Here is a 59,479-nt window from a genome sequence, read left to right as displayed (position 1 = left end):
AAGCTAAAATTAACCGAATGACTTCTCCCGTGTGAGCAATGCTTAATGACATGAGAAGACCACAGAATAGAGAGGAAGAAAAGCTAAAGGACAAAAACAACACCATAACTGCCTGAAAAGCGTTGTTTGAACAGAGAGCTTGTGTTGACAGTACACATCTGTCCTGAGACATGGCAAAAAGATGCTGCAGCTCTGACATCACCTAATCACTCCTCATCCTGGCCTCAATTAGATCTGCATCTTAGACAACAACTATCAACGTCATCATGGAAAGTCATCACAAGGAAAATCTAAAAGGTCTGTATGAGGAAGTCAAGAGGAGAGCAGGAAGAGGGGACAACTAAGGGTCCTCAAATGAGCAAAGAAGGGTATTCATGAACAACTGATGAAATCAATGTATTGGCATGAAATGACTAAAGCAGAAATCTTTGGCACCACAGAAGGAAAGATGGAGCTGCGGATGCATCAAAGAATGAAATGCAGGAAAGGAAAAACTGTTACTGAGCTGTAGTAAGCAGATGGGAAGCCACAGTGACAGGAAACCTCACTTGTGTGTGAGACTCATACACGTCAATCTGGAGAAGGACTTTCATGTCCTCCTGACCCCAGACATGGAGCAGTCTCCGAGGAATCTCTAGCCCATCACCCTGAGTTCCTCCAACAAAGCCAGATCCTAAGAATGAAAGTGCTCCCTCTTGCCAGGTGGTCAGTCCACTGGGTGTCACTACACTATATAGAAAGCTCTAGATCATGTGGAGCTCACTTCCTGGACTTTTCCCTAAACCTACAAGGCCACTAAATTCATCATAGTTCAATAGGTGGGATGAAAAGATGATATTCACAAGAAATGCTTATTTGAACTAGATGAAAAACATCTTCAGAATGGTGTAACCTCTGCCCTAATACACTAGGACTTTCTGTGGATGATGCACAGAAGAAACAGATCTACCATCCACCTCTTTCTCACAGTAGACAGAAACTGAGCTAGGTGATAGCTCCCTCCTCTGTTCTCCCATCTTGCTCCACACAAATCTCTACTTACAAACAAGGATCCTACAAATGGGTAGCCAGATTTTAACAGGAGAGAATACACTGGGGTAAAGTGCGGGGTTTTTGGAGCAGATGCCAAAATGATGCCCAGACACAACACCATCCCACCACACATGATCTGGATCGCCTGTCAAAAGAAAAGAGATGGGAGATTAAAACCAGCACTGACAAGAGGAACCTCTCCCCTCCTCCGGTGGTACTTATGTATTGCCACCTTCTACAATGTCACTGTTAGCACACAGACACTGTAAAAGCTCTGGGGTGAGAGGAGGAAAGTTCATTCTGGAGGGGAGGTGGCTCTGCCACAGTCTCAGGCCACCTTCAGGTGTTTTTGTCCATGAACAAAACATGGCATGCTCAAGACCCTTCCTAGCATCTCCTGGCTGGGGCTGAGCTGTGAGTCCATGGTTAGCAAGTCTCCTGCTCCCTTTGGGAGAACAGGAAACATCTGAACCCCTCCCCTTTACTATTGTATCCATTCAACACAATACAGAGTTAGATGCTCTGTCCAGCTCCCCAGCCTCTTCAGTCTGGATTTCCATTCTCCCCCTTCGTCTTAGAGTCTCACCACTCTAATCACACTGAGCACCTTTTATCTGTCTGTCAGGTGACCCTCACAGGAACCCAAGTGACTGCTTGTTTGAGACAAGGCCCCAATTCCACCAAGTTCAGAAACTTGTTTGCATACAGGCCCTCCATGGATCATCTTAGTGCTGAAACAGTACTGAAAAACAACTCCACTTTTGCCTCAGTTTTAGGTGTGATCTTTCTCACTCCCTTGACCCAACAGAGGTGAGCACAGAGGCGCAAAGAAAATGTATCATCTCTGCATTTCAAAGGGAATGATCAAGGAGGAGAAGGGAGCTTCTTTTTTCCCTGACAGAGTGACAGCAAAGATTCCATTGAAAATCAGTATAGATTCCTGAGCAAACAATTGGTGAATATAGTGGATGTGTCTATTTCTATACATGTGTATTTGTAATATATGTATACACATATATATGTTTACACACATAGTAACTATTTACCAGTATTTTCATAAAGAAGATATTAGAAAGTACTCTGAAAAATGGAATACAAACTAGTAAATCAAGAACGTATCAATTCATAGTCAAAGTTAAAGGGAAAAAAATCCTCATTTTGTGGCAAGTCCTGGGGAAGACATAAACCGCTTTCCAAGGGGCTTCCACTTGTCTAAAGGCGCTCTGTAGCACTCATTGCAAACAATGGAACTAGCAATGGAACTCTGGTCTCAACATAGAGCATGTCATTTCCCTCTGCCCCCCACCACTCCAGAGCGCTCTGAATTGGATTTACCGCCATCACTTTGACCCCTGCTCTCAGATGTTTCTTCAGGCTGTCTTGCTTTTGGTGGCTAGGCTGGGGTTTGTCTGTTTGGGGAAAGTTTGTTCCATTTGTTGAAATCACTGTGACAGTCTCGTTTGTCACTAGTTGTGGGATCATGATGGAGCTTCCACGGCTGGAAAAGAAAATGGATTTGGCTCTTATAAAGAACTGTGAAGCCTGCTTCCCACTCTCAAATCTATAGGTGAGTATTTATACCTTACTGCTGTCTTGACTTGTTCTCCATGGGAAGAAACACAAACAATAGAGAAATGAAAAGCCCAAAACCTTGGATTCAGGAAGAATTTGTGTTTAACACAGCCTGTCAATAAACATATACATAAAGGTACAGCAACAACCCTCAGAGGTCCAAGTGTGCATAGACAAATATTTATACAAAACACATAGAATGAAGCTGTCAAAATGGCTCAGCATATAAGGCACTTGACTCCAAGCCTGAAACCTGAGTGTATCTCTGAGAGAGTCATTGCAAGCCTTGACACAGATGCATGTGAATGCATACACACATATACACGCAAGCAGCTGCAACAGAAAGACTTCCAAAACGTAGCATTCTTCATTTAGTTGCTGCTAGCACGTCCATGTGCACTGCCCCTTATTTTGCTGAGTTTTATCTTTAATATATTCTACCAGTCTTGAGATAAGATTTGATCTTTAGTTTTCTTCCACTTCATGTTACATACTACTCAAACTTCTGGAAGCTATTTGTTTCTTCTTTGTCTAATAGTAATATAGTTAGCATTCTCTCAATATATTTTATCCTATTTTGGAACCCTCTCAGTAATTCTCTTTGTTAATAAAGTCATATTCAGATTATGAATCTCGGAGGTAAAATTTTAATTTATGCAAGGAAATAACACATGGGTTGTATAAAGCATAGTGCATTTTATTTACTTGATGATTTTCATGCTCAAGTTACTCTGTTAGTCTTGAACTATTAAAATTCAACCTTCAGTGTTTTCCAACTCATGCTACATACCAAGGTACTTAACCCCTTTTGTCTATTTAGTGTGTCTACCAGGATCATTTTTAGAATTAACACTTCATGTTTTATCATATTTTAGTAGAAGTGATCTTGCAATGTTTTCAATCTGTGAAACAATCCTTTATGTTAATTAATAAAATCATAACCAGTAAGAAAATCCAGAGTCAAAAGTTTGATGTACATGTGGAAGTAATTCACACTTTGTTCAGGGACATAAAAATCAATGTTAGATAAATAGTTAGCATTCTTATTATATCATCTTAATTGTCTCTGATTCTGGTTTATCCCCCATTTCTGCTTTGCCAATGACAGCCTGTGTCTGAGTCTCTTCAGGGTGGAAAAGTAGCTGAATGCTCTAGTGTGAGAAGCCCCGGAGTCATAACCTGAGGTTCAAGGTTGGAACTGTCTCCTTGTTAGTTGGAAGAACCAAGTTGCCTGTGGCATCGGCTTCTGAGATCAACTTGACTCTCTTTCCTCTGTACCATTCTCAGCCCTTAGGCTGCCCAGTCAGTGAATGACCTGAGAACCTTTGCAGTACAAGAGTTCTGCTCCCATGGATCACATGGCCTTAGGCCAGTGACACCAAGATCATGCAGCTGGAGACAGCAGGGACAGAGGTAAACCAGATGCCTCTTCCCTTTCCCCCCTTAGTTCTGAAGTGCCCAGGGTCTCCACCGCTGTCACAAGTATCAGAAATTTCCCATAATGAAGTCCAGTATAGAGTGCTGCACAGGGGAGAGCCTCTTCAAGGATGCCTACCTTGCCTATGTGCCTCCCTGTCTCGCCAAGATGGGCTCCTGGGAATCCCAGGATCTTTTAATGTTTGGTTCTCTCAGTGTGATCCTTGGTTCCTACTTGTGAAGTTCTGACTGTCCCCAGCCCTGCTTCCCTTAGTGTTCACTGCTGCACAGGAAATGATGCGTGCAGACTGTGGACCTGTGGATGTGCCTGCACTTCCTTTTTCATAGACTTCCAGGAACTTCAGGAAAATCACTAAGAACCAGTGCTGGGAAAGAGTGAGGGTTCCTTTCTCTTTCCATAAAATATCACCATACCTTATATGTCATCCTAGAACCTTCATCCAGTAGCTGATGGAATCAGAAACACACATCCACAGTTAAACACCGAGCTGAACTCTGGAGTCCAGTTGCAGAGAAGGAGGAGTGATGAGCAAAGGGGTAAAGACCACACTGGGGAAACCCACAGAAACAGCAGACCTGAGCAAGTGGGAGCTCACAGACTCCAGACTAACAGCTGGGAAACCTGTATAAGACTGAACCAGGCCCCCTGAATGTGGGTGTCAGTTGGGGGCCTGGACAATCTATGGGGCGTCTGGCAGTGGAGCTAGTATTTATCCCTGGTGCAAGAATGGGCTTTGGGAGCCCATTCCCTATAGAGGGATACTCTCTCAGCCTAGATACATGGGGGAGGGCCTAGGTCCTGTCCCAAATGACGTGACAAACTTTGGTGATCCCCATGAGAGGCCTCATCCTCCCTGACTAGTAGATTGGGGGGGGGACGGGAATGGTGAAGAGAATGGAAGGACAGGAGGGAGAGGGAACTCGGATTGTTATGTAAAATAAGATTGTTTTTAATTTAAATAAAAATTAATTTTAAAAAAAGCTAAGCAAAAACTCTTCTTCCCAAACTCATGTGTTATGAAATGGGCTGTGGAAGAGATGGAACAAGGAAGATAAAGAGAGTTAGACATCACGTGCCTCAAGGCCACTGTTCTCGTGGAGTCAAACAGGCTTTCAGTAGGAACAGCGTTTCTCAGTTCTGTAACTACTCCAGAATAGAGGAATCGTGGCTTCAAATACTGAGATCTGCAGGTAAATAAGGAGTATGCTACACTTCCAATTACTTTGATCAATGAACTTATAAAATATTTAATGATTTCTGAGAAGCTTAAAAATCTAGGTCTCTATTAGAATATGATTGACTAATTCTTTCTTTGCTGGTTAGGGACTTGCTAGGAAACATCCCCAAAAGTCAAAAAGGAACAAAAGATAGACAAGAACCCCCAACAGTCTTATTATAGTGTTATTTTATTATTGGTTCTGAAGCAGGTCTGTCCCTGGATCTAGGGGTAATAAGGTTAGTGAGCAGCTGTGGCCTACTAGACACTTTGCTCAAGAGCCATCAAAGCATGCAATTGTGCAACTGGCATACTTTTTTCATGGTCTACTTCATCCCATTTACTACTTCCCTGTCTTTAGGTAATCTTCTTCTTACTTATCAGGCAGGAGGATATTCTTCGGGTCTCACAGAAAGACAATGGACAGCAGTTGGATTTCTGATGTTTCTTCAGCAGCCCAGAGAAATTTGTTGTAACATGATGTTGGAGTAAAACCTGGAAACCTCTGGGATTCTCAGCATCATGGAATGTTCTATGAGGTGATGTCTTTTGAAAAAGGAATCCTGGAAAAAGCAGCTTTTCTTTAGCCATCATGCCACCCTTGATGTCAAGATGGCACTCAAAAGGATCCACATAAATATTTTCTCTGCATTTGTGTGAGGCAGACCTGTATATAAAATGGGATAACACTTCTGTGAGATGGTCAGTGTCTCAGTCAGAATTCTCTAAAGGAACAGAACAGAGAGAAAGGATATGTATTACAAAGGGAATTTACTAGATTGATTTAAATGATATAGGGTAGGTAGTTGAACAGAGCTGGAGAGACTGTTCAGTACATGAAACTGGATATCTCCACAATCCCAAACAGGCACTAAGAGCTTGGAGGATTCCTGGAGACCTGCTCGTCTTTATGCTATGTTAGAAGGCTAAAGAATTTGGGTGCTGTTGGTAGCCAATAATAGGAGCAACCGCAACAATGACAGAACAGATGCACAAAAGCATCCAGCAGATAGCACGACCTCCTTCTTGGACCCCTTTATTTCTGGATTGCTGTAGAAAGAAAGGTATTACCTACCCACAATTAGGGAGGGTCTTCTGTCCTCAATTAACTCTCCTTTGACATTCCCTCAAAGTCTGCCCTCCAATGTCTCTCTTATTTGGTCCCAGATCCAATTAAATTGACAATTAAGATTGAGCATCACATTGATTGGTTGACTTTAATTCTATCATAAAGGATATTATTACACAAAATGCATAATTACACATAAACATAATATAAATTATATACATATACATAATACAAATTATACATAAACCTGGAATAATTACATGAGCCAATTCAAAAAGCCTCAAAGAATTTGACATCTTTTCCTCTCTATTTTCTCAAGGAAATACACGGTCATTCAGTTTAACAGGAAATGAATATGGCCATATGAACATGGAAGACGACCAGAATCTCCATAGGACACCACAATCCAGCCAACTATACAAGCACAGCCTAAGACTTACAAGACAGGACTCAGGCACACTGTCCCTATCTTAACACACAGAGACTGAGAAGATTATAAAGATGTGGGTGGGTTTTATTTTTAAGATCCTAGCTTTGTGTAGTTGATTACCATGCAATAGAAAAAATGCTCAAATCATCTTCCCAGGCCAATGCTAACCCTTCCAGGGTTCCCACAGGTCACTTTGCGTCCAAGGACAGAGAGGGACACAGGATTTCAGTGTACTTTAAAGGACCATAAAGCATCCCTACCCTAAAATAAATTTATACAAAGGAATATGAGAAATGGAGGTTCAGTTTCCAAACGTATCCTCCAGATCACTAGGGCCAAAGAGGAAAAGCCCTGACCAGGGTCTGGAAATGTGATTCTTGACATAGTCTAACCCCTGGACAATTTTGACCTCCTAAAGGTCACTTGTCCTTTCACTTTTTCACAGATTCTAACCCCCAAGCTCACTCTGCTCTCATACCAGCAGAGAAATTGATTGCGACGGTACTCTAAACTTGGTGATGGAGGAAAACTCTCTCCAAATGATTATCATCTTGATCCTATTGAGACCTGAAACTATGTGTAACTAAAATATGACCCCACCTTTGATTGACTGAAGAAAGACAACAGTCTCTCAAGTTGGCCTTCCAACCAAGCCCCAGAATACGAGCTATAGATGGTCCAGCTGCACAGCACAGGAGATTCTAGCTTTTGGACAGAATGATTTGGTTTTTTGTTTGTTTGCTTGGTTGGTTTTGATTTGGGTTTTTCATCAGCTGTTACAAGCAGATTACCTTGGTCTGCTCAGGGGTACAAGTAAGTACAGCATCCTCATAAGTAGAAGCAAGATGCTGGAGAGTCAAAGTCCAAAAGTCCTGTAGTGCTTAACTTGGAACTAGAGAACAGATTGATGACCAATTAGAGATGGTCCCTCTGTTGTGAACAAGCTAATAAATCAAGTCCTCAGCATATGAGAAATACAGACACGGAGCATCTTGAGAAAACTCTCACTCATTGTTTTGTTGTCTTTCTTCTTCCTTTCAATAGATTCAGTAGCTCAGGTGTTTCAGGCATGGTTTCAGGATCAGAACAGCAAGACGGCAGATAATTCCCTGACTCAGCAGCCTGTGATCTGAACAGATAGGTCAAGAGTTGGCAAAGTTTCTGTAAGGAGTAGATAGGTTACACATTAGGTCTGTAGCATCATTATTCCAATTGTAAATATTTGAATCTGTTGTTAAAAACTAAAACCAGTATGAAACATATAGTTTATTTTCAAAAGCAAGTGCAAACCAGGCATGGTGGCTCAGTCCTGTAATCCCAACACTCAGGAGGCTGTGGAAGAAGATTGTGTATTTTAAGCTTGTGGACTATAGAGATGGCTTAGTGAGTAAAGTGATTGCCATGTGCAGACCTGAGTTCAGATTCCCAGAAACCACATAGAGTCAGAAGGACACCAGTAATCCTAAAACAAGATTGCAAGAGGGGGCAAACAATAGACTTCCTGGAAGCTCATGAGTCAGGCATCTTATTAGACATAGTGACAAATAAGAGACCTGACCTCAAACAAGGTTCCCTGGAGCCATGTGACTTCTTCAGGGGACAAGGTGTGAGAATAGCACTAACAAATTCTCCTTGTAGAAAGGCACTGGAGAATCTGACCTATTTTGGCAAGGCCAATAGATAGTTTCCTGCATAATTCTGGTTATGACTCCAGGAGCATATTGCTACCTGCTCCCCCTTGCTTTCTTTATATAAATCATATTGCTGGCTGCCTCTAGTTTCACTTTTTTAGCTCTAAGGAATAAATGCATGGACCCCAGAGAATGGGAAGGGGCAGGAACTCCTGAGCTAATTGGGAGCATGAGGATAGGGGACAGGGAGCTGCCAGAATGAGAGGAGGAGAAGAGGAGGGGAGAGGAGGAAATGGAGGAGCAGAAATGTTGAGTTGGGGGAAAAATAGAGGAGAGCAGGATGAGAGATATCATATCAGAGGGAGCCATTGTAGGTCCAAAGAGAGATCTGGCACTAGGGAGATTTCCAGAGACTCACAAGGATGGCATGAACTTACAATCTAGGCAATGGTGGAGAAGATAACCTAAATGCCCTTCCCCTATGACGAGAATGATGACTACTTTTTGTGCCATCCTCGAGCCCTCATCCAGTGGCCAATGGAAGCAGAGGCAGACATCCACAGATATACACTTAACTGAACTCTGGAACCTAGTTGCAGAGAGGGAGGAATGAAGATAAAGGGGTCGGTACCAGGCTGGTGAAACCCACAGAAACAGCTGGCCTGAACAAGGGGGAGCACATGGACCCCAGACTGCTGTCTGGGAGGCCAGCACAGGACTGAATCAGACCTCTGAACATGGATTTCAATGAGGAGGCCTCCGAACTCTAGGGGGCCCCTGGTAGTAGATTAGTATTTTTTCCTGGTGTAAGAAGGGACTTGGAGATCCCATCCCATGTGAAGGGATGCACTCTTGTATTGGATGCGCATGTAGATCGGATAAACCTTGATCTAGACTGCATTCTGGCCAGCTGCCATCCTGGGTCATCCCCTCTCTTGACAAAAATTCCACTGTGATCCACAAGGCAGACAAATAACAGTGACACTCCATCCTCTCAGGAAATTCCAAGGATTTAACACCCCACACACATACCCCCCCAAACCAGGAACAAAGGCCAGCCAAACCCTCTAACAGCCAACAAAGTACACTTCCCCAGACACCTATTCCTCTGTAGAAAAGATCATGAACACACTCCATCTCTGGTCTGGGCCATTTTCCATTTCACTATTTAGCTTTTTGTAAGATTAATGTCTCTTTATTCAAGAAGACACCAAGGCAAAACACAGGCAAGAGCTAGGTTATAGAACCCAGCAAGCGCGGCCAGAACAAAAGGGGCCAAGGTCCCCACGTGCAGCTCCTTAAGAAGCTCCCTTACGTCACCCCGGCTTTCCTTCACCACGCCCTTATGGGCGAGTCCCGGGTCCACCTGGTACCTGTCCCAGGACTATTGGGCGGGGCTAGGGTGTCTCCCTACACTCTTGGCCTTGACACATGGGGGACCCATGATGATGTGGTGGACTTTGAGGAGCCCTGTTGAGGGCCCTACCCTGCCTGGGGAGTGGAGGGTGTATGGGGGAAGGTTGGGGAGAGGGGAGAGAGAAGGATTGACATGTGAAGCAAGCTTGTTCCTAATTTGAAATAAAAACTTAATTACAAAAAGAATAAAAAATATGTATACAATGGACCTGATTCAGCCCCAAAAGTCTTTGATGTTTCAGGTGTGACAATGAATTCAGGCATCTCAAGAACAGGATGTCGCCTTTCTAGCACACCTTGTGACTAGCCTGAAAGAGTCACAGAAGCTCATGAAAATATAACAAATTTGCATAGCCATTCTAGAGAGAATGATTTTAGTAACAAGAGTCTAGGAGAAATGTTAATAAATAGATCATCAACAGTTCATTCACAGAAGGAAATGAAGCAGAATCCTAGAAACGCACAGCACCCTCATTATTTTTTAATTAATTTTTATTTAAAGTGAAAGCAATTCTATTTTACATACCAACGCCAGTTCCCTCTCCCTCCTGTCCTCCTACTTCTCCCACCAATCCCCCATCCAATCTCCACCCATTCCTCAGGGAGTGTGAGGCCTCCCATGGGGATCATCAAAGTTTGCCTTCCCCCATGCATCTAGGCTGAGAGAGCATCCCTCTATAGTGAATGGGCTCCCAAAGCCCATTCGTGCACTAGGAATAAATACAAGTTCCACTGCTAGAGGCCCCATAGTTGGAGCTCCAGTGGTGCTATCGTTTAATGTGCAGTACTTATACAGCACCCTTATTATTAATAGCTGTGCTAATACTGTAGGAAGTTAAGGGGAAGGGGGCATGAGAACAAGGCACAAGCAGTACCAACTATTAAGAATAAGCTTTTAAGTTATGTTGCTTACAAGATGATAGGGGAAAAAACTGGTATATCCCAATAGGATATAGAGCAATACAGAATACGGGAAGCACTGATATAGCCTTGGCTGATGAGTTAATTGTGAGAGCTTAGATTTGATTAGAGGTAAACATTAACCACTATAGGCAAAATTCTTTCACTTTGCTTGACTCTGTAACCACAAGTGCTGCCAACAGGGCACACTATTCTACTTGTAGGTGTGCCTACTTAGAAACTTCTTTTGTTGCTTGCAACACTGCTTATGCTTCTAATATTAGAGCTATGTATCAAATAGGTAATGGGAAAGCAGGGGGACAGAAGGAAATAAGATAAAGGAATAAACTGGCAGTTATTGTAACTATTATTATATACATAAGGAAACAAATTTAATTGTAAAACTCTTCATGCAAACCATTGAAATTATGTAAGTTAAAACAGCCCAGGCTATCTGGGGCACTTTTTTTGAAACAGGTGATCATATTTTCTTCACTGCACTGACTTCACACATCTGTCCCAGGTCATTGGACCCATTTGGAATTAGAATTCTATCACAAAGTAGAAGGTAAAGACTGAGGTTGCCCTCTGACCTCTTGACACATGCTATAGCATCTGTGCACATGTGTGTATACTTGTGTGTGCACACACACACATCATATATTCGTGCACATAATACATTTACACATATACACGCAATCCATTCACACACACACATTTACAGATACACACGCCATACACTCACACACACACACATCATACACTCACACACAAAATCACACATTACACACACACTCGTCATACACTCACATATACACACATTTCTCTCTCTTACACCCCCCCCACACACACACAGACTCATCATACACTCACAGTATTTGAAGACAGATCCTCCTAAGGATTACTATAAGAGGTTGGGATCTAGACACCATTTCTTCTGTTGTGAAATGAAGAAGCAGAGGCTGGAGAATTGACCCGAATTAGCATGCTTCCTCCTCTTTCAGAGGTCCTGAGTTTGGATCCCAGGACTCACTACAGGCTCACCACTGCCTGTAACTCTAGACCCAGGACATCCAACACCCTCTTCTGGTCTTCTTGAGTACTCTCACGCACATGACACACAAGAAAATTGTGTGCAGACACACAAGAAAATTCAAAGCAATAAAAAATTAGGGTGGGCTTCACTGGCATCATTTCTCATAACGATGGATATAGAAAACAGGAGAAATGAAATTTTAAGGAGAAACATAAATACTATCTCCTACTATAGAAATGTCAGCAAATACTGCAAAAGCACAAGTTCAATATCAGAGAGGAAAAGAACCCGGATAATGCATAAGAGCCCCTGGCAAGTGTTAAGGTAATTTATTTTTAAAAGTATGTCAGATAAAGTTAGGTATCTTCTTTGTCTCTCTTTAAGAAAGCACCAACAAGGCATTTTATTCTGAGATCAAACTGTGAGAACTATTTTCACAGTAGAGTTCCAGCCCTGCTCCAGGTGAGTACACAGGATATGGAATCTAGGGCTGAATAAAAAGTAATTGGAGTCATTTCAATCTGAGTGGTATACTGAGGAACAAGGGGCTGGGGGGCGCTGTAATCAGGACTATTGTATGAGAAAAGGACCTATGTTTAATAAAAAGGGAAAAAGAAAAAGAGAAGGGCAGAAATTGGGAGAGGCGAATTATGGGATTAGTTCCCAAAATAGAGTCCTCAGTTCACCTCATGAGCTGGGATTCCAAGGAGGAAGACCAAAGGGGGAGGGGGCAAGCAGGGGCCTTTCTCCCAGACACTTCCTGTCTACAATTCCTCACAGTCCCCACATGTAGGCCCAAGTAGCACACCCTATGACACAATAAGAGAAACATCACAGGAAAATATGAACAGACACCTAACATTTAAGAAAACCAACACCAAAAATATGGAAAACCAAATTTGTTGCATGAAGTAATTTCATGATATATATATTTTTTTCATTTTTTCATTTTTCATTTTTTTCATTTTTTTCATTTCTGCATTTTTTTCAAGTGATCAAGTTCTTGTTGTCTTTCTCACAACCTTCACTTTGTGTTGAGTGGCTTGTGAATGCGTGAAGTTCATGTGGACCTGTAGGGTGCTGTAGTGAGCAGCTAGCTCAGAGCTATTTCCAAATTATAATTATAATACAGAAATTTTAAAGGAAGTAAAAGAACCAAATAGTAATAACCTTGCTACAGACTCTGAAATCAAACAACATTGGGTTCCTGCTAAGAGGAAACACTTACAAAACAGCAGGTCTCAATTTATTCCTGGAAAATGCACAAGATATGCCTGTGTCTAAGTTATTATTAGTTAATATACATGAATTTACTAACACTGTTAATGACTATATAAAACCTCCTAAGGAAGAAATTTTAAAATTATATCTGAATAGTTCAGAAAAGCATAACTTCCATCTAATCTCTCCTGGGCAGGGTCAGTCATTAATATTTTTTATAGTTCCTGAATATACTTCCTTCCCCCTAAAACAGACTTCTAAATTTTTCATTGTTTTCTGTGTTTATATATTCTAAGTGAATGACTATAGCAATGTTTTTTATTTGGGGGTTTTATGTGATACTTAGTCAACTCCTTTCTATTGGAGATAACTAATCCTTCCTCTTTCACCCCTATCCCAGAAAAGTCGCATATCACTTTGTTTTCCTCATTCTCCCAATATACTTGTGTAATTTTTTCTCCAGTAAACTTTTTCTTCTGAATAATTAGAAGCGATTGATTTTGCATGCTTTGGTTGCATGTCCTTTTGGCCTTCTTTCCATAAATTTAATAAGCTCATGTTTCATAACTAACACTAAGTTGTTTTCAATACTCACTCAGAAATAGAGATCTTTCTATGTGCAAACAGGGCCATCAATCATTTTTACTTTTTCCCCACTCAAGAGAGTCTTCCTTCCTTGTAGTTTTGTATTTTCCTTTTTCAGTAAAGACTAGCTCCACCCTAGGCCTGCCAGGATGTTAATCTACTATTCTTAGAAAACACGGGTCACTAGTCACTGACTTATTAGACATTTAGACATAGCACATTCTCCCATACATAGACATATCCAAATAAAGACACTTAGTTTGGGGGACTTAGTTTGGGATATGCAAAGATAACCCATTTCTTTTTCAGGCCTCCAATCTAGTCAGTTTTATATTCTCAGTTGGTTTCAAACTTGTTTACTGTTAGCTATCTGAAGTTGGGTGGAATAACTTATATAAGTTTGTGTGTGTGTGTGTGTGTGTGTGTGTGTATGTGTGTGTGTGTGTGTGTAAGTGCATGTATGTATGTGTGTATAAATAAAATTCATTAGTTTTATATATTAAAAGTGATCAACTATGGCCAATAAATTATTGCCTGATCGATAGAGAGCTGATTGCCATGGTTAAAGTCACTTTTTAAAAACTCAGTGTTTCCTATGACTTATGCATTATAAAGAAACATAAGACTAGAGACAACTAAGAAAACCAAGGAAAATCTTTTCTTCTGGAAATCCCCTTTTCTAAACTAGAAACAATGATCCATTTATGACCTAAGACAACTATATGCTGCTTAAAAAGAAAGGTGTATTTTGAGGCTTACCATTGGGACCGAAACACAAGGACATTCAAGTTGATCTATAGAAAAATTACACATTGATTAATTATGGGAATAGACCTTAGATTTCTGTAACTGCCAGAGTATAGACTAGTATCTGATATAGGTTATCACACTAATGTATCTTTTATTGACATTTTTAGCACTGAAAGCTAATGAGCTATTCTTATTGAGTATTGGTAACATTATGCCAATGTTTCCAAATAAACAATACTGTTGGATTTAATAGTTATTTCTTTATTTTCAAAGCTGTATAATTTTACAGTTTAAATAACTATTTTTGAGGAAACTGTGGTGTCTGTTTTACATTACACAAAGCTTTTATTTTCCATGTGTCTACAAAAAATGATAAAATATGGCTTTACACTTGGCTTTAGACTTATTGACTGTGTTTAAACACCTTTTATTTATTTATTTATTAAATTTAAATTAAAAACAATCTTATTTTACATACCAATCCCAGTTCCCTCTCCCTCCTGCCCTCCCACTACCCCCACCATCTTCCCACCCACCCCCATCCACTCCTCAGAGAGAGTGAGGCCTCCCATTGGGGATCATCAACATCTGTCACATCATTTGGGTCAGGACCAAGTTTGGACTTATGCAGTTTCTCCAGCTGTCAATCTGAAATCAGTGAGCTCCCACTTGCTCAAGTCAGCTGATAAACAGATTTTATAAACCTATGTTATTTCCAAATACTTTTGATAGGAGATTGAACAAATCTCCATCCCCATTCAGTTGTTCTGGTGTTAGCATTATTTTTGAAGAGCTGTCATTTTAGCAGCCAATTTAATGGTTGCAAAATAACATTTACCTTGTTCATACTTTTCTTGGTGTGACATTGAAAATCCCATCCTATATTGCCTCTGACGTATTTCTCTCATGCTGTTTGTATTGTTGATGTTACCAGTTGATGAACTAGTAACCATTTTAAAATTATTTCTTAATTCTGTTTTGCACTATTGGCCCACTGGTCTTTAGATTTGTAAAGGTTCTCTAGTGTTTAGGACAGAGTGTCACCTTGCAATGTTTCTTAACATTAAATGGTACAGCTATGTTTGTTTATTACAAGTTTGTGATTTTTGCATACGCTGTGAACAATAGCACTGTTTTTTGTTCCCTCAGATAAAATTCCCCTTTCCCATTCCTTAACGCAGCATTTCAACCAGATAAAATGATTTGTTGTTGTAACCAACAAACCCATTGGCCCTTTTTTATTCTAATCACACAACAACAACAAAAGAAGGAATAGTGACATTTCCTTTCATGTTGTTTTAGAATTTTTTGAACTTAACAATTTTCTTCCTGTGTCTTATGTTGTTTAACTGGATTTTGGGGGAAAGAAGATTAGTATAACCTTAAAAAGGCTAAGACCATGATTTTTAAATGCTTTTCTTAATAATTCATTAGTGCCTCTGAAAATAAGAATTGTATTATATTTATTTTTATAATTCCACAATTAGCAATCTCATTAGGACATATCTCTTGACTGACTGATGAGTGATAATGGCGCTTAGCAATGACATTCCAGTTTAGTTACAGAGAAGGGGGAAATCTCAGAGCCTCTGCTATAAAAGATTAGAAGAGAAAAACTGATGGAAATAATGTATTAGAAACTGCTAGTCATGAAAAGTGGTGGCAGTATATCTAGTAACTGCTTTTTCGTGTTTTAAATCTAGGAAGGGTCTTTTGGGAAAAAGCATTCTTTTAGCAAAATATATTTTTCTGTGTTAATTGCTTATTTACCAGAATAACAGCTGACTTCTTGTTCTAAATATAAAGCATTTTTTGTTGTGTGCACTTTCTACAGATAAGACAAAAAATAGTCCAACCAGCAGTAAATACATAACAAAGAAAACTGCTGTATGCTACATACTATTTTTGTTCTGCTTTGGAGTTTGTTGTTGGTTGTTTTTTTTTTTTTTTGTGGGGGACAGGGTCTCCCTCTGCAGCTCTGGCTGGACTGGAAGTTACAGATATCTACCTGTCTCTCCCTCCTGAGTGCTGGGATCAAGACTGTGCACCACCACACTGTTTATATATTTCTAAGAAAACATTCTTAAAATTCTAAACAACTGTTTCAGACCCTAGGATTTACATGTACTTACATGTAAAATAAACGTTATGGTTTCCAAGCTAGTGTAAGTCAACAAGCTTTGTACAACCATATGTAACAAGAAATGTTATCATTTTTCATTTTAATGTTTTATTAGCATATATTAATTATGTATTAGTGGGTTTCATTCAGAAGTTTTCATACATATGCATGGTGACTTTCAATAATATTCACCCTCTTTTATCCCTCTTTCACTCCTGCTTATTCCCTTCTTCCTTCTTCTTCTTCTTCTTCTTCTTCTTCTTCTTCTTCTTCTTCTTCTTCTTCTTCTTCTTCTTCTTCTTCTTCGTCTTCTTATCCTCAATTAGCTCTTTTAACTTCCATGCCTTTTGTGTATGTGTGTTGTGTGACCTAATGAGTTTGATGAGAAGTACAGTGGGAGTTTGTTTATAGGAGCATTGCAACATACCAGTGGCTATATCACTGAAGAAAATGTCTCTCCCTCCCTCATCATCCAATATCTACATATAAATCCTTAGAGTGATGTGGGGACCCTTAACTTTCCCCCTTCCCCTCCATGACAGGATATTGGTGTGCTCAACCTTGTAAGAGTTTTACAGAGGTAGCAACACCAGCAGTGAGTTCAAGAGTATAACAGCCCTGGCTGCCTAGAAGTCAGCATTCCATGCAACTACTCTCTCTTCTTCTGGCTCTTGTATCCTTTCTGTTCCATCTTTCACAATGTTTCCTGAGCCTTGGAGTGGGCATTATAGATGTCCTGTTTGTGGCTGGAGATTCAGCCATCTTTTATGCTCTGTGCTTTGAACAGTTAGAAGTCTCTGCAGTCACCACTGACCCCTGCAACAAACAACAAACAACAAACAACAAAGATAAAAAGCCTCCTTGACCAAAGCCAGCAGCAGTACTGTTCTGTGGAAATAGAAGTTGCAGAGGGTAATTTCACGTGTGGAAGATGCTCTTTTAACAGAAAAGCAACAGTGACTTTGGACTTAGGACCTCTAGCCTTAGTTCACCAACCTCTGTGCTAATTATAGCTCTGTAACCACTTTCCTCAATTAAAGACATTAAGTTCATTAAGAAAAACTCTTTTCAGGTCAAATTGAACAAATATAAACGTTTTCAAAGAAAACAAAAGACCTCCCTCCCTAAATATACTAAGGCATTAGGGAAGTATAATTTTTAGGAAAATTTAATCTTACTTCAATTAAATACTGAGCTTCATAGACAATAGGAACTGTCTCAGGCAAATAATTCCTTCCTGGGTAAACTTGTTGGGAAAAGGGAAGTTTATCCAGTCATGTTTTGGGTGTATTGCATTTTATCTTGTGACATTGAAGCAGGAAAAAATAAATTCCACATATTGATAAATAAAATACAAGCAGTTTTAAATTGCAAATTTAGTGAGTTGATAAAAAAAATTTAGTGTTATTTCTTCTGCATTCTATATATAGAATCATGATAAATCCTGAACTCCCCACATTGAAGTCCTGTCTTCCAGCAGCTCTTCAGTAAGTTAGTTGTTTTAGTGAGTTAGCAAATTGAATATGTATACGTACTTATACAAGGCAAAGATATAAGAAATATATTATTCAACCAATTGACTTTGGTTTAATAGAACTAACAGACTTCAAGACCCAGATTAACACCAACTCAGTAGTAGTAGGTGATTTGAATACCCACTTTCTCCAACAGACTGAATAACAAGCAGGCAGAGACACAGAAGAATTTAATGCCACCATACACCATATATTCAATGGACTTAAAACAGACGTTTACAGGATATTCCACCAAAATACCAAAGAATACACATTCTATGCAGCAGTTCATCAAAGCTTCTGTAAAATAGACCATAAACTGGGACACAAAAGAAACAAGCAGAAAAGTTTAAATAAATCCATACATTCTATCTTACCACAATACAGTAAAACTGAAAATCAACAGCAGATGGGTCTCAAATAATTGCATGAACTCATTGGAGATTGAACAAAGCATTACAGAAAGAATGGGTAAGAAAGAAAATGAAAACTCCATGGAACCAAATGAATATGAAAACACAACCTCCCCCAGACACTTACTCATTTTCAGCAAACTGACAGGACACAAAATTAACTCATGAACACCAGGGGCTTTTCTAAACACTAATAACAAAGTTGCCAAGAAAGATCATGGAAATACTTCTAGCTTTAAAAATGAGATCTAGGGATAAACCTAACAATGGGGGTGAAAATTTTCTAGAATGATGCCCTTCAATATCTGAAGAGACTGGAAAAGATACCGAAAGATGGAAAAACCTTCCATGTTCATGTATTGGTGGAATTAATAACCATCCTACCAAAACAAATGGACAAAATCAATGAAACCTTCATCAAAACCCCTCATGACATTCTTCATGTAAATAGAAAAGATCTTAAAATTCGTACGGAAATGGAAAAGACAAAGCAATCGTGAGCAAAAAGGAACAATTCTAGAAGGAATTGCCATTCCAGATTTCAAGAGATAGTTCCATGGCAGTAAAAACAGCTTGATAATGGCACAAAAACAGACAAGTAGAACAACAGAGGAAAATAGACGACCCAACAAGAGTGTGTGTAGTTAGAGCCCTTTGCTATATGATAAAGATGCAAGAAGTATGTGCTGAACACGGGTGGTGCTGAAAAAAATCGATATTCACATGTAAACTGCCTTTCTTTGGACCTCTCATCCATGAGGCATTGTTTGGATTTGTATTTCAGATTCACTGTCTCAGTTATTGGTACTGATGAGTGATATAATATAATTCTATTTATGTTTATTTGATGTTTTCTTGTAGTGATTTTTTAAAGATTTTATTTATTTATTATGTATACAACATTCTGCTTCCATGTATATCTGCACACCAGCAGAGAGCACCAGATCTCATTACAGATGGTTGTGAGCCACCATGTGGTTGCTGGCAATTGAACTCAGGACCTCTGGAAGAGAAGTCAGTGGTGCTCTTAACCTCTGAGCCATCTCTCCAACCCTCTTGTAGTGATTTTTATCTTATTCCATATGTAGTATTCTCTTTTAATAGCATGTATATTCAATTCACTTCACTTTCCTGTCGGTTCATCCCCGCTCCCGCCCCCAACAAGTAAGTGGAAGACTTTGCAGGGCAGAGATCGTTTTTGCTTGTTTTGAAAGCACCGCACACTGTGTTACTTTAATTTAATTTTCCTATTGATGACCACTTGGTGATCCCTGAAGTTGCTCTGTCTGATGTTACACTCTTGGGAGAATAAGTACGTTTGTGGTGCTGAGGATCAAATCTGGGACCTGAGGCATCACAGGCCATCACTGTGGCTCTTTGAGGAATCACCAGCACCAGAAGAAGGGAGTTTAACTAAAATGTCCACAAAATTTTCCTTTTAGGAACTCTATCCAGCCCTCTACTTGTGATTAATTTTAACTGACCATTATTTTTTAGCCCCTGGGCTCACATTTAACAAGCTTATGATTGTTTTTCATTTAAATTAGAAACAAGCTTGTTTTACATGTCAATCTCAGTTCCCTCTCCTTCCCCTCCTCCCCTGCCCCCCACTGACCCCCTAACCCATCCTCCTTCTGCTCCCCAGGGAGGGTGAGGCCTTCCATGGGGAATCTTTAAAGTCTCTCATATCATTTGGAGCAGGGCCTAGGTCCTCCCCGTGTGTCTAGGCTGAGAGAGCATCCCTCTATGTGAAATGGGCTCCCAAAGTCCCAGGGATACTGTACGTGTACTAGGGATATATACTGATCGACGACCAGAGGCCCCATAGATTGACCAGGCTCCTTAACTGACAACCACGTTCAGGAAGTCTGAATTAGTCCAATGCTGGTTTATCAGTCTAGGGTCCATGAGTTCCCCCTTGTTCAGGTCAGCTGTTTCTGTGAGTTTCACCAGCCTGGTCTTGAACCTTTTGCTCATCACTCTTCCCTCTCTGCAACTGTATTCCAGGAGTATATTTCAGTGTTTAGCTGTGGGTGTCTGCTTCTGCTTCCATCAGCTACTGGATGAAGGCTCTAGGATGGCATATAAGGTAGTCATCAATCTAATTACTGGGGAAGGGCATTTAAGGTGGCCTCTCCACTATTGCTTAGATTGTTAGTTGATGTGATCCTTGCAGATCTCTGGACATTTCCCTAGTGCCAGATTTCTCTTTAAACCTATAATGGCTCCCTGTTATGGGATCTCTTGTCTTGCTCTCCTCTATTCTTCCTCTAACTCGATCGTCCTGCTCCCTCATGTCCTCCTCTCCCCTCCACTTCTCTCCTCTTTCTCCTGACTCCTTCTCCCCTCCTCCCATGCACCCAATTAGCTCAGGAGATCTTCTCCCTTTACCCTTATACTGGGGAACATGTATGTTTCTCTTAGGGTCCTCCTTGTGTCCTTGCTTCTGTGTTGGTGAAAATTGCAAGCTGTTAAGACTTTGCTCTATGTCTAAAATCCATATCTGAGTGAGTACATACCCTGTTTGTAATTTTTGTGACCGGTTTATCTCATTCAGGATGGTTTCTTCTCGTTCCATCTATTTTCCTGCAAATTTCAAGATTCCATTGTTTTTTTTTTTCTGCTGAGTAGTACTCCTTTGTGTAAATGTACCACATTTTCTCTATCCATTCTTCAGTTGAGGGGCATCTAGGTTGCTTCCAAGTTCTGGCTATTACAAAAAATGCTGCTATGAACATAGTTGAACAGATGTCCTTGTTGTATGAACATGATTCTTTTGGGTATATGTCTAATAGTGGAATTGCTGGATCTTGTGGTAGACTGATCCATTTTCCTGAGGAATTGCCATACTGATTTTGAAAGTGGCTGTACAAGTTTGCACTCCCACCAGCAGTGGAGAAGTGTTCCCCTTTCTCCACATCCTTTCCAGCTTAAGTTATCATTGGTGTTTTCATTTTAGCCATTCTGACATGAGTAAGATGGTAACTCAGAGTTGTTGTCATTTGCATTTCCCTAATAGCTAAGGATGTTGATCACTTTCTTATGTGTCTTTCAGCCATTTTATATTGAGAATTGTCTGTTTAGTTCTGTACCCCAATTTTTAATTGGATTGTTTGGTGTTTTGGAAACTAGCTTCTTGAGTTCTTTGTAAATTTTGGAGATCAGCCCTCTGTCCAGGGCTGTTGAATATCTTTTCCCATTCTGTGGACTGCTGTTTTTTTTCTTGTTGACTGTGTCCTTTGCCTTACAGAAGCTTCTCAGTTTCAGGAGGTCCCGTTTATTAATTGTTGATTTCAGTGCCTGTGCTACAGGTGTAATGTTCAGGAAGCTGTCTCCTATACCAATTCATTCAAGGGTACTTCCCACTTTCTCTTCTAAGAGGTTCAGTGTGGCTAGATTTATATTGCGGTCTTTCATCCATTTGGATTTAATTTTGTGCATAACCATAGACATGGATCCATCTGCAGTCTTCTACATGCCAGCATCCGGTTATACCAGCACCATTTGTTGAAGATGCTTTCTCTATTCCATTGTATATATTTAGCTTTTTGTCAAAAATTAGGTGCTCGTAAATATGTGGGTTAATAACAGGATTTTCAATTTGATTCCATTTGTCTACTTGTTTATGTTTGTGCCAATACCAAGCTTGTTTTCAGGACTATAACTCTATAATAAAGTTTGAAGTCAGGGATGATGATGCCTCCAGAAGTTCCTTTACTGTACAGGGTTGTTTTGGCTATCCTGGGTCTTTTGTTTTTCCATATAAAGTTGAGAATTATTCTTTCAAGGTCTGTGAAAAATTGTGTCAGTATTTTGATGAGGATTGCATTGAATTTGTAGATTGTTTTTGGCAAGATTGCCATTTTTACTATGTTGATCCTACCTATGAAAGAGATGGGAGATCTTTCCATTTTCTGGTATCTTCTTTAATTTCTTTCTTTAAAGACTCAAGGTTCTTGCTATACAAGTCTTTCACTTGTTTGGTTAGCATTATCCCAAGATATTTTATGTAGTTTGTGGCTATTGTAAAGGATGATGTTTCTCTGATTTCTTTCTCAGCCCATTTATCATCTGTATATAGTAGGGCTACTGACTTTTTTTTAGTTAATCTTGTATTCTGCCACTTTGCTGAAGGTGTTTATCAGCTGTAGGAGTTCCCTGGTCGAGTTTATTGGGTCAGTCATGTAAACTATTATATCATCTGCAAACAGTGAAAGTTTGACCTCTTCCTTTCCAATTTGTATCCCCTTGATCTCCTCTTGTTGTCTTATTGCTCTAGCTAGAACTTCAAGGAAAATATTGAAGCGATATGGAGAGAGTGGACAGCCTTGTTTTGTTTCTGATTTTAGAGGAATCGCTTTGAGTTTCTCTCCATTTATTTGGTACTAGCTGTTGGTTTACTGTATATTGTTTTTATTATGTTCAGGTATGTTCCTGTTATTCCTGATTTCTCCAGGACCTTTATCATGAAGGGATGCTGGATTTTGTCAAAGGCTTTTTCAGCATCTAATGAGATGATCATGTGGTTTTTCTTTTTCAGTTTGTTTATATGGTGGATCACACTGATGGATTTTCATATGTTGAACCAACCCTGCATCCCAGGAATGAAGCCTATTTGATCATGTTGTACGATTTTTCTGATATGTTCTTAGATTTGGTTTGCCAGTATTTTATTGAGTATTTTTGCATCAATGTTCATGAGGGGTATTGGTCTATAGATCTCTTTCTTAGTTGTGTCTTTATGTGGCTTGGGTACCAAGGTAATTGTAGCCTCCTAAAAAGGGTTTGGCAATGAACCCTCTGCTTCTATTGTATGGAACAATTTGAGGAGTATTGGTATTAGCTCTTCTTTGAATTTCTGGTAGAATTCTGCACTGAAGCCAACTGGCCCTGGGCTTTTTTGGGTTGGGAGATTTTGATGACTGCTCTATTTCCTTAGGGGCTATAGGTCTGTTTAAGCTGCTTATCTGCTCTTGATTCAATTTTGGTAAGTTATATCTATCCAGAATAATGTCCAATTTCCTTTAAATTTTTGAATTTTGTGGAGTACAGGTTTTCAGAGTCTGATCTGAAGATTCTCTGGATTTCCTCAGTGTCCATTGTTATGTCCCCCTTTTCATTTCTGATTTTGTTAATTTGCATGTTCTCTCTGCCTTTTGGTTAGTTTGGATAAAGGTTTGTCTATCTTGTTGATTTTCTGGAGAACCAACTCTTTGTTGCATTGATTCTTTTAATTGTTTTCTTTGTTTCGACTTCATTGATTTCTGTCCTCAGTTTGATTATTTCCTGGCATCTACTCCTCTGGGGTGAATTTGCTTCTGTTCGTTCTAGACATTTCAGTTTTGATGTCAACTTTCTGGTATGACTATTCTCTAGTTTCATGTGAGCACTTAGAGCTATGAACTTTCCTCTTAGTACTGCTTTCAAAGTGCCCCATAAGTTTGGGTATGTTGTGTCTTAATTTGCATTGAATTCTAGGAAGTATTTAATTTCTTCCTTTATTTCTTCCTTGACCCAGGAATGGTGCAATTGTGTGTTGTTCAATTTCCATGATTTGGTAGGTTTTCTGCAATTTGTGTTGTTGTTGAATTCTAACTTTAAAGCATAGTTGTCTGATAAGACACAGGAGATTATTTCAATTTTTTTGTACCTGTTGAGGTTTTCTATGTTACCGAGTATGTGGTTGATTTTAGAGAAGGCTCCATATTGTGCTGAAAAGAAGGTATATTCTTTTGTGTTTGGATGGAATGTTCTATAGATGTCTGTTAAGCCCAATTGGGTCATAACTTCTGTTAGTTCCTTTGTCTCTTTTTTAAGTTTCTATCTGGTGGTCCTGCCCAGTGGTTAGAGTGGGATGTTGAAGTCTCCCACTATAACTGTGTGAGGTCTTATGTGTAATTTGAGTTTTAGTAATGTTTCTTTTACGAATGTTGGTTCCTTTGTATTTGGGGAATAGACGTTTAGAATTGAGACTTCTTCCTGATGGATTTTTCCTGTGATGAGTATGAAATGACCTTCTTCATCTCTTTTGATTGATTTTAGTTTGAAGTCTAATTTGTTAGATACTAGGATAGCTACCCCAGCTTGTTTCTTGGGTCCATTTGATTAGAATATCTTATCCCAACCCTTTACTCTGAGGTAATATCTGTCTTTCAAGTTGAGGTGTGTTTCTTGTATGCAGCAGAAGGATGGATTCTGTCTTCGTATCCATTCTGTTAGACTATGTCTTTTTATAGGCGAAATAAGACCATTAATATTGAGGGAAATTAGGAACCTTTGAGTGCTTATTCTTGTTTGTTTTTGATTTGTTGTTGGTAGTGGTTTGTATATGGATTTACCCTGCTTTGTCTTTTGGCTTTTGGTAAAGTGGGATTATCTATTGCCTATGTTTTTGTGAGTGTAGTTAACATCCTTAGGTTGGAGTTTTCCTTCCAGTCCTTTCTGTAGGACTGTATTAGTGGTTACATATTGTTTAAATCTGGTTTTGTCATGGAATATCTTGTTTTCTCCATTTATAGTGATTGAAAGCTTTGCTGGGTATAGTAGTCTGGGCTGTCATACATGTTCTCTTAGAGTTGGTAGAATATCTATCCTTGTCCTTCTGGCTTTCAGAGTTTCCATGGAAAAGTCAGATATAGTTCTTATAGGTTTGCCTTTACATGTTACTTGACCTTTTTCCTTTGCTGCTCTTAATATTCTTTCTTTATTCTGTATGTTTTGTGTTTTAATTATTATGTGACGAGGGGACTGTATTTTTGTGATTCACTCTGTTTGGTGTTCTGTAGGCTTCTTGTACATTCATTGGCATGTCTTTCTTTAGGTTGGGAAAGTTTTCTTCTATGATTTTGTTGAATATGTTTTCTGCACCTTTGAGTTGGGTTTCTTCACTTTCTTCCATACCTATTATCCTTAGGTTTGGTCTTTTCATGGTGTCCCACATTTCCTGGATAATTTGTGTCAAGGATTTGTTGGACTTAAGGTTTTCTTTGGTTGATGAATCTATTTCCTCTACTTTATCTTCAGCGTCTGAGATTCTGTCTTCCATCTCCTGTATTCTGTTGGTTATGCTTGCATCTGTGGTTCCTGGTAGTTTACTCAGCTTTTCTTTTTCCAGCATTCCCTCAGTTTGTGTTTTCTTTATTGTCTCTATTTCAGTTTTCAGGTCTTGAACTGTCTGAAATGTTTCCTTCAGCTATTTGATTGTATTTTCTTGGCTTTCCTTAAAAGATTTGTTGATTTCTTGCATCTTTTGGTTTGTTTTTTCTTCCATTTCTCTGAAGTATTTTCTCATTTCCTCTCTTAGGGTCTCTATCATCTGCATGAAGTTGTTTTTAAGTTTGCTCTCTTCTGCTTCATCTGTGTTGGGATATTCAGGTCTTGCTGGCATAGAGTTCCTAGACTCTGCTGGCATCATATTGGTTTTTCTGTTGTTGGATGTGTTCCCATCTCTTTCCAGTGGGTGCAGGTGGTGTCTCCTCCTTTTCTGGTGTATATGGGTCCAAGGTTCTCTTCCGGTGGGTGCAAGAGGGTCTGATACTCTGATAGGTCTTAAGGTGGGTGGGAGTGGGACTAGCACAGGGATGTCAGCAGAATCTGGGTTGCTTGGTCCTCAGGGGCTGAGTCTACCTGCCTGCAGACCCCAGGACAGGAGTTCCCAGAGTGGCCAGGTGAAAGTTGGGCCCAAGGCAGGGGCCGAAGCAGCTCACCTCTGCCCTGAGTGGAGGCAGGAGTAGCCGCAATCTAATTTCTATTCTTTCAAAGATTCACTTTATTTTTTAGATTTTACATGTGTGTATGAATAAATTGAACAATAGAGATTTAGTTAAAGCTACCTTTAGCAGCAGCAACATTGATGGTACCTGCAGGAGCTGAATTCCCACCAGGCTTTGGTCTGAGTGGCCAGGCTGATGCTAGAGAAGCAGGCTGGTGATTGTGATAAATTGCTGGCTGAAATAGCTGTAGATTAAGGTGCAGTCACTGTGCTGAAGTTAAAGCAATACTCTAATTTCCATTCCTTTTTCTTAAAATACTCTTGTGAGGCACCACCCACTGACCCAAATGAGTGCCACATTCATGAGATCAGTTGTGCCCACTTGTGAGAGTCCAACAAGATGGGCTATGCAGACTGATTAATTCTCTCAGTTACCAGGGATGGGCAGGGTCACTGGACTGTCATCTAATATTCTAGCCTTCCCTAACAGCTGTTTGTATGAATTCACATGCAATGTTTCTATTTCACTGCTGCTTTTCATATTTTGGGCTTGGGAGAAAGTGAGAAATGATTATGTATAGTTCTAAAATAACTTTTTCTTTCTCTGAAGAACTTTATTAAGATTTCTCTTGCAATTGTACTGATCTGCAAGCAGTGTGGATATTATAAATAATAATTAATAAAATCCATGAGTGGGAAGGGAGCACAGTGAGGATATACTGGACCAAAACAAGACCAGAAGCCAGCTGGGCAAACTCCAAACATTGCATCCCCATGTCTGATGTCAAAACATTCTTCAGATCTCCAACACCATTCAGGTTTGACTACAACACATTTCTTTCTCGTGGCCTGGTTCCACTCCCTGTTAGCAGCTGTCATTGGCAGGTATTCCATGACTCTGACATCTCTAACATCTTGGGTTCTTCAATGCAATCCAGACTTCAACTTCACAGATTCACACAATGGCCTCTCTACTAGGCCTCCATTCATGGACACCCCTAACAAAGGCCTGGCCTCTGTGGCTTTATTCTACAACTCCTTTCTTTTATCCTTAACTCTAAAGCCAGAACCATGTGACCAAAGCTGCCAAGTTCTGATTTTTACTGGGGCTGAAACACAATCCCCTCATTCAATTACATCTTAACCAGCTTTCTGTCTTTCACTGCCTAAAGTTGGCTGTCCTAAAACTTGCTCTATAGACCAGGCTGGCCTCAAACTCAGAGATCTGCTAGTCTCTGCTTCTGGATTGCTGGGATTTAAAACATTCACCATCACACCATTCCCATCTCCAAGCTTTTCTTTAATTACCTTTTACAAGTTTCTATGAAAAGAGAACTCTAAAGAGCACAGTATATTAAGTGGCTGGTGCAGAGTAGTATTTGGATTCATGAATATACTGTACATGAATTATACACTCATGATACCATGTGTATAATTCAGAGGAAATGACACCCCAAAATTATATCTTGCTGCTAAATTTAGAGATTAAAAATTGCTTGTGTTTGCTTATCATCTTCTGGAATTTATTTTTTCCTGCTTAAGTGTCACAAGATAAAATTCAATACCCCAAAAACATGACTTGATAAAAGGGAAGTGTTGAAGAAATTGGCAGAATGATGATTATTATTGCTTACAAAGTGTGGGAACTGAACTTAGGTCATCTGAAGAATGGCAAGCTCTCTTAGCCACTGAGCCATCTCTGCCTACTCCTGTTCTATTCTGATTCTATGTTCTTTCAATTTCTCTGATGTACTTTGATCCCTTTCAACTTTTGACTTTTCTTCATTTTATTGATTCTTTTAGTCTGGAGTTGATAGAATAGCTCCCTCACTCTCCCAGCTGGAAGCTACCCACCATCTGAATCATTAAAGCCTCTAGTTAAATATCTTCATCTCCAGGAACTCTCCTCTGAATTCCCAAGGTGTGGGTCACTGATTCTTACGTCAACTCTCTAGATTCTTGTGAAGAGAATTAATTAACCTGGGTTCTACTAATGTGGTGACCTTTCTGTATTTCCAGGTTTCTTATGAACTCCCTGGGGGCATCATTTTTCACCTTTTATATATGGGTACATATCATCTTATTTGGTTCATGATCATTTTTCTCTCAGAAAATATTTAGTAATGAAAATCAAACACTGCTTTGCTTTATTCTTTGCCATAATTTGGATTGAGTTTGTTCGCTGTTGTGGTTGGCATAGGAAGTGTCCCCAAATACTCACGCATTGAAACCTTGATCCACACTACAGCAGCAGAGCCTTGGGAGGTGATTGGATCATAAAGATGGTAATATCACCACTAGCTTCAGCCACTGACAAATTCATGACTAAATGAGATATTAGGCTGGGGTCTTGTTTGGTTTAAGTAGAACATTGAAAGCATGGAAAGATGTACTGTCTATAGGTCCCCTTACCTGCATTTTCCTTTCTATCTGCCATGAGGTGAGCAGCCTCCTCTGACAAAGTCTTATGCTGCCATGATATTGTGCCTTTTCTTAGCCCCAAAATGATAGAAACAGATTATTTTGGACTGAAACCACAGACACTGTGAGCCAAAAGAAATCCCTCTTCTTTTCATGTGCTTTTCTTATGTCCTGCCACAGCAGTAGAAAGATGACCAACAACATACCCTGAGTTTCATGTATTGGAGGCTTTGTCCCCAGTATGGAAGTTCTGAAGTATGGGAACTCTAAGAAGTAGGACATAGGGATGAATTGTTATGTCACTGGAAGTGTTGACCCCAGAAGAGATGAATGCAATTCTCATAGGATCCTGATTAGTTCCCATGCGGTATCAAAAGAAACCTAGATCTTTTCTTTTACTTTCCATCTTTCCGTGTCATCTTAACCTCTCACACCTACTCCTTCTAACCATTATGCCATCTGCAACAATCCAACTAGAAGACTCTTAGCAGGAGCTAGTAGATGCTGAACCATGCATCTGAACCTCAGAAATTTTGAGCTTAATAAACCTGTGTCTTTATAAATTATCCCGCTAATGATGTTTTGTTATTCCAGTGTAAAATGGACTAGCTCACTCCTAAATATCAGATAAATTTTTTTCCAATTTCCTGGAAAATCTTGATTCAGGAAAACGAAAAGTTCTTAAAGCATTGCAGAAGAGTTTGTCTTAGTAAAAACTACATACACACAGACTTCTTTCTCTGACATCTAACACTTCTTTGACTTAGAGAAATGTGTAATTATTGTTAGGGAACCAATTTCTTGCTATTTTATGGACATTCATGTTTAAACTCCAGCAGCAGAATTTCATGTTAATAGCATATTCTGTATAGAAAATTTACCAGGAAGACAGGACAACATAAAAATGTGTGAAATTAAATTAGTGCCATTAATTACATCTTTGTAATTACATCCTTGCACTGATGTCCACATCTGTTGTTTCATGAGAAAGACTGAAAGGGGAGCGTCTGCTTTTTCAGCAAATTTAACAATAGACACACACACACCCATACAAGGGACATAAAAATCTGTTAGTGCTTCCGACAGGAACTAAAGGACCTAGTCAGTTGTATTCCTCAGAAATTCTCTGTACAATCTTTAGGATTTGCAAAACATCTAGAAGGAACATGCAAATCTAAGTGGAGTTATGTGTATAGCGTGGAGAGGTCTCTCTGTATTTTGACCAGAAACCTGGGGCACTTCCAAAGCATCATCCTCATCCTTATCAGATGTACAAGAGGTACTGCAAGTGACAAGAAGGTAGGTCTGGGCTTTGGAAAAAATGGATTTTTGTTTATTGGATATGGTATTCCTAGGGGTCTATTGAGACAAAAATGAGGCCAACTCTCAAGACACAAGTTGGATTAGGAGGGTTGAGGATAACTTTATTTGAACCAGGGCATTTTGAGAAGCCATGTAGACTGCAGACAATGAGGCCAAGGAAAGAGACAAAGGCTTTCTCAAGGCCAGAGCTGGCCATTATATAAGATACTAGTAATGTATTCGGTAAACCCTCAAGTTATCAAAAAAAAAAAAAACTGAAAGCAATTCATTTCTTCTTAATGCCCCTGTCCAACAGCCTTTTTCTTTCCCTTCATCACCAACATGTTATATTTACAGTGTATCAGATAAGAAAATATTTGCCGCCGGGCGTTGGTGGTGCACACCTTTAATCCCAGCACTCGGGAGGCAGAGGCAGGCGGATCTCTGTGAGTACGAGACCAGCCTGGTCTACAAGAGCTAGTTCCAGGACAGCCTCCAAAGCCACAGAGAAACCCTGTCTCAAAAAACCAAAAATAAATAAATAAATAAATATAAAAATAAAAAAATAAATAAAAAGAAAATATTTGCCACATGCAGAATTTGGTAAGAATATAAGGTAAAAGCAAGATCCCCAATCTAATGTATTTAATCTGATCCTTGGTAGAGTGTAACCAGACATCTTTCTGCAACAGACTTTGCCACATCCATGGCAGGTCCAGGATATAAGTTCAGGACTCTGATGAGGAAGGCTATCACTGGAAGATACATTGCACATTCTTAGCACTGTAGATGTCAGAAATAAGCTACATTCAAATGAGATGAAAGATGTCCAAAGCAAACAAAAACAAAAATGGTTTACCTCAACCGGTGTATTCTGGTTGTGAGGATACAAGTTGATTCTAACTTGTGGGATTGCTTGGGCATTTGTGCTGAAGCTTGAGTGTCCTCTTCTGTAGGTTCCAGAGTGGTACAGAACAAACTCTTGTAATGAATTTGATTTGTTTATATGCAATTTGTCCTTTGTCCTTTTTCTCTGTGAATCTTAGAAGTTACAGTTGTTAAGTGATGTAGTAAGTCCCATGTTAATAACTTACATATATGTTAGACTTCAAAACATCTCTATATTCTTACACCTGTGGTAATGGTGTCCTATTCTTTGATACCTTTTCTGCAGCTTTTCACAAATTTAGCTTGATGCAACCTTCATTTTTAGAACAATCTCATGGGATAATTTATGTAGGTTTTAGATGTTCACTTTCCTAAATTTATGATAATAAACTCCAATTTTGATGCTCTGGGCAGTTTTAATAACTTTTAGAAAAGAAGAAACATTGACAATTGGACTATATGTAACTCCTAATTGTAACTATTTCAAACTCATTAAAATTCATGTATTATTTACTAATAGTTGTTATTGTCTTAATTTTTACATTTTATTTGACTTATTATTTTAAGAATTAGCATTTTGTAGTTTTTATATACTTTCTATAACTTTGAATGGATATATAAGTTAGATTGATATTTTTATTTTCCTATCTATATTTTCCTAAAACTGGTATTTTATGGTTTCTCTGTATCATCTGTCTATCTATCTATCTATCTATCTATCTATCTATCTATCTATGTTCTAGCTTCTCAGATGGAGACTCGTGTCCCAGCAGGGGATGTAAGGAGTAGGCAAGGGAGAGAGGGAGCCAGGCCGTGATGGTCAGAAGAACATTGCAGCCTGACTGACTAGCAGCCAGAGTGTGTCTTTATTTATACAGAATTTAGTAAGCAGGGATACATTCATGTTGTTCCATAACATAGATCATGTCATTTTTTGCGCATGTGTTTCTCTTCCTTCTGCTCATCTTTACTCATCATTAATAAATTATGATAGAACAGTTATCATTTCTAATCATTTTCCCTCAAGTTTTGACATCATTGATAAAAAAAGTTATCTTTTATAATCATTTTTCCTCATTAACCCCATAACCCATTTTTTAAGGATCTAGAGGCACATAACAGCCTGTTCTCAAGCTGGTAGCTTTTGTGGCTACAAAGACACTAGATCAAAACAAAATCTCCAAGCTAGTCTGGGCATATTTCCATAACCCAAGCAGTGTATTATTAACTCTTAATGGTCAGCATACCCAAGAAATATCCTTAGGCCAAAGATGCTGCTGTTATTATTCAAATTCTGGCATAATACAATGTTCACATTTTATATGTTTATAGAATTTCTCGATATTCTAATCCTGGCGTTCTGTTATTTCTTGGTCATAGACACCACAGTGACTTTGCATGTGCTAACTTTTCTAAGAAAGGGAGGTACTGACATCTCACTCTTTCATCACCTTTCCATTCCATACCTTGCTCATCAATACAAGTCTCTGTGTAGGGCTCAGGTAACTTCAGTCAACCTAATTTTGTTACTGTATATGCCACATAATTGCCTGAGTGCATAGTGGGGAAAGGCTTGCAATCTTATCTGTGTCCAACTCCTCTAGCCCACCGAATTTTGTTGACCTTTAAAAGTTTACTTTGTTTTGAGTAACTTGTTCCTGCATAAGTACAGGGACAGATGTTTCAAGAATGCCTCGTAGCCTCATAAAGAGACCTCTGGCTTCTTTATGTGTGTCACAACCTCCAAGGCATAAGGAAGACTTTCAAGTAGATAAGGATATTTCCCTAAAATTGGGTGAGGTAGTGTGTTCAGGACTTTCCTGGGGAAGCTTAAAAGCAGTACTCCTGGGAGAAGGCATAAATGATTCTTAAGAAATTTCCCATCAACCCAATATCCCCAAATTGTACAAGAAATTAAAAGTTATCCAGATGTGCAACAGATGGAGTTGAAAACCAAAGGTGGTGGGGTGGCCATCATGCAGCTCAGCTTTACTGGATCTTTGTCAAACAGCTGTGCCGGCCTTATGACTTCTGCCATTCTTATCAGATATGACTGTGGCACAAATCTATCTTCTACATATTACTTATCTGTCATATAACAATCAATTATATATCTGTCATCATCTACCAACCAACACTATACCCATCAATAATCTATTTCTATGTCTCTCCATCTCTCCTCTTCAATTTGTTTCTTCTACTTCTTGGGCTCAAACAGCCATTATAATATTGGGTGATGGGGGAGGTCCTTCTGTGTATATATTTTTCTTATTGGTTCATAAATAAAGCACTGTTGTCCAACAGGGAAACAAGTTAGGCAGGACTAGGAAAGAAGGGAGATTCTGAGAAATATAGGAAAGAGACAGAGTTGCCATGTGATCCTGGGGAAGAGAGGACACATGCCGCTGGCGTCCTCAATGAGTCTTTATAAAATAGATAGATTAATGGTTATAGTTGATACTTAAGACAGAGTTAGCAAATAATAAATCCTAATCACTGGCCAGCAGCATTGTAACTAATATAAGACTCTGTGTGTTATTTGGGGGCCCTAACTTGGCGGTGAAACTCAGGCAGCTGACAGAAAGAGTTATCTTACAAATGGCGCCCACATGGTTTTACGAACTTCCACATAAAAATTTCACAAAAACTTAAAAAGGGAATTTAGAAACAAAAAGAACAGAGACAAGCACTTTCTTGATAGCAGAATTTTCTTGGGTGAGCTCTATTTCCCAGGCATTAAGAGATATGCCAAGACTCCTTTTAAGAGCAAGTTCCTTATTTACACAGCGGCCAAAACTGTGGCTGTTATTGAGCACCTAAGACTCATGTGATTAGAAAAAGATACAGATTTACATTAAAGAAAACATATACATAGATTTGGGAAAGAAAATATAAAAGAATGAGTAGCTGGGTATACTGGCACACACCTTTCATCCCAGCACTCCAGAAGCAGAGGCAGGCAGATTTCCACAGAGAAACCCTGTCTCAGGAAAAAAAAGAGAAAAAAAGGAAGTAAAAGAAATAGAATAATAAAAGGCCAGGTAAATATGGAAAATACTCACAGAGTCTGGATACTATGTTTTATACTGTTGTCTTTAAATTGTTTGTTTGACAAGGAAAGAGCTATAGCTGCTAAAATACACTTGAATATAGGTGCTGCTAAATTAATCCAACTTACATATTTTAAAAATTCTTTGGCTTCTAAATTTAAAAATAAGGACAGGTTACTTGGGAAAAGGATTTTTGCTTATGTTTCCACAGAAAATGTAAAACTTTGAATTCCTTCCAGACTAATATGTTTTGATGAAGCAAGATCCCCCTGAAACAGTGTCCCAGGTGATCCAACATCTAAAACAGCTAAGATGATACAGCCTTACAGACCACAAAAATAAGGACCTGATCAGGTTTCTGTGTTTTATTATGATCCCCATGGTATGGACGTCACCCCCAACCAGCAGGAAGCAGTTTGGAGTGAACAACACCCAAATTCCCAAATATTGTTTATAAATGTTCATTTTCATTTAAATGGGGTTGGTTATAAATTATAATGATCACAGTCAATCTCTTTTTAAAGGAAAAAAGGAAATAAGATATAGAAATGAATACATTTGTATGGATTTTCACCTATTGATACAAATTTAAGGTTGATTTTGTTATATGTAAATTTCTCCTCTTGTTTGGTATTGTGTTTATACAGATCTTTTAAAATGTAATGCATAATTAAATACAGATTGCATATAGTCTGGTATAATAGTCAAAATTGAAGTTAGGTTAGTTAGGTTTTCTAGATATACAGAGATGTATTTGAGATGGATAGGTATTCTTCAAACCTTTCAAAGACCTACAGAATATATGGCATTTAAATGGTTTAGGATTTTTCATGACAGTGAGACACACCTGCTCCTGGCAACACCAATTATGTCAGAAAGGAGGATAGGCATTGAAGAAACTCAATATGGAGTTTGCCTTCAACATGGCAATATTAGCCATTTGGGCAAGAAACTGCTCTTACCTGGACTGTTTGATAAACTGAACATACAGGACCCACAGGAAAGTTACTGCTAAACTTGCAAAACAAGACAGTCCTGAAGGGTTACTGCTTCATGGAAGAGTCTGCCAGACATTCTACAGGACACACAGAAAATGACTGACAAACTGCCAATACAGGTGGGCAGTTTAAAATTTCCTGCTTCACTGAGAAGTCTGCCAGACACACTGTGGCCTATAAGCAGAAAATGGATGCCCCAATGTTACAGAGGAACTTTGGGTGACTGTACAGGCAATGAGATGTTTCTGTCAGTTCTAGAGTTTATATTATCCTTCTGTGGTCTTTGATGGAGTTGAAGACAGATAGTTATGGTTATAGTTTTCTTTAGTTATTATAAAAGATAAGTTACATATAAGACCTTACACTCACAAAGATAGGATAGATGATAGAATATTTTCTTTAAAATCTTGCTAAATGTTAATGGACTAAATATTGTAACTATAGTTCTTACTTGATAACTGTTTTGTTATATATTTTACTATGCTAATGTTAAAACCCTTCTTTTTATTTAGACAGAGGAGATGATGGAGGAAGTCCTTCTGTGTATAGTTTTGTCTTATTGGTTGATAAATAAAGCATTGTTGGCCAATAGGGAAGCAAAATAGGTGGGGCTAGGAGTCAAGGAGGATTCTGGAAAATGTAGTAAGGGGAACAGTCTCCATGTGATCCCCAGGAAGACTGGATGCATAAGGCTGGCGTCCTAGGTAAGATAAGTCCTTATAAAAATATATAGATTAATAGTCATGGTTGATAATTAAGACTGAACTAGCAAATAAGAAATCCTAGTCATTGGCCAGCAGCATTGTAACTAATATAAGAGTCTATGTGTTATTTGGGGGCCCTAACATGGCGGTGGAACTCAGGCGGCTGGAGGAAAGAGTTATCATTACAGTTGAGGGTGTTCAGAATTTTTCCATATAGCATAATCATGTTCAGAATATCATGTCCCTCCTTTTTCATTTTCAGGACTTCATCTCAAATTACCTTTGTTATAGCACTGTCTTCTGTCATGACAACCATACAAGCAATGGAACAGACCACACTGAATGCTGGCCTTGATGTGCTGCAGTTAGGGAAGCCCGCTGGAATGCACTCACATATGTGGAAAGGATTGTCAGAGAAGTTCTTAAAGGGGGAACCAAAAGTCATTGGTGTAAGTAGGTAATAGATCTAAGTGACAGGGGTATTGTAAACTTACGACTCATTAGACTAAAGCCTAGCACTAAGGATACAAACAGGTCTGTATTTGATTTTCAGACTGTCATCAGAAAAAAAATATAATTGATTGTGTTACACTTCTAATCCAGTTACATTTAAAATTTAGAGACTGCAGATGTCATCAAAGTTGTGGGTCACCTAGACCAATAACATTTAACATACTGTGAAACAGCAGCAAGAAACTATGTGTGCCCTAGCTGTGGTCTTCTCCAAGGGTCTGCCCTGTTTCAGTCAGCCCATATTGTCTGTATCTCTAATGTCTTTTCTGAGCTTATCACATAGACCATGAAAAGTCTTCTATTTTCCAAGCATTTCCATCTGGAGTCTCAGATGTGTGCGTACTAAAGGTCAAGTGAAATGTTATCTCTTCTGAAAATAAGAAACCACTGGGAGAAAGTCATTGTGAACGCGTGTAATTCTTTAATTGTCCACTGTTCTACTTTTTGTTCTGTGTCAGACAGTTGTGTTTCAAGAAATATATGTTGGCATTTCTAAAGGTCAATTTTAAACATATTGGTATGTATTCATAATTAGAGAAATTTTCAGTTGGTAAAAGAACTGAATGGTACCAATGCATCCTATATACCCACTGTCCTCACACATGCATAAATAACATCCCCCCTCATTGGTCTACTTTACCAAATGGCATGTTTTGTTGCAAGTGGTAGACTTACACCAATACATCATTATTACCCAAAGTTTTTAACTTACATTAGCATTCACTCCTTGTATTGCACATTCTGTGGGTCTTGACCAATATACAAGGATAAGTGTCCCACATTGCATGTTATACAAAGCATTTTTTTACCTAAAAATTCTCTGTGCCCTATATATTCACCCCACATTTTCTAACATTTTCTAACAGTTTGTCCTTTTCAAAACTTCATACTGTTAGAATTACTTGACATGTTGCCATTTAGAATGTCAGGAAGTCTTCTTAGGGAGCAATATTTTGGGTGTAGATCATAAAAATGGTAGATTGGAGTTATTCATAGCATTCCATTACCATCCAGTTCTCCCTCATGGCATCCTCAGAGATGTTCCCCCTGTCATTTATGAGACAGAACTTTGTGTGTGTTCTGTTCTATTCTATGTTTCTTTACTTACCTGGTTAGAGGCTTATCTTTTACCTTTGAAAGACAGCTTTTTATTTGTAATCGATTTTGTCTATAAATTTTCTATTGTCATTTCATTGATTTCTGGCCTAATGCTAATTTTTTATGTCCTTACCTTTGATTCAATCTGCTTTTCCTACTCTAGTTTTCTGAGTGGAATCCTAGATCTGTGATTCAAGCCCCTCTATGTTCAATGTTGTACATTTCCCTCTGAGCATTTCTTTTGCTATAGCCCATCAATTTTGGCAAGTCTGTTTTATTGTATATCATTTTTTCTTTTGCATGTATTTTTATATGTTTTTATTATTTGAGAATTTCATAGAATGTATTTTGATTATATTTACCAAAAAACTCTTTCAAGGTCTTACTTTCCTTTCCCCCACTCTGTCCTCATTGAGTTCAGTTTGTGTTGCCCAATTAATTACTCTTGGTTATGGGGTCTGGGGTACAGTGTGGTCAATATGCCAGGTGTCACACTATTAAAGAAAACTGAGTCTCCCTCTCTTAGTAGAAATAAATTGCCAATATTTCTTCAGCCAGGAGTGGAACTTCATGCCTAGTCTTATTCTCTATTCTGGAATTTGTCCGGCTTGAACTTGAACAGGTCTTTTATATGTTGTAACAATCACTGTTAGTTCATGTGTGCAATTGCTGTGTTGTGCCCAGAAAACACTGCTTCTTTGAAGTCATCTCTGGTTCTTATAATCTTTCCAGCCCCCTCATCAGTAAAAAAAAAAAAAACAAAACCTCTAAGCATTATGGGAAGGGTTCAGTATTCACTTAGAGCTGAATACTCCAAAGTGTTTTTTGTTGTCATTGTTCTCTGAGCATTGATCGGTTGTGGGTCTATGTGTTAACTGTCATCTACTGTAGGAAGCTTCTCTAATGAGAGTATGAAAGTTGAGAAAGATGCACTCATCCATGAATATAGCACTAAGTCATCGGAGATCATTTTAATGCTATGTCTATTTAATAACATACCTGGAAAATGGTGTAATAATGGTACAGAAGCACGGATCTATGAGAATAGTACTAAGTCAAAATCATTTTGACTTATAAGAGATCATTTTAATGTTACGCCCACTTAGTGAAGTACCTGGCAAAATGGTGCAATAATTGCAGTCATCTTGGAACTAACCAACCACTTTCTTTTTTAAATTAAGGCTTGTTACATGATATTAAACCCATTATCTGACACTGTTGATGAGGCCAAGAATATGGCTATATCAAACAAAGGATAATGAAAGAAGTATAATGCTGGAGAGAGTGTGGCACAGTCACAGGCACCATTGTGGTAGATAATTAACTTTTACTTTTTCATTTCTAGGTTGTACAGATTCTGGCTGCCTTAATGATTCTTAGCCTAGGAATAATGACAATAATTATCTTGGATATACGTTATAACCAAGAAAACATTTCATTTGGAATTACATACCCATGTTGGGGACCAGTGGTGGTGAGTGAATACTTTCTGAAATAAGCAGAAATGACATCGTTATTACTGTCTTGAGCTTAGAATCCTATCTTGATTTTATCATGTATTTTTATAAATTGATATTGCTATGTAAGTCTTTTGGCTCAGTTTTCTCATAGTTAAATTTGAATGTTTTCTCATAGTTAAAATTGAATGTATCAACCTCACACCCAAGACTGAGGAAGCATTGAGGAAGGAGGGATAGAGATAATGTAAAATCCAGAGAATGGGAAGGGGACTGGGAGATGCTGACCTCTGGACGTACATGTCTGTATTTATTATCTAATAACTAGGAGATGTTTCTGTGCTATTGTTTTAATTACAACTTAAAATATATTTCACACCAAAATAGTTTCTCAATTAGTCCTTTTTGCTTATAATACCTTCTTGAATTTTGGTGCCATGCTAAGGTTATTTCAGAACTGGAACTGAAAGGACTTATCATTTGTTGCTCTCAAACAGCTTTTCTATAATTATAATTCAATGCCTTTTGGAAAGTTGATAAACTTTCCCAGAGTCTTCTGGTAGAGTCCCTCCATTAAAATTCCTGTTATTTAAAACTATGTTTCTTCTAATTAACATACCTATCTAACTTCTGAATCAATTTTCAAATAAACTTTAATGGTTATGTATATTTTCCTCTGGTTTCAGTATATCATTTCAGGAGCTTTATCGCTTGCAGCAGGAATTAAAACAACAAAAGGCCTGGTGAGTAACAATTCCCCCATTCTTTTTTTTTATTCAAGTAGAATGACCTAGTCAACATGCATGCTTCTGGGGTAGAAAATAGCTATAGCTCTATTTTTAAAGCACTTTTAAGCAAAACATGTTGATATTTAAGTTTATCCTTACAATCATTCCACATCCATATCTACTTAAATGTAGTGAGCTCAATACCATTCTCAGGCAACTAAACTTCATGTGTTTGGTCATTGTCATTGCACTGCATAATCTCTAAAACTTAATTATCCTGTGCAGCCTGTCCTAGTTTGCTTTCTGTTGCTCTGATAAACACCATGACCAGAAAGTAATTTGGGGAGGAGAGGGTTGGTCTCCTCTCAGAGCTTACAGCTCACCATTGAAGGCAGTTAATACAGGAACTCAAGGCAGGAACCTGGAGAAAGAAACTGAAGCACAGGCCATGGAAGAATGCTGCCGATTAGCTTGTTCTCCATGGCATACTCAGTCTACTTTCTTATACAAGCCAGGACTACTTGCATAGAGTGCCTCACACATCCATCATTAATTAAGAAAATGCCTTATCAGATGACCTATCTAACTTTTGGGAGCTCATGGACTCCGGACTAACAGTTAGGGAACCTGAATGGGACCGACCTAGGCCCTCTGCATGTGTGTGACAGTTGTGTAGCTTAGTCTGCCTGTAAGGCTCCTAACCATGAGATCATGACCTCACCGTGGTGTTTAGCTGGCTTTGGGGAATCTAGATAAGCCTTGATGCAGCGGAGGATCTTGGTCATGTCTCAACTTGGTGTGTCTTGCTTTGTTCAAGCCCATTGAAGGCCTTCTTCTTTGTGATTGAGACAGAGGAGAATTGGATGGGGAAGGGAGTAGAAGGGGGATACGATGGCAATGGGAGAGGAGAGCAAAGGGGAAGAGAGAAGGCAGGGAAAGGAGGAGAGGAAGGAGGGGAAACTGTGGTCGGTATGTAAAATAAATAAAAAATGTTAATAAAATAAAGAAAATGCCTCATAAATATGCCCACATTCCAATCTGAAGAAGGCAATTCATCAGCTGAAATTCCATCTTACTAGGCAATTCTAGTTTATGACAAGTTGACAAAAGCTAACCAGCACAATATCTGAAACCTTCTATCATTGACTAACATCTCCCATGTTTTTCCCCCTTTATTTTAGGTATGAAGCATCCTACTCTGCCTCTGTGAATTTAATTTTTCAGGTTCTGCATATTGCTGTTTGTCTTGTTTCATTATATTCTCAGCTCCAAGTTCATTAATGCTTTGATTGGAAACATTTCTATTTTAAAGACACAAAGATTCTCCATTATATCTATACATCTCAAGTGAGGCCTGTGTCTATGTACATATATATAAATGAATATCATAGATACTTTATTCTTGATCCATCAATTTAGGCTGTTTCTTAGATAGTCTTAACAATGCTGTGATGAACATGTGGGTAGAGAAAGGCTTATGAGGTGCTGTTCTCATTTCCTGTGGGAACATGCCAAGAGGTGAGGAATTGCTGAGTCTTGTCTACTTTCAATTTGGAGGGCCATTAGCTTTCTATAATGGGTAATCCAATACATTCTCACCAACACTCTACTAGGGTTTCTTTTGTCTACATCCTCAGCACCACCTTGCTATCTATCTTTAGTCTTTCTTAAAACAGTCATTCAGCAAGTATAAGCTGACATGTGATTCCATTTCAAACATAATTAGTGGTGTTAATCAACGCTTTGTACCTGTTACACGTCTTCTCTTTAAAAATGCCTCTGTGGTCATTTTACCCATTTTAAATAAAATAAATTTATTTAGTATATGTTTATCACTGATATACAATGTCTACTATAGTGATAATTGAAACAATGTGGAGGACTGAATGTAGGGGGATAAAGTTGAAATGACTGGTGGAAAAATGAGGATGTTATTTTGAGGGGAATATTTTTGATTGTTTTGTTTTCATTACTTGTTAGGTCCAAAGCAGCATGGGATTGAACATCGCCAGCTCTATGGTGGCTTTATTTGGGTTCTTCTTAAGTGTGAGCAGGTTGCATGATTTGTCAGTTGTTTACGGTTTCTGCAGACATGATTATATGCCAGGCCAATGCATCCAGAGTCTGGCCATTTTCTTGGTGAGTACCTTTCTCTTTTCACAGAATAAGGTAGAAACAAAGCTGAGGAAGAAGGGCTCTGACCAACTCATCAATCACTAGAAATGAGTGAGAAATATGCCAAACCATGAAGAATCAGATTCATGTCTCATCTCTGATGTTACTGGGCCATTAGCTTTCAGAAATGTTTCCAATTAAAGTATTTATGAACTTAGAGCTGAGAATACAATGAAACAAGTCAAACACTAATACGTAGAATGTGAAAAATTAAATTCACAGAAGCAGAGTAGGACTCTTGATACCTAAAAGCAATGAAGCCAAATGGGAAGAAATCTCAGTTAGAGAACACAAGTCCTTAGTAATTACTATATTGGACATTCCACACACTTTTCTTTAACTTCAAAATGCTCCCCAATAAGTACTATTATCTCATCTGAGAATAAAGGTTAGTTTTAAGTCCCTCTGTTTCTGCAGAGCTTCCAATGGAGCCTAGCAGAGACACATGGTTCTCTAGTAGAATTAAGTACATTGAGAATTGTCCTCTAAGTGGTGAGAATCAGAGTCCTTAATAGCTCCTGAAGTTCTTGCCAGATTGATCACTTTTAGCTTTAACATCCAGCTCCTGGAAAACTCTCAGTCTCCACCTACTGAGCTTTAGGACACTTTTGTGCCACTTGCCCATGCTAGAGGAGGGCACCAGCTGAGTTAGAGGTTTGAATAAACAAGGAATGCAATCTCAGGGCACACTGAGTCCATACCTCTTCTGGACTGAGCTTTTGATATTGATTCTTCCCCAGCAGAGGGAACTTCTCTAGCCATGGTGCTTAAACATAATGTTTTATCTATAGACTCTCAGACATCAGCTTAGGGGAAGAGCCTTGAATAAAGGCTAACCTGTGTTCCTCCAATATGACCCTGTATTCTGACAGAAGAGCAGGAGACTGGTGTAAAGATGATTCTCTTTGAACCAGAATTAAAGAGCAAGTAACTTGAAGATCACTGTTGCATTCCCTTCCTATCAGTGCTGTAATACATTGCTCTTAATTTAGAGCACAATTCAAGTGTATTTTCTTAGGGTTGTAGATCTCAGACATTCAAAATGGATCTTTGCAGACTAAAATCAAACAGCTGGCAATATTAAATTCCTTTGGTGAAACCTTTGGGTGTAACTGGTTTCCTTGTCCTCTCTGGCTTCTAGGGTCCACTTCCATTGCTCAAATTTTCATCCTGTCTTCTATCATAAAACCATATAATATCTCTGCACCTCCCATGAACTTTTACTGTCCTGCCTTCCGCTTCCACAAATAAGAAGAGCTTTTATTAAATGAGAAAGCCAGGCCAAACTCCCTATACCTTGCTTCTTTCAGCTGCAAGCAATTCCCTTTTTTTGTAGATTTTTTTTATTTGAATTAGAAACAAGATTATTTTACATGACAATCCCAGTTCCCTTCTCCATCCCATCCTCCCCTACCACCACCCCCAACTAAAACCCTACCTATCACATATCCTTTCAGCAAGCAATTCTCTTTACCACATAGTCTCACACAGTCGTAGATTATAGTGACTATGGTATGAAACATTTCTGGTCGGTCAATATTCCACCCACAATCATTAACAAATATGAAAGCATGGTATTTTTGTAAACAATATGTACTGTCTAGTGTTTGAAAAAACTAAAATAGCCATTATCTTTATAATTTACTGCTACTGCCACCATTTTAAAAACATATCCACATTTTGTACTCATAATGCACTTAGAATATTCTAGATGAGGGCAAAAGAGAGGAAGACTAGGCTATCCTATCAGAGAAAGAACAAATGACATTCATCCTGAATGTCAATAGCCCAAGAACTGGCCCACAGCATAGCTGCATTTGGCAGTCAGTGCCTCTTCTCTTCTGGCATTGTAATGCACAGTAAATGTTGGAAACTGTCATTGCTGGTCCTCACATCCCTTTCTTGTAAATATGTTTTCAGGGTATGCAAGCCTTGGTGATCATTTTAGACTTGCTGGAATTCTGCATTGCTGTGTCCCTTTCTGTCTTTGGATGCAAAGTGACCTGTTGCAATCGTAGTGGGGTGAGTGTTAGTTTTCATTTGAAGATGTTCCTGGTAGTTTCCTTCATTCTGCAATGGATCACATAACATTAGAAGCTCACAATAGCAAATCCTTACTGGCTCTGTTTCAATCTGTCAAGAATGCAGGCACCAATCAGCTGAGTCCTCTGCACAGAGTCTTAAAGGGCATCAATTGTGCAGTTGGCTAGGCTGTGACCTCATCTGAAGCTTCTGAATCCCTTCCAGGCCCAGGTGGAAAAAATCATTTTCTCTCTGTTGACTCGTGATGATGTACTTCTCTGAGGACACAGGAGAATCATTTCAAGTTCGTCCCGGCGCTTGTGTAGGGTTCACATGCCTAGGAAAGGTTCATGCAGAATGATGTCCTAGGTGATACATCAACTGATGTGTGAGCCATTGGAAGGAATGATACCCATCTTGTCTACAGCCTCCAGCTAAATCAAAAGGAGGTTTCATTTTGGATTTGTACCTCCACAATGTCTACAGAAAAGCTTCTACTCCTAAGCCTCACCCTCTCATGCAGTATTCATTCTGATTCTGGATTGTGGGCTATTTCTCAAGGAAGAACTGCTCAGAGTGCCAGATGTTCTATTTTCTATTACAACAACCTTCCCCAGGCTGCCAAAAACATGTCAGGGGTCAAACCTCTCCATCACTTTGTGCACCTCTGACTAATGCCTCACCTTGAGACCTGCAGCCAATCCACTAGATTGCTAAGAAAAAAGAATATCATACACAGAGATAGTAAAGTTAGAAAATGGAAAGAGAGAAGAGCCCAAAGCCAAAGCCACAGGAAGAATAAATATATCATGTTTATTCACCAGCCCCAGGGGATCCAGAATGAGAAAGTAGCTATAAAACCTCAGTATTGGCTCACTAATTAGACATCTTCCTCAATGGCTCTAACAAGTCATGCCCAGGAAGACAAATCATTGCCAATAATAAAGTTATGACAGTGTAGGTTGTAGGGTGATTGTTTATATCTTTTGTACTTTTTAAAAAATCTTCTTCTGAGGTTCCAGAACAACAGCATACCATATGTCTTCAAGGTTCTTGCTCATGAGTGAGCGACAAATCACAACACATTAATATTAGTGGTGGTGTCTGCATTAAAATGCCCAGAAAGTGTGAATATATATGAAATCAATGATATTTTTTTCTTTGAGTAAAGCATTCAGGGATGGGGCAGGATCTTCAGTAAACTTCATGTCTTAAGGTTTTAAGTCTGTGCTCTGAGCCAAGGAATATTGCTTTCATTATATTACGTGAACCTAGACAATAGTAGCTGTGAGGCTTTGTAGTTTTTCTACTATCCTTGCTCAATTTCATGTCACTTGGAGCTTGTGGAAGAAGAACCAGGATTTACTTTTGTTTCATGAAACAGTCACCCCTTCAGGGTCAGAGTGGTTTCTTCAGTGCTTTATCCACAGTCAGAGAGTCATGAATGAGATGTGTGAATGTCATCTTCATACTTGCATTGGAAAAAGAGCTCTCTGTGTTTCTTCTGGTGGATGTCTAACATAATACCCATTGGCGACAGAGGCTTCCCTTTATATTTGAGAACACTGTGGTTGCCCACCTGTTTGTACCACCACCCCTATGTGGGACTGATGTTCAGAGACACAGCAGCAGACATCTCAGGTCAAGCTCTGTCAGTGAATGTATGTCCCAGCTCTACCCTGTTTTAATGTCCAAGAATATCACCAGTTTAATATGAAATCCAGCCCAGTGATAAAAAAGCATATGCTGATAGTAGTGACATAGTATTGTAGAAAAATGAAGCTCTGAGGATACTGGGTGACATGGTGGCATCTGATTGACTTTACAGGTTGTGGTAATTATGCCTTCAAGTCTTCCTGTGGTAGGAACAGCATCTCCAGCATCACTTCAAGGAGGTTTGATGCCATCAGCACACCAAGAGACAAATGTTCCAGAAAATCTGTACCAATTATAGTGCCAGACCCCCATGGGAAAACATCAGCATATCTGCTGTGCATGTGTGAGTGCATGTGTGTGTGTATAAATTCAGTTTAATTTTTCAGGAACTGGTTCTCTATCAAAATACCAGATGTTGAACAAATAAATCATGTGTTTAATGGTAAACAACACGTGTTTTTAGCCACACTCAAGACTTAATATAAAGACGGTAAAAAGCATAGAAGCTTTGACAATATGTAAACAGTTCTCACTGAGATGAGTAAAGTCAGGCCTTCATGTGTAGTACATACTTTGCTGACTAGTGTTTTCCATTATTTGACTGATTTTTATCTGTTGTGAGGTACCCAATGTTTTTTGTTTTCTTCAAGAAGTTTAGATGTCTTGTTTCTCCCTCTTTTCCTTCTCCCTTTGTCCTTGTACTATGGAGTAACAGTATCAATCTGTTATGTGTAAAACTTATATTTTGTATAAACACACATGGATCAAATTCTATTCATATTCTCTCTCTCATTCCTTCCCTCCTCCCACCCTTTCTCCCTCATTGTTATTTGTATCTTAATCAAATGTATATCCAGTGCTATGAGAAGACTATAAGATATATTACATCTGTCAAATATTTACTCAATACATTTATCTTACTATAGTACAAAATCTTTTAGATAAAGTAAATTAAAAGCAGTGTATTCAGCATCCCTACTTCCTATTTAGATGCAATATCAGTGGAATGTGACCCATTATTGATGTCAGGAAATTAAATAATGTGTCAAATACTATGTGTTTTCTAATTCAACAACACTGGGCTTTCATCTTGAACAACAGGATTATTGTTCTCATTTACTATAAGTGTAGCCAGAAACATATGCTAATATTTCTCAATTTCATAGTTCTCATCAATAAAAATAAGTAATACCGATGATCAATTTGCTTTGAACAAAATTAGGGGAAAATCCTGTTTACAATAGAGTAAAAAAAAGGTCTACAAATTAAACTAACCAAGGAAATTTTATATTTATATATTATATTTGTATTAAAAACACATATAGAGGAAGTCCAGACAACAATTCCTTGTGGCTCTTTCCCCTAAGGATATTTTTATTGCAAATTTAAGCACAGAGTACTATTCCCCTAGTGAGAAGATCAAGAAAATTTGTTCTAATCCTTCCCAGATACCAAATATGGATTCAGTTGATACTGTCTCTAGCTTTAATTTTTATCTTAACTATAAATAGCTCCCATAAGTAGTCAAAAAAATCAGATGGAATAACTCTGTCCCAAAGTAGTTATTCTACACCTTCAGGAGGTGTCCACAGGGTTCTTACCCTAGAGAAGTACAGTAATTGTAGTGAACATGTAGAAAATGCATAAATATGGGATCTGGCTGCCCAATCATCTAGCCTAGTTTTCACACAAAGTAACAGCATCCTCCTTTTTGGTGAAGAACAACCAATTTCCTATGAAAACCAGGAATTATACTAAGAACTATGTACCCCCAAATCATGACCACTTTTATCAGGAAATAAAGGAACATGCATTTAGTGAATCTTTGAATAAACTGAAATTTAAAGTTTTTGTTGTTGTTAATGTCCTTCCGTTTCTCCACATTCCCTAAATAATCAGCTTCTAAGTCCCTAAAGACTTCCAGGGGCTGGGAAGAAAGCTTTGTTGGTAAAGGACTTGCAATGGAGACCTGGGTTTAACCCACATGGAAAAGATAAGCATGGCTGTGAGTTCTTATATCCTATCCTGGAGAGGCAGAGACAGGTGGATCCCTAGATCTCACTGTGCAGCCAGCCTAACCCACTTGAAAAGCACAAGATCCCAGCAAGTCACAGTCTCAAAAACAAGACAGACAATTCCTGAGGGATGACACCTGGAGTTGACATCTGGCTACAACATGTACATACACTGTAAAAGCATAAATACACACACACACACACACACACACACACACACCTACATGCATACACCAACACATACCTCCATGCCTCCACATCACACATACACCTATACATACCAACACACTACACATACATAACTACCTGCACACCCACACACCCACACCTACAAAAACATCATACAAATAGTGTATATGGGATTGAATAGCATGCCTGCTTGAGGTGCGGTGGGGTGGTGCTCTGCCTGCTAGATAGTTTTCACCTTGCTTTTAGCTGAATTCTCCTCTTCAATGAGCTGCAGAAGAAGGCCTGTCATATGCTGAGGAAATTTTATTTATTTCTCTTACTACCAAAATGTGGAAGTAAACTCAAAGTAGGAAATGAAATCAAGGAACTGAGATGAATCTAGTTCCATGATCTTTACTTCCTAATGGCTTTAAATAACCTGGTGGCTTCATCCCTCACATCCCACCATCCTTGGACCTGCATCTAGAACTCTGCCTACAGCCATGTATACACAATTCTAGACATGGTCAATCATATCCCTGTCCAGAGAGTCCCACCTGAAATAAACAAGTAGGCCCTCATGCTCATCTTTGGTCAACATGCTTTTAGAGAAGTGGTGTACAAGAATAAGTGAAATGTCATAAAGGGATACTCTCCCAACCTAGACACATGGGGGAGGGTCCAAATGATATAACAGACTTTGAAGATCCCCCATGCAAGGCCTCACCCTCCCTGGAGCGCAGAAAGGGCATGGGATAGGGGATAGGTGGGGGGCAGGGGAGGAGGGGAGGGAGACGGAACTGGGATTGACATGTAAAAGAAGCTTGTTTCAAATTTTAAAATAAATGATAAGCGAAATGTTTCACATGCCCCTTCCATGTAACTGGCACTTCTACAGAGAGATTCTGGGTGATTTGTACAAGAGGTAAAATGAATCTGATCTGATATCTGGCATCTTTGCTGTGGCCTCATACTCTTGAAAATTCCACCAGCAGCGTCTCGTGGGGAGCACATCTGTCAGTCCAGCAATGACTGTAGGAGAGAAACACTTTCTGCCATACCACTAAAGTCCACACTTCTGGAAAACATGCCATTTATTCAGTCACTCAGCTAAGATTTACTCTCTGATTCCAGAAGCTTTTCTAGATGCTAAGGTCAAAGTGGCATGCAAGATAATTACTTTTAGAGCTCTTACGGAAGACAAATAAGAAAATAAGATACATGGTGCTTGTTATGGTGAATTTTCCTGACTAGAAACCCTCTACCTCAGCCCCATCTCTGAATTTTCCAATAATTCATTTTAATATAGCAAAATTATTTAATCAAGCTTACACTTGTAAATTTTTGAAGAAACTGGCACATTCTAAAAAATGTAAAATTCTTCCATCACTTTAATGATGTACATTTGTGGAAGGATATTGTGTTTTGCTATCTCTGAGATGACTATATGAGAGTAAAAAGTACACTGCTTGCTTTCCCTGTATTAGACCCTAGGTTTAATATCCAATACAAAATAATCACCATATAAAAATTTAATAACTTGTGGCAGCCCAAGAAGTCCAGCTCCTAGGGCTGCCTCAAGGATACCAATAAGAATTCTTTCAACATATTTGAGAAATCATCCACCATGATCAAGTAGGCTTCATCCCAGGGATGCAAAAATGGTTCAACATACGAAAATCCATCAATGTAATCCACCATATAAACAGACTGAGAAAAAAAAAACCACATGGTCATCTCACTAGATGCCGAAAAAGCCTTTGACAAAATCCAACACCCTTTCATGATAAAGGTTTTGGAGAAATCAGGGATAACAGGAACATACCTCAACATAATAAAAGCAATATACAGCAAGCCAACAGCCAACATAAAATTAAATGGAGAGAAACTCAATGCAATTCCTCTAAAATCAGGGACAATACAAGGTTGTCCACTCTCTCCATACCTCTTCAATATTGTCCTTGAAGTTCTAGCTAGAGCAATAAGACAACAAAAGGAGATCAAGGGAATACCAATCAGAAAAAAGAAGTCAAATTCTCATTATTTGCAGGTGATATGATAGTCTACATAAGTGACCTGAAAAACTCTACCAGGGAACTCCTACAGCTGATAAACACCTTCAGCAAAGTGGCAGGATACAAGATTAACTCAAAAAAATCTGTAGCCCTACTATATACCGATGACACATTGGTGGAGAAAGAAATCAGAGAAACATCACCCTTTACAATTGCCACAAACAACATAAAATACCTTGGAGTAACACTAACCAAAAAAGTGAAAGACCTGTACCATAAGAATTTTGAGTCTCTAAAGAAAGAAATTAAAGAAGATACCAGAAAATGGAAAGATCTCCCATGCTCTTGGATAGGTAGGATCAACATAGTAAAAATGGCAATCTTGCCAAAAGCAATCTACAGATTCAATGCAATCCCCATCAAAATCCCAACACAATTCTTCACAGACCTTGAAAGAACAATTCTCAACTTTATATGGAGAAACAAAAGACCCAGGATAGCCAAAACAACCCTGTACAATAGAGGAACTTCTGGAGGCATCACCATCCCTGACTTCAAGCTCTATTACAGAGCTATAGTCCTGAAAACAGCTTGGTATTGGCACAAAAATAGACAGGTAGACCAATGGAATAGAGTTGAAAACCCTGATATTAACCCACACACCTACAAACACCTGATTTTTGACAAACAATCCAAATTTATATGCTGGAACAAAGAGAACATCTTCAACAAATGGTGCTGGCATAACTGGATGTGGACATGTAGAAGACTACAGATAGACCCAAGCCTTTCGCCCTGCACAAAACTTAAGTCAAAATGGATCAAAGACCTCAACATAAACCCAGCCACACTGAACCTATTAGAAGATAAAGTGGGAAATACCCTTGAATTAATTGGTACAGGAGACCACTTCCTGAACATAACACCAGTAGCACAAACACTGAGATCAACAATTGATAAATGGGACCTCCTGAAACTGAGAAGCTTCTGTAAGGCAAAGGACACAGTCAGCAAGACAAAACGGCAGCCCACAGACTGGGAAAAGATATTCACCAACCCACATCTGACAGAGGGCTGATCTCCAAAATATACAAAGAACTCAAGAAGCTAGTCTCCAAAACACCAAACAATCCAATTAAAAAGTGGGGTACAGAACTAAATAGACAATTCTCAATAGAGGAATCTAAAATGGCTGAAAGACACATAAGAAAGTGTTCAACATCCTTAGCCATCAGGGAAATGCAAATCAAAACAACTCTGAGATACCATCTTACTCCTGTAGAATGGCTAAAATCAAAAACACCAATGACAGTTTATGCTGGAGAGGATGTGGAGAAAGGGGAACACTTCTCCACTGCTGGTGGGAGTGCCAACTTGTACAGCCACTTTGGAAATCAGTATGGTGACTCCTCAAGAAAATGGGAATCAGTCTACCACAAGATCCAGCAATTCCACTCCTAGGCATATACCCAAAAGAAGCACATTCATACAACAAAGACATCTGTTCAACGATGTTCATAGCAGCACTATTTGTAATAGCCAGAAACTGGAAGCAGCCTAGATGCCCCTCAACTGAAGAATGGATACAGAAAATGTGGTATATTTACACAATGGAGTACTACTCAGCAGAAAAAAACAATGGAATCTTGAAATTTGCAGGAAAATGGATAGAACTAGAAGAAACCATTCTGAGGGAGGTGACCCAATCGCAAAAAGACAAACATGGTATGTACTCACTCATATGTGGATTGTAGACATAGAGTAAAGGATTACCAGCCTACAATCCACACTGCCAGAGAAACTAGTAAACAAGGAGGACCCTAAAAGAGATAAACATTGTCCCCTGGAGAAGGGGAAAGGGTCACCATCCCCTGAGCAAATTGAGAGCATGAGAAGAGGAGGGAGGGAGCTACAAGAATGAGAAAGGAAGAAGAGGAAGGATGCAGAGGTCATGAGGAAGCAGAAAGGTTGAGTCAGGGGAAGAATAGAAGAAAGGGTATGTGATAGGTAGGGTTTTAGTTGGGGGGTGGTAGGGGAGGGAGGGAGAAGGGAACTGGGGTTGTCATGTAAATCAATTTGTTTCTAATTCAAATAAAAAAATGATAAAAAGAAAAGAATTCCTTCAAAACAACCAGGACTGTAGGCAAATTTCCTAAAGGAAAAAGACACACAATCAGCCAGTCATGTTCTTTCTACTTCTAGCTCTCTTCTTCTAGTTGCAACTTTCTAGCTCTAATTCTCTGTAATCTTTAGTTTCAATTCTCTAATTCTTGTTGACTGTGTCCTTTGCCTTGTAGAAGCTTCTCAGTTCAGGAGGTCCCATTTACTGATTGTCGAACTTAGTGTCTGTGCTATTGGAGCTATGTTCAGGAAGTGAGGTACAGGTCAAGGTCAGTGTGGCTGGATTTATGTTGAGGTCTTTGATCCATTTGGACTTAAGTTTTGTACATGGTGACAGATATGGAATCTATCTGCAATCTCCTACAAGTCAGCATCCAGTTGTGCCAGTACCATTTGTTAAAGATGCTTTCTTTTATCCATTGTATAAGTTTAGCTTCTTTGTCAAAAATCAAGTGTTTGTAGGTGTGTTGATTAATATCTGGGTTTTCAATTCGATTCCATTGGTCTACCTGTCTATTTTTGTGTCAATACCAAGCTGTTTTCATTACTATTGCTCTATAGTAGAGAGTGATGTCAGGGATGATGATGTCTCCTGAAGTTCCTCTATTGTACAGGGTTGTTTTGTCTATCTTGGGTCTTTTGTTTTTCCATATAAAGTTGAGTATTGTCCTTTCAAGGTCTGTGAAGAATTGTGCTGGGATTTTGATAGGCATTGAATTGAATCTATAGATTGCTTTTGGCAAGATTGCCATTTTTACTATGTTGATTCTACCTATCCAAAGAGCATGGGAGATCTTTCCATTTTCTGCTATCTTCTTTGATTTCTTTTTTTAATGATTCAAATGCCCAAGATATTTTATGTTGTTTGTGGCTATTGTAAAGTGTGATGTTTCTCTGATTTCTTTCTCAGCCTATTTATCTTCTGTTTATTGTAGGGCTGCTAATATTTTAGTTAATCTTGTATCCTGCCACTTTGCTGAAGATGTTTATTAATTCTCCAGTTCTAAATCTTTAGTTCCAATTCCCCCCAATTCCTTTGTTCACACAGCTTATGTACACATTTAGCAACAAGCTTTTGGCAATAAAAAGTTACAGAAACTTTTCTCAGGGCCATAATACATTCCTTGAGTAAACAATAAAGGGCAGAGCTTTTACCATGGCAATGCATAAGCGGGGACATGGTGTTTGACACTTTCCTGGGCAGTGGCATTGAAAGCATCCCAAACCTAAAGATACATTTTCTTCTCCTACATATAACCCCATGTGATTCCTTATGGAGGGAATCACAGGAGGGAACCTTGTAACTTTTTATTCAAGGCTGTGAGAGGCCAGACCATCCTCTGTAGTCGTGGCCATCTGTGAAACTTTTTTCGGTAAAATTGTTTCTATCTGGACTTGGTTAATCGGTAATTGTTATTCTTGTCCTCCATATAAATTTTAGGACTTAAACATAGACACTTAGTTAGCTAAGCCTTGAATTTTATACCATAAACTGAGGTTAGAAGTTTGGGCAGAGTGTTAATTGCTAAGTAACTTAGTAGGGAGTGGCCACTGGTCTCTGCTTTCAGTCAGAAACTGGCTAATTCTAGACCACTTTGTGCTAATAATATTGGTTTAGACACCTACATCTCTGTCCTTGTGCATATCTGCAAAGTTTTTAACTTACCATCCATACACAGAGACTCTCGGTCTAGCTAATTTGCGCTGTCAGCTTAGCTAATTATAGAGAACAGGTTTTTAAGTTTCTCACCATTTTGTGTAACAAAGGCTAAACTATGAGGGCTTGGTATTTTTTGTTGCTTGTTTGTTTTGTTTTGTTTTGTTTTGTTTGTTTTGTTTGTGGATTTTTCGAGTCAGAGTTTTTCTGTGTAGCTTTTTAGACCAGACTATCCTCGAACTCACAGAGATCTGCCTGCCTCTGTCTCCGGAGAGCTGGGACTAATGGCATGTGCCACCACCACCCTGCTTGAGGGCTTGTTTTATTCACCCGAATTACACAGTTTGGGGAGAAGTCATCCTTCTATCAGTACAGGAGTAATGGCGCCCCAAAGTGAGGAACACACTGTCAAGGTTGTGGAGAAAATCCCATGGCTATTTGGGGTGGGGTAGAGGGATCGCGTTAGCACTCAAGAGAATTACAGACAGAATCAATCTGTTTTTCATAGGCAATGGACCCATAAACCTTGTTTGTGAATTTATCCTCCGTCGGATAAATTGTTTATCTGGTGGGTCAACCTTACAAATATCAGTTGTCATCTACTGCGTATCTTTGTGGATGGATCCCGACAATAAATCACTGCAGAAAATACTACATATGACATGACTTTTATATGTTCCTTATAAAGAAAGAATGTTTAGTTGCCCAAAATGTATTATCATTGTGTAAAATACTCCAGACACAGAATAGATTTTGGTGCTGGAGGTTAAACAGCGAGCAAAGTATATATAGTTCGTGCTGGTTGATGATTCTGAAATCCTACTGTTAGGACACAGTGTCTTTAAGCACTTCTTCCGTAAAAGGAACAGTGAGTTAAGTTTCTCAGTAGAGGGCGCAAAAGAGTCACTGCAGCAGCAAGAGGCATCCTGCCATCTCTGGCACCTGGCACAGACCCACAGCATGTCCAGTCCAGGTCTGCATCCTTGAATCTGCAGCATAGACACTTTCTGGCCAAGAAAAGTAGATGCTCGCCCACATGACGTGCTGTTTCCATTGGCAATCCTCGGGAAACCTGGGTACAGACAACCTCCTATGGCTTGTGCATTTTATTCCTGTAAATGTCATGCGCCATGAAGAGCATTGCCCCAACTTGGACCCAAACGTCACTGAATAGCCCCGAACCAGTGCTGATTGCCCACTCTGTCTACACTTAGGAAAATGTGAATTTTTTGCTGATTAACTACAGACTCATCCCAGCCTGGAAAAAACAATTAACTCCTATCAGGCGATTAAACCGCACTTTCTATAGGAAATGAACCCATTCCAAATTTGTCCCTCCCTGAGGATGAACTCAAATCTAGGATGCCATCTAGAATTTCTCTGTTACCCTTTTATTATTCATAAAACAAGATATTAAATGCACCCTAATCGATCTATACTCTGGGTTGGACACAGGCCACCATGAAACTCATTTCTCTTCCTTCTCCTCACCCTCCTCCTCCTCTTCTTCCTTCCCCTTCTCCTGCTGTTTGTGGGGGGCGGGGAGTGAACATGTGTGAGTGGTTACAGATTTGTGTGAATGTGGAGACCAGAGCTCAGTACTGGGCACTTTCATCAATCATTGTCCACCTTATATTTTCAGGCAGGCTGTCCAACAGAAGTGGAGCTCACCTATTTCACTACACTGGCTGGACAATAAGTTCCAGAGAACCCCCTGTGCCCCTGCCCCCCCCCACACACACACACCATGTCTTTCCAGCTCTGGGGTGTAGTCAGGTGCCCCTGGTCATTGCTAGTCTATTTATTTACTTACTTATTCTGATCTCAGTTCCCCTTCCCTCCTCTCCTCTCATTTTCCCCACTTTCCACCCCCCACCTCCCATCAGCTCCTCAGAGAGGGCAAGGCCTCTCCTAGGAAGTAAACTATGTCTGTCTCATCACCATGTAGAGGCAGGACCACCCCCACCCCCACCCCCAACCCTGTGCCTAGGCTGGGCAAGGTATCTCTCCATAGAGAATGGTCTCCACTAAATGGGTTTGTGCATTATCGTTAGATCTTGGACTCACTGCCAGTGGCCTCATATATTGCCCCAGTAGCACCATTGTCACCTATATTCAGGGAGTCTAGTTCTATCACTTGCAGGTTCCCCATTTGTCAAACTGGAGTCAGTGATCTCTCTCTAGCTCGGGTCAGCTGATTCTGTGGGTTTCCCCATCATGGTCTTGACTCCTGTGTTCATATTATCGCTCCTCCCTCACTTCGGTTGTACTCCAGGAGCTTGGCCCAGTGGTTAAGTGTAGATTTCTGCATCTGCTTCCATCTGTTTCTGGAAGAGGGTTCTAGCTTCTCTGGGGTTGTGGATTGTAGGCTGGCTGTTCTTTACTTTATGTCTGGTATCCACTTATGAGTGAGTACATACAATATTTGTCTTTCTGGGTGTGGGTTATCTCACTCAGGATGTTTTTTTTTTTTTCTAGTTCCATCCATTTGCCTGCAAATTTCATGTTGTAATTTTTTCTTACCACTGAGTAGTACTCCGTTGTGCAAATGTACCACATTTTCCTTATCCATTCTTTGGCTGAGGAGCTTCTAGGTTGTTTGGGCACGGCTATTTCATACGGGCTTTGGAGAAATTGAACTCAAGTCCTACTACTTGTAAAGCAGGCACTAAGCTGGCTGAGGCCCCTTCCTAGCCCCTGGTGAAACACTGTCCATTGATCCCACCAAGAGAAATTCCCCTTGGAGGGAGGAACCCCAGCAGAAAAGATGCTTATTAATTCATAACACATTAGTGCTTAAAAATGAAACATTTTAGAACATGAGGGGACATACTTATGGTCTAGACTATGAATGAGAAATAAAAAAGGAAAAAGCAAAAGATCATATAAAAACATGAGATTATATTATCTAGTCAAATAAATAATGACTAAGAAAGGAAGAGAAGCAAGAGAGATAATGTTATTTTTCAAAGTGGTTCCTCTTCTGGAATAATCTACAAGGACACCTTTTCCACACCGGAAGTGAATTTATCTTCAGCAGTTATAATAACTATATAGATCCAGCCCAAGATACAAAAGTTGGCCAGACATTGTACACCTCCAGAAATACAGCAGGACATTTCCACAAAGACATGGAAGAAAGGCTACCTTGAGGTCACTGATTATCAATTTTTTCTTCTCTTCACGCTAACCTCCTCAGTGCCAGTCAGAGACCATTCCCCATAGGAACAGATATCTGCTTCCTCCCTGAGGTCCCATGACATCCTGAATTTCCCTCTCTGTGATAGTTTTTAATGCAGCAGTGGGGAGTGGATATATGGATCAGCAACAAGAATTTATAAAAAAAATGTATCTAAAGTTCTCATGTTCGGGTTTTTTTTTTCCTTTGAAGCCAGATGGACCTCTCCTTCCATAAGTCTACCACACACCAAAGGGGCTGCATAGGCAGGCCAGTATTTCCCATAATAGTTTGGTTAATGTTCTGGATGCAACTTATATTATATTATCATATGATCCAGGAGAAATTTTCCAGGAAAAAAATAGAAAAAGATGTATGTAATGAAAATGCATTTGTCCTTGAGTGATGGGAGGGGACAAACCCTACCAAAGGTGTAAGTTGTTGCTGCCACTGCTGCTGTGGACACTCAGTTGGCTTGGTGTTTCTAAACGAATGTGGTCACTTAGTGGTTGTTGCAATTTCCTCTCAGGTAGGAACAACAACTTACTGATTTCCTGTATTTCTATTATCTCTGGCTGATCTAAAGGTCAACATCTTTTCCTTATGTTATCTTCCTTTGGCATTTAGGTGTGAAGAATTACTCTTAATTTTGGCTATTTGACATTCCTAGGAATTTCTTAATTTATGCCTTGATGTCTTTCACCATCCTTAGCCTTATCTCTTCAAGTGTTATCTCTGTGACATTCTGTTCTCTCCTTATGCAATTCACATTAAAAAAAAAGTGACTAATTTCCCCCAGAGTTTCTGCAGCAATGCTCTCTTGAGCTTTCTTCTCCATATCCCCCTCTTGTTTTTGCTTTTTTGTGATTAACACACTGCTCTGTCCTGTCTTTCAGCTCAATTGTTCAATCCTGACATGGTTCATAGACCCCTAAGAGAATGGGGTCTGCAGAAAACATCATTAACCTTAAAACTAGAAGGCACAAGGCCATTCAGAACCATTCACACAGTACCAAAGACACAAGTCTGAAAGAAGACTCAACTTGAGAAGTGGGGTGGAAACTGAGAGACCCAGAGAAAAGGGATTCACAATTCTCTGTGGGCTTTCCTTCAGGAATAGTGTACAACACAGTGTTAGAGGCAGGGGATCCAGAGTAAAAGTATGCATAGTTCGTTGTAGGCTCTGCCTACAGGAGCACTGTGAGACACAGAGGGAGATCATTTCTCATTATCTTTAAGAAAAATAAAAGACAATTTAATATGAAAAGAAGCAGGTAACCTGAAGGCATGGATGCAAATCTACTTCATCTGGGAAAGAAAATCAATAAACAAAAGGGTGCATCAGGAAGGGGCCCGGAATGAGCTTTGAGGCCATCATTATAGCTGGAAGAGGAGCAGTATCCTTGAGAAGGCCTGAGTCCCATAATTCTACATGCCTGATGACATACAAGAGTGTCCTTCTAACAATCAGCATGGAGAGAAGAAGTAAGGTCAAAGCAGGAGCAGACCCTGAGAGGAGCCTCTGTGGGACAGCTTTCACCACGCACTCAGGGCATCACTGGGGGAAAGTGAAGTGTCGTGAACGAAGTAATCACAGTGCAGATGTTCTTACTCCGCCTTTTCCATCTCCACTCATGAGAAGCTTGTATCTATATGAGTATTTTCAGTCTCCAATAATCTGTCCAAATTTCAACAAAACATTAGGAGGCAAAAAAGTAATATTTAAAAAAACATGTAAAAATAAACTAATACCTTACTAATAAACCCAGAAGAAGGCTCAGATGTGATATAGATGTTAGAACTACAAGATGCCAAGTTTTAAATAACTATGAGAAAATAGAATGGAATTTTAAAATGCACAGACACACAATTTTAGTTTGTTATGTATATGGATATTTTGCTTGCATGTATTTCTATGAGCCATATGCATGCTTGGTGGTCCCTGCAGCCAGATGAGGACATCAGATCCCCTGGAACTGGAATTACAGATGGTTTTGAAAAGCAGCCAGTGTTCTTAATCACTGAGGAATTTCTCAAGACATCTCAATTAAAAAAAATGTTAAAAAGACTTTAAAGGCCTTATTAAAAAGAAGATAATGCTTTATATATGTGACATGTTTGGCAGCCACACGGAATCTGCCATATATAAACATGTGATAATTATCCAAGAGATTAGTGGGATATATACTGAATTTTAGAAGGCTCTCAGAATAGAGATCAAGATGAAAAATATTCTCCTTTTTGAAATAATGTAATACCCCCTTCTACCCCTAAATCTGTTATGCCTGCACATGTCTGTAGCTCCAGATGAGCAATAGAGAATGTGGAGCCAGAGAGATGGCTAGCTGACTTAGGTAAACATAATTACCAGCTCAGTGGGAGACTCCATCTCAAGGCAATGGACAGTGAGAAAGGAAGACACCAGATGTCTCTCTTTGACCTCCACATGTGGACACATGTCCCCCCAATGCACATACATGGTACACTCACAAAAGAACAAATAAATACTGTGATAATCATGAAATAAGCATTTAAAGTCATGCTGTCTGCGCATCTCTGGGGAAATTGAAAATAACTGCTTGAGTTTTCTACACTATAATTACACAGAAGAAGTCTGGGGAAAGTGTGTGTGAACAGATGTTTAAGTGTGTAGAGAAAAGCAGCTAAATGGGTGTTGAATTTGGCTCTAGATACATTTATTGATAAGAACTCTCTAAGCAGATAGTTTGAGCATAATGTTTTAGGTTGGGGATTACGAAGGACATTAATGGGCCCTTCCCAGCGCCACCATGACTGAGCGTGACAAGGAGACCCACACAAATGCCTGGGGCACAGGTCCAAGGTGCCAAAGAGAAAGCATGGCCCTTGCAGTGCGAGGCAGTCAGGCACTGTTATGGTGAGCAAACGTATGGTGTGGTGTGGAGAGAAAGAGAGACAGAATGGTTCATGTCCTGTGGAGAGAGGCATATATGAAGAGGTAAAAGCAGTGAGGAGCCGGCTGAGGTGAGTGGCTTCATTGCCACCCAAGGCCATGGTGATGTCTGAGCCTGGGCTGCTGCCAGGGCCCATGTCTGGGCTCATGGCCCTATTTCAGCGGCAGCCGGTGTTGATGTCCGCGACTCCTGATACCACTGAAGATTGAGAAGATAGAATTGTATAATAGAGAGAGTTGGCCCTCACTGACTTCAACACTAGGGAGATCTGGTCCCACTCCTCACTGGCTGCGGCCCTCTGGAGAGCAGGTCCTACACCTAACC

The 59,479-nt window shown here is 39.3% G+C and overlaps 2 protein-coding genes across 2 annotated transcripts; one reads left to right on the top strand and one right to left on the bottom strand.

The window, feature by feature from the left end:
- Nucleotides 1-963: 963 nt before the first annotated feature.
- Nucleotides 964-2,514, bottom strand: LOC100764510 (membrane-spanning 4-domains subfamily A member 6D). Its single transcript, XM_035441305.1, is given in 3 exon segments — nt 964-1,012; nt 1,014-1,177; nt 2,368-2,514. Coding segments are annotated over 3 exon segments (360 nt in total).
- A 9,395-nt stretch (nt 2,515-11,909) lies between these two features.
- On the top strand, nt 11,910-54,743 carry LOC100764807 (membrane-spanning 4-domains subfamily A member 4A-like). The gene is made up of 6 exons (XM_035441577.1): nt 11,910-12,064; nt 35,682-35,868; nt 38,376-38,504; nt 39,174-39,230; nt 43,311-43,412; nt 54,687-54,743. Exons 1-6 carry the CDS (start codon nt 11,910-11,912, stop codon nt 54,741-54,743), a joined length of 687 nt encoding a protein of 228 aa, XP_035297468.1.
- Nucleotides 54,744-59,479: the final 4,736 nt, after the last annotated feature.

This window comes from Cricetulus griseus, chromosome 3 (assembly GCF_003668045.3).
Source record: "Cricetulus griseus strain 17A/GY chromosome 3, alternate assembly CriGri-PICRH-1.0, whole genome shotgun sequence".
In the NCBI taxonomy this organism is placed as follows: domain Eukaryota; kingdom Metazoa; phylum Chordata; class Mammalia; order Rodentia; family Cricetidae; genus Cricetulus; species Cricetulus griseus.
The sequence above is the reverse complement of the archived record's forward strand: the minus strand, read 5'-3'. Positions and strand labels throughout refer to the sequence as shown.

What these genes read in the sequence shown, in the direction of transcription:
- LOC100764807 (XM_035441577.1), top strand. Translation starts at nt 11,910, where the DNA reads ATGGATATAGAAAACAGGAGAAATGAAATTTTAAGGAGAAACATAAAT. An exon ending in GGGAACCAAAAGTCATTGGT is followed by an intron (nt 35,869 to 38,375) that starts GTAAGTAGGTAA and finishes TTTCATTTCTAG; the next exon opens with GTTGTACAGATTCTGGCTGC. An exon ending in CCTGTTGCAATCGTAGTGGG is followed by an intron (nt 43,413 to 54,686) that starts GTGAGTGTTAGT and finishes TTATATTTTCAG; the next exon opens with GCAGGCTGTCCAACAGAAGT.